General features: G+C 45.4%; 5 protein-coding genes across 5 annotated transcripts; 4 read left to right on the forward strand and 1 right to left on the reverse strand.

Moving 5' to 3' along the window:
* Nucleotides 1–31028: 31028 nt before the first annotated feature.
* LOC138099151 (histo-blood group ABO system transferase 1-like) lies at nt 31029–37481 on the reverse strand. Its single transcript, XM_068996230.1, has 5 exons — nt 37417–37481; nt 36327–36395; nt 34806–34844; nt 32976–33110; nt 31029–31698 (listed from the first exon to the last, which is right to left on the reverse strand). The coding sequence occupies exons 1-5, from the start codon at nt 37479–37481 to the stop codon at nt 31029–31031; spliced, it is 978 nt and encodes a 325-aa protein (XP_068852331.1).
* Nucleotides 37482–44282: 6801 nt separating this feature from the next.
* Nucleotides 44283–45242, forward strand: LOC138099081 (olfactory receptor 6B1-like). The gene has a single exon (XM_068996144.1). It carries the CDS (start codon nt 44283–44285, stop codon nt 45240–45242), a length of 960 nt encoding a protein of 319 aa, XP_068852245.1.
* Nucleotides 45243–48420: 3178 nt separating this feature from the next.
* On the forward strand, nt 48421–49398 carry LOC138099082 (olfactory receptor 6Y1-like). Its single transcript, XM_068996145.1, has one exon. It carries the CDS (start codon nt 48421–48423, stop codon nt 49396–49398), a length of 978 nt encoding a protein of 325 aa, XP_068852246.1.
* Nucleotides 49399–53553: 4155 nt separating this feature from the next.
* Nucleotides 53554–57178, forward strand: LOC138099274 (olfactory receptor 5J3-like). The gene has a single exon (XM_068996434.1). It carries the CDS (start codon nt 55068–55070, stop codon nt 56157–56159), a length of 1092 nt encoding a protein of 363 aa, XP_068852535.1. The 5' UTR covers nt 53554–55067; the 3' UTR covers nt 56160–57178.
* Nucleotides 57179–59949: 2771 nt separating this feature from the next.
* Nucleotides 59950–65299, forward strand: SDR39U1 (short chain dehydrogenase/reductase family 39U member 1). The gene is made up of 6 exons (XM_068996435.1): nt 59950–59992; nt 60267–60373; nt 60708–60790; nt 61340–61461; nt 62517–62660; nt 62879–65299. The coding sequence occupies exons 1-6, from the start codon at nt 59977–59979 to the stop codon at nt 63292–63294; spliced, it is 888 nt and encodes a 295-aa protein (XP_068852536.1). The 5' UTR covers nt 59950–59976; the 3' UTR covers nt 63295–65299.
* Nucleotides 65300–69997: the final 4698 nt, after the last annotated feature.

Raw genomic sequence — 69997 nt, forward strand, 5'->3', positions numbered from 1 at the left:
ATCAGGTGGTGGGATTGACACCGATCTCTGGCCTGACGACCTTGGTCATCCAGAGCTTTGTCCTCTGTTCCTGAGAGAGGCAATGGCCACAACAGGGAACAATTCCTGTGAGTATCAGCTTCAGCAGCGTGTTTGCACTTTCTGAATCCCCACAGACAGCTGACATGGCTGGTGGTCAGATCCCAGAATGATGTGCTCCCAATCTAGAGGGAACTCTGGGATGTTTGCTGAGAGCAGCCAGACTGAGCCGGGGGATTTTGGACTTTATGATTAGTCACAGGAAAACACCTTTTGTCTCTCTTTTGCCACTATGTCCAAGACTTTGAACCATCATTGCTCATAGAGAGGTCTGGCATCCTTTGAGTTACCTTCTCAAGTTACCTTACTTGTGTTCAGTACTTGCTTGTTTTCAGTAAGTTATAATCAGGAAAAGGGCAAGCTTGACCTGATAGTGCAGTCTACAGCTGTAGTGAGAAAGGAAGGTAGCCTGAGGCCAAGAAATCAGATCTGGGTTTGTTGGACTCTTGGCAAAGTAAGCAGGGGGACAGACTTTTGCAAGCCAGTAAATTTCAATGGCAGTGCCAGGCTTGCCCTGCTACTGAGTTGAAGGTTTGACCTGCTTGTCCTGAGAGCTCCAAGTTGAAAAATGCTTTTGTTCTTCATCTCATCTCTTTTGCAATGGAATTTCTCTGCAGTCACTGCTGAGGGAATGGCTCCTCCACAAAGGATCCTCTTTCCACCGGAGAAGATTTGCATGGTCTGGCAGCAGAGACAGAGTGCTGGAGCAGGACTCTTAAACGTGGGCAACACGTGCTTCCTCAATGCTGTGCTGCAGTGCTTGACCTACACCCCCCCACTGGCCAACTACCTGCTCTCCCGAGAGCACAGCCAGGCCTGTGAGTGCTTTTAGGAACATCTCCTTGCCAATCTAATAATTAAATCCCAAAGATTCCCGGAATCTGGAATTTGATTGAGGAGAAGAGCAGCCCTTTTTCAGCCCCATGAGTTGATGTTCTTTGAACACTCAAGCCTAGAAGGCACTTGTCCTATGCAGCTGTCGTACTCTTCATGAAGGCACCTCTTTGTAGCTGCAGCTCTCTATTCCTGCAAGTTAAACCCTCTGGGCTTATTGCCCAGAAAACTTCTGTCAGTTTAGCATCCCTCTTGAGAACATTTTCTGCAGGCTAAAATGCCCTGGGATGGTTGGGGCATTGGGAGGAGTGGAGTATTGCACTGGAGTGGGAGTGGAAGAGGAGGAGTATCCCAGTGCTGTGGGTATTTTGCTAACCTGAGGACCTTGCCTCCTTCTCTCTTCAGGTCGGCAGCAAGGTTTCTGCATGATGTGCATCATGGAAACACACGTTACCAAGGTCTTGCATTCGCCTGTCAATGCCATCCTGCCTCTGGCTGTCCTCAGGGTGTTCAGATGTAAGTCATTCCAGGTGCTTGGACAGGTTTTCTTCCCTTCTGGGATGAGAGAACGACCAACTTCTTTCTTAGGCATAGGAGAACATTTTCAGCTTGGAAGGGAGGAAGATGCCCATGACTTCCTGTGCTGTACTGTCAATGCCATGCAGAGAGCTTGTCTGAGTGCCAGCAGCGAGTAAGCACAAGCAAATGACCCTTAGAAAGTTCTCAGCCCTTTGGACTGCTTGATGGGCTCCCATCAAGGAAAACCTAAAGCAAGGGCTTTGAGGCAAAGCAAAATTCTTGGAGGAGATCATGCTCTGTCTTACCACTTGTTTCCAGCTTGGACATCTCTTCTCAGTCTACTACCATTGTCCATCAAATATTTGGGGGCTTTCTGAGATCCAGAGGTACGTTTCCACATCTGTTGCTCTCCTAACCATTGCCTGTGCCCTTCTGTCTGCCTGTGCCTGACACTTGGTCCTGGGACTGCTGGGCCAGGTAAAACCCGTGTAAATGGGCAATGTCAGTCAGCTCCCCATTGCTCAGCATTTGGATTTTTCCTTCCAGTCACCTGCTTCAGCTGCAAAGCCGTTTCTGATTCCTACGAGGCCTTCCTGGATGTCCCTTTGGATATCAAAGTAAGAGGCTTTGCAATTGTGCTTCAAGACATCCCCAGGCCCCTGTAGCTTTGCAGAGTCAACACATGGAGGCTACAAGACATGTAGTCTATGAAAATGTAGACTGTGAACAGAAGAGATCTTGGTGGTGGGTGGGAAGGGAAATGGGTGGTGTCCTCCCGCAGAGGCCGCGGCACTGGTCTCTCTGGAGGTGCTGTCTCTAAGCTCAAGAAGCAGCATTATTCTCTCTGCAGCCTTGATACATCCTCATCCTTGTTCCCTTGGCCCTCCTAAACACCTGTCTGGCTCCCAGGCTGATGGGTTGGATTGTTTGCACCACTGATGGCCCTGCACACTGTCATTAGTTGAACTGAGCGGTGGGACAGGGAGGCAGCTCCTGATGGCTCCAGGAGCCCCTGGGACACAGGGAAATGTTCAGCATCACACTCTCCTTCTGCCTGCCTCTGAACACTGCTTGCAGGTTCCTGGTGGGTCTCTTCAGCATCAGCTACAGAGGTCTTCTTGTGAACTCCTGGGAAATGCTTGGGTGAGGGCATTTCCCACAGCTCAGCGCATTCATTTCTCACTCCTCCAGGCAGCCTCGTCCCTCACTGGAGCTCTGGAGGACTTTGTGACTCCCGAGCACCTGGATGGTGAAAACTGCTTTAAATGCAGCAAGTAAGATGATTACTAAGAACATATGAAGATCAGGTCCTGTGGGAGGGGTTGCATGTCACTGGGGAGAAGGCATCTTCTCATGGAGGTTTAGTGCACACAAATGAGATGCAGCTTTTTTTAAATGTGGCAGTGAGTAGCTTAGGATAGCAAAAGCTGTGTGAGACAGGGAAGGTTGCCTGGCCACCTTGTGGGAGGATTGGGTGCATTCAGCACTGGGCTCTGTGCTTTGTTTCAAGGTGTAAGAAGAATGTTGCCGCCTCCAAGAGGTTCACAATCCATTGTGCACCCAAGGTTCTCACGGTGTGTCTGAAAAGGTTTGACTGTTTCAGCGGCAGGAAGATCAGCAAGGTGTGTACACAGCTGGTGTGCAGCTTTCTCTTCCTGCAGCAGATTTCCTGGAGCAGTATGCTTGTCACAAGCCACTCGTGTTGGCTTAGTCGTGTTCCCTTCTGGGGAGAGAAGAATTCCCTTGGGAGGACAGGCAAGCGCTCTTCTCCAGCAGAGCTGCTTTGGGCAAGAACAGTTTCCTGCCAGCCAAACTTGATGAAAAACCAGCTGTTGATGAGCCCCAAAGATGTATTTACACACCTGTGGCCCCTGGACTTGGCAGACTATTTCATGTCCCAGATCAGGATCACTTCTGAGCCCCGTCGGTGTCTCTGTAGGTTGTGCAGTACCCCGAGTACTTGGATCTTCGCCCATACATGTCTCAGGCAGATGGAGAACCCCTCCATTACTCCTTATACGCCGTCCTGGTGCACAGTGGGGTCACCTGCCATGGAGGACACTATTTCTGCTACACAAAGGTCAAGAGCAACTTCCTTCCTTTCCACTGGGGAAAAATGTGGGCTGGGGAAGATAAACTTCCCCATCAGTGTTACTGACAGCCAAGGTTTTGGGGCAGAAGGTCTCCTTAGGGGCTGGGCTGGATTTGTTTTGACCTACTCTTTGTTTGGTAGTTTTCTGCCTGTGTTTTTGGAGAGAAAGCATGCAGAGATCCTTGCCTTGTTTTTTACAGGCCAGCAACGGCCTGTGGTACCAGATGGATGATGAGTCTGTGGAGCTTCGTTGCATTGCCACAGCTCTCAGGCAGCAAGCCTACCTGCTGTTTTATGCCAGGTAATAGCCAGCATTCAGATGTTGTTCAGAAGATGTTTCCTTTTCCCTGTTTCTTGTTTTGCTTCTCCCACTCCTGAGTGCTTTCCTCACTGAATGCAATTGCTACCTGCAGCATTCAGTGCTGTAAAATCTGTCCTAGCCCATATCTGTCCTTCAGGCTGCTGCCCTGATGTAAGCTGCTGCTTGTCTGCTTTCTGATGCTGGACTTATGTAGAGAAGAGGGAGAGAACTTAAAGGGGCTGGCCAGGAAAGATGGGGAGGGACTCTTTATCAGGGAGCGTTGGCCAGGATGAAGGGTATCAGTTTTCAGCTGAGCCAGGGCAGGTTTCCATTAGATATTAGGAAGAAATGCTTCAGTTGAAGGGTGGTGAGGCCCTGGCACAGGCTGCCAAAAGAAGCTGGGGTGCTCCGGGCCTGGAAGTGTTCAAGGCCAGGTTGGCCAGGGCCTGGAGAAACCTGGTCTGCTGTAGGGTATTCCTGCCCATGACAGGGGGGTGGAACAAAATGAGCTTTAAGGTCCCTTCCAACCCAAACAAGTGTGTGGATTTCTGAAATGGAGGCTGTAGATGGTCTAAAGACGAGGTTTTGCTGGGATAGGAGCAGGCTGGTTGGGAAGAGTGGGTGGGAAGCTGCATTTTCTCTTAGTGGCCTTGGTTAAGTCTTCTCTTTGTCATAGAAACCTGTCCAAGAAAATGACGGAAGCCCAGAGGAGGCTGCAACAACAGCCCAAACCAGAGATCACTCTTTTTTTCTGCAGATGCTCTGATGAGAAAATTGGAGAAAGGGCTTCTTCCTCGCTGGCACCACCATATGGCCCTTCCTTCCTCAGGCAGGGGGCAGCCAGCAGCAAGGTGGCTTCTGTTGGACCCCAGGGTTTGCCTGGTAGGACTAAGGTAACTCTGGGGAGGTGCTCAGGGCACCAGAAGAGCGGCTGATTTCTTTCTAGGATCTCAGCATTTCTCCTTTTGCCTGCCACACTGCAGCATTCTTCACAGCCACAATGCTGCTTCCTCTCAAACCATGCCACCTGGTGCCATCCTATTTGTGTGCCTTTGGCCCTTTGGCCTTGGCAGCCCTCCAGTGAAATGTCCCCTGCCAGAACTTGTGGGGGTTCCCCAGTGACTCCGGTCCTTTCAGGAGAAAAGGGCAGGAACTCTCCCCAGCTCTCTTTGCAGGCCGTGGCGCTGGGCGTGGAAGAGAGCGGCAGGAAGCAGGCCCGGAGCAGATCCCCGCTGTGGGGCAGGAATGTGCACAGCTCGTTTGTGGGCAGCACGGACTGGGAGCACTCTGCAGGGAGGAGAACTGGCCCTCCAAGCTGTGGCCGTGCTGCCAGGGATGGTGCAGCTTCAGGGCCTTCCAACAGGAGGTTCCAGGGGGCTGCTGCCCCCAGGGCTGCTCAGGAGCAAACCCAGCTGAGGCAGAGAGAGATGAGCGGATCCATGTGGGGGGGCTACGACCTCTGCAGCCGCTTTGTGCGACACTCAGACTGCGAGCCCCCAGCAAGGAACAGGAAGAGGCAGAGAACAAGTTCTCCACGTTGGGACCAAAGCCCCAGTGCAGTTCCAGGGCCCTCCAACAGCAGCTCGAAGCAGGCTCCCGTGCTCAGGGCTGCTCGGGAGCAAAGCCGACCAAGAGAGCAGAGAAGATTCCCACGGCGGGGCTGCGATGAGCGCAGCCGCTGTGTGCAGGGCACAGAGCACCAGCCCTCCCTGAGCAAGAGGAAGAGGGGGAGAAGTCCTCCACACTGTGACGAAGCCCCAGTGGATAATGCACTTCCAGGGCCCTCCAACAGCAGCTTCAGGCAGCCTCCCGTGCTCAGGGCTGGTCCGCAGCAAACCCAACCAAGGCGGACAGAGCGGAGAAGATCCTCACGGCGGGGCTACAGTGGCCGCAGACGGTTTGTGCAGGGCACAGAGCACCAGCCTTCGCTGAAGAAGAGGAGGGTTTCCATGCCCCAGAGATTGACATAAGACAAGTGCTCAGGGCACTCGGGGAGGTTGTGGCCCTGGCTGAAGCAGAAGGCAAGATTGGCACTGCATTTTTTAGCAAAGGTGTCCTTGTTTTCTCAGACTCACACGCCTTCTCAGACATGAGGGAACAACTTATTTAACTGGAAGACGACGCTAATGATAGACTAAATAGCTTTAGTTAGAATTCTTTATTCCACAGTGTAGATGTAGATGGTTAGAGCTGCTAATATAGTAGAGTGTTTGGAAGCAATAGTGAAGCAATTCTATTAAAGCTAGAAAAATAAATATTAAGTAGAGACCCTTGCCAATATTAATAAATATTAAGTAGAGACCCTGGACAAGTCTCTTTTTCTCACGGCGAAACCTTGCTGGGTGTCCCCCCTCAGGGGAGGAATCTCCAGACACACTCGGAGAAGGGGGGTGTTAGAAGTCTGTCCCATTTTATAGTCTAAAGGGGTGGACTGTCAGCCAGGGGCTGCTCGGGGAGCTGGGCCAGCTGGAGCAGGATGCTCTGCCTAAGCAGGGATACAGCAGCTCCAAGTGTGGCTTGTTTACACTTTAGCAGTAATAGCTTGAGCAAGGAGGGTCTCCTGATTTTAGTGTTAAAGAGTGCTGAGCCCAGCTTGACCAAACTGTCCTACCCACCATTGTCACTGAAAACATCAGGATCAATCAAGCTCTCTACTACTACTTTTACTATTAGAAAGCAGGCATGACTTTCTTACAGGGCTCCTCTAAACATGCACACACTCTTTCAAAACTTTGCACTATTTATATGTTTTAGCAAAGAAATGAATGTTCATTGGCTCTAAATTGCATCATGCTCTTCATTAATTAGTTTTGTCTTCTATTGGTTATTGCCTTCTTGCTTCTCTTGCTAATTAGTCCCCATTTTCAGTCTTTTTCTTCTCTTTTTCCCAGATAGAGAGGTATTGTGGTTTAAAGCCAGGTGGAAATTAAGCACCACGCAGCTGCTTGCTCAACCACCTCTTCTTCTCCCCTCACTGGTGGAATGGGGAGGAGATTTGAAGTCAAAGTTGTATGTTGAATTAAGAACTGCTTAGTAATTGAAAAGAAAGTGAAATGCAACAATAGCTTAAGAATGATAATGAAAAGGAAGCAAACAAGTGATGCACAATGCAATTGCACACCACCTGCTGACTGATGCCAGAGCCCCCTTGCCCAGCTCCCTTCTAGGCAGCTCCTCCCAGTTTATACAGCAGGCATGATGTTGTGTGATGTGGGACATGCCTTTGGTCAGCTCAGGTCACCTGTCCCAGCTGAGCTTCCTCCCAGGTTCTTTTGTGAACCTCCTCACTGGCAGAGCAGAAGAGAAGGAAAAAAAAATTCCTTGCCTTAGGATAAACATGACAGCAGAACCCAAAACTTGAGTGTGTTCTCAACACCATTCTCATTCCGAATCCAAAGCACAGCACTGGAACAGCTACTGAGAAGAAATTAACTCTAGCCTAGCTGAAGCCAGGACAATGGGATTAGGGTACAATTGCTGAATTGTCTGTCTCTTGATCTCAGGGTTCTGCAAAATGGGCTTGTGGTTCATAAATTCCTTGTGTCCAGCTTCAGCAATGTATCTCTCTTTCTCCACGCGCCAATTTCCTGATTGTTTTTTCCGAGGAAAACCCAGCCCTGTTGAACTCAAAGCCTTTTGAGCGTTCTCTAAGCTTTTATCCCGTTGAAACCTTTGATTTCCTCCGCTTCTCCGGGCACCAATTCCCTGCTTTTTGCGAGGAAAACCCAGCCCCGTTGAACTCCAAAGCTTGGGAGCACTCTTTAAAAAACTTCAACCCCGTTTTTTAGCTCTGCCCCGATTCTGTTGGAGCCAGCCACCCTGAGTGGGAATCTGGCTTGTGGTGGTTCTCAAGCCCCACATGTCCTCCCTGGATGGGGGAGAAAGTCCTTGCCAGGAGTAAGAGATGAAGGGCACTTTTGGTTCTTCTCAGTCTCCAGGTTGTTTGTTGTATCTTATCAGTAACTTACATGCTGCCCAATAGCATGAAGCAGAGCAAGTACCAAAAGACAAAATGCAGGAAACTCAAGGCCTTTTTAAAGAGAAACCACCCAGGTGTCACTAAGAATGTCCATTCTTTGGACTGTTCTACCAATGCCTAATGAACTGTCCATTCATGTAGCCTGTGCTGTGGCATTTCCTAAGCAATCATTCTGTGCTCCCAACACTGCAGAAAATGGAGTAGGTGAAGAAGAAGGAAGAGAGCTGAAAAAGCACAGGGATCCTCCATTTTGTCTTCATCCACTTACCATACTAATAAACCTCCAAGTTTAAATTTTTCACCCTGGGACAAACTATATCTTGTACTAACATCTAACGCACACCCTTGTCGATTCTAATTCATCCCAAAGCCTTGGCAGCTCTCTCCATGGACAAAGGAGTGTTTCCCTGGGGGGATGGATCCCTCAGGATAGGCAGAGAAACACTCCCTGCACTTTGGGTTCCAACATGGCCAAAGCTGTGTCTGATCAAAACCTAAGCAAGCCTGGAGGAAGGAGTAAATGTCAAGCTGCTAAAAACCTGCCCAGGAGAGACAGCAGCTGGGTGGGGGCAGCCAGCCAAGGTTCAGCCAGTGCAGCCTCTGAAGGGTCCCTTTGGTGGTGCCAGTGCAGGGTCAGCCCGTGGGTGTACCTTGAGGGCAGATCAAATTCACTGGAAATGAACCTTGGGTGCTTTGCTGCACGAGTGTCACAGGCACAGGACTGTGCCTGGGAGGAGTGGAACAGAAATGCCCAGCACCCTGTGCACCACACAAAACTGTGAGCAGGCCTGGGCCAGCTCTCGGGGGCCTTTACTCGTTAGTCTTGGCAGGCTTTTACTGACTACATTTGACTCATGCCAGCAGATGAGCAGCTCTTCATCAGCAGCACAGGGGAGTCCTGGTGACTTCCCCCTGTGAGAGGAGCCATGTGGATTCTTGTGTGCCTGGCAACCATGTGGTTCTACGGTCTCAAGGGGACACATAGCTGTGTGGCCCCGTGTCACAGAGGGGCAGAGATGTGGCACCTCTGCAGTGATTGTGACCTCCCCTGCCCAGTGCTTGGTGTCCTGAAAGCAGGCTGGCCTTCAGGACAGCTCGGCTCTTCCTCTGCTGCTCGTGTGCCTGTCTTTGAAACAAATTGGTTGTTTACTGTCCTCCTCACCTTTCATCCTCCCAAAGGTGATCATGATTTGACTCTTGGGATAGATCACAGAGGAAGGAGATATGGGATAAAAGTCTAGGCCGCTTTATACCTTGCTAGCTGTAGGCTGAGCTGTTCCACCTTTATAGGCTGACCAGCTATGGGCTAGGGTAGAGTTCCTATTTGCTGATTCTTGTTTCTTTCCTATAGCCTAGGCTAGGTAAGTAGGGGGTGAGTGTAGTCTGAGGGGCTGGGCTCAGCCTAGAGTCAAGCCAAAAAGCCCACCTTGAGTGCTGCAGGAGGGAGCGAGACAGGAAAAGGAGAGCAGCAAAGGCAGGAGTTAAATGAGTGGCTGAAAGCTGGTCACTCCTGCATAGGAGCTGGGAAAGGCAGAGAGCTCTGCTGCTGCTGCAGTGCCAGGAGAGCAGCAGCAGGGCCTCTTCAGAGAAGGTACCATGTACTGGAGCACTTCAAAAGGACCTTTGAAGCTGCTGTGAACTGGGGCTCTGGCACTGCTCCTAAGGGTGTGAGCCTGCAGCTCGGCAGCAGCACGAGCACCTCTGAACCACTTGATGGCATTTGCTGTTCTCTAGGTTGTGTTTATCTGGAGTTTTCCCACTTTTGGTGAGCTCCAGTGATTTATTTGCAATCAGGTGGTGGGATTGACACCGATCTCTGGCCTGACGACCTTGGTCATCCAGAGCTTTGTCCTCTGTTCCTGAGAGAGGCAATGGCCACAACAGGGAACAATTCCTGTGAGTATCAGCTTCAGCAGCGTGTTTGCACTTTCTGAATCCCCACAGACAGCTGACATGGCTGGTGGTCAGATCCCAGAATGATGTGCTCCCAATCTAGAGGGAACTCTGGGATGTTTGCTGAGAGCAGCCAGACTGAGCCGGGGGATTTTGGACTTTATGATTAGTCACAGGAAAACACCTTTTGTCTCTCTTTTGCCACTATGTCCAAGACTTTGAACCATCATTGCTCATAGAGAGCTCTGGCATCCTTTGAGTTACCTTCTCAAGTTACCTTACTTGTGTTCAGTACTTGCTTGTTTTCAGTAAGTTATAATCAGGAAAAGGGCAAGCTTGACCTGATAGTGCAGTCTACAGCTGTAGTGAGAAAGGAAGGTAGCCTGAGGCCAAGAAATCAGATCTGGGTTTGTTGGACTCTTGGCAAAGTAAGCAGGGGGACAGACTTTTGCAAGCCAGTAAATTTCAATGGCAGTGCCAGGCTTGCCCTGCTACTGAGTTGAAGGTTTGACCTGCTTGTCCTGAGAGCTCCAAGTTGAAAAATGCTTTTGTTCTTCATCTCATCTCTTTTGCAATGGAATTTCTCTGCAGTCACTGCTGAGGGAATGGCTCCTCCACAAAGGATCCTCTTTCCACCGGAGAAGATTTGCATGGTCTGGCAGCAGAGACAGAGTGCTGGAGCAGGACTCTTAAACGTGGGCAACACGTGCTTCCTCAATGCTGTGCTGCAGTGCTTGACCTACACCCCCCCACTGGCCAACTACCTGCTCTCCCGAGAGCACAGCCAGGCCTGTGAGTGCTTTTAGGAACATCTCCTTGCCAATCTAATAATTAAATCCCAAAGATTCCCGGAATCTGGAATTTGATTGAGGAGAAGAGCAGCCCTTTTTCAGCCCCATGAGTTGATGTTCTTTGAACACTCAAGCCTAGAAGGCACTTGTCCTATGCAGCTGTCGTACTCTTCATGAAGGCACCTCTTTGTAGCTGCAGCTCTCTATTCCTGCAAGTTAAACCCTCTGGGCTTATTGCCCAGAAAACTTCTGTCAGTTTAGCATCCCTCTTGAGAACATTTTCTGCAGGCTAAAATGCCCTGGGATGGTTGGGGCATTGGGAGGAGTGGAGTATTGCACTGGAGTGGGAGTGGAAGAGGAGGAGTATCCCAGTGCTGTGGGTATTTTGCTAACCTGAGGACCTTGCCTCCTTCTCTCTTCAGGTCGGCAGCAAGGTTTCTGCATGATGTGCATCATGGAAACACACGTTACCAAGGTCTTGCATTCGCCTGTCAATGCCATCCTGCCTCTGGCTGTCCTCAGGGTGTTCAGATGTAAGTCATTCCAGGTGCTTGGACAGGTTTTCTTCCCTTCTGGGATGAGAGAACGACCAACTTCTTTCTTAGGCATAGGAGAACATTTTCAGCTTGGAAGGGAGGAAGATGCCCATGACTTCCTGTGCTGTACTGTCAATGCCATGCAGAGAGCTTGTCTGAGTGCCAGCAGCGAGTAAGCACAAGCAAATGACCCTTAGAAAGTTCTCAGCCCTTTGGACTGCTTGATGGGCTCCCATCAAGGAAAACCTAAAGCAAGGGCTTTGAGGCAAAGCAAAATTCTTGGAGGAGATCATGCTCTGTCTTACCACTTGTTTCCAGCTTGGACATCTCTTCTCAGTCTACTACCATTGTCCATCAAATATTTGGGGGCTTTCTGAGATCCAGAGGTACGTTTCCACATCTATTGCTCTCCTAACCATTGCCTGTGCCCTTCTGTCTGCCTGTGCCTGACACTTGGTCCTGGGACTGCTGGGCCAGGTAAAACCCGTGTAAATGGGCAATGTCAGTCAGCTCCCCATTGCTCAGCATTTGGATTTTTCCTTCCAGTCACCTGCTTCAGCTGCAAAGCCGTTTCTGATTCCTACGAGGCCTTCCTGGATGTCCCTTTGGATATCAAAGTAAGAGGCTTTGCAATTGTGCTTCAAGACATCCCCAGGCCCCTGTAGCTTTGCAGAGTCAACACATGGAGGCTACAAGACATGTAGTCTATGAAAATGTAGACTGTGAACAGAAGAGATCTTGGTGGTGGGTGGGAAGGGAAATGGGTGGTGTCCTCCCGCAGAGGCCGCGGCACTGGTCTCTCTGGAGGTGCTGTCTCTAAGCTCAAGAAGCAGCATTATTCTCTCTGCAGCCTTGATACATCCTCATCCTTGTTCCCTTGGCCCTCCTAAACACCTGTCTGGCTCCCAGGCTGATGGGTTGGATTGTTTGCACCACTGATGGCCCTGCACACTGTCATTAGTTGAACTGAGCGGTGGGACAGGGAGGCAGCTCCTGATGGCTCCAGGAGCCCCTGGGACACAGGGAAATGTTCAGCATCACACTCTCCTTCTGCCTGCCTCTGAACACTGCTTGCAGGTTCCTGGTGGGTCTCTTCAGCATCAGCTACAGAGGTCTTCTTGTGAACTCCTGGGAAATGCTTGGGTGAGGGCATTTCCCACAGCTCAGCGCATTCATTTCTCACTCCTCCAGGCAGCCTCGTCCCTCACTGGAGCTCTGGAGGACTTTGTGACTCCCGAGCACCTGGATGGTGAAAACTGCTTTAAATGCAGCAAGTAAGATGATTACTAAGAACATATGAAGATCAGGTCCTGTGGGAGGGGTTGCATGTCACTGGGGAGAAGGCATCTTCTCATGGAGGTTTAGTGCACACAAATGAGATGCAGCTTTTTTTAAATGTGGCAGTGAGTAGCTTAGGATAGCAAAAGCTGTGTGAGACAGGGAAGGTTGCCTGGCCACCTTGTGGGAGGATTGGGTGCATTCAGCACTGGGCTCTGTGCTTTGTTTCAAGGTGTAAGAAGAATGTTGCCGCCTCCAAGAGGTTCACAATCCATTGTGCACCCAAGGTTCTCACGGTGTGTCTGAAAAGGTTTGACTGTTTCAGCGGCAGGAAGATCAGCAAGGTGTGTACACAGCTGGTGTGCAGCTTTCTCTTCCTGCAGCAGATTTCCTGGAGCAGTATGCTTGTCACAAGCCACTCGTGTTGGCTTAGTCGTGTTCCCTTCTGGGGAGAGAAGAATTCCCTTGGGAGGACAGGCAAGCGCTCTTCTCCAGCAGAGCTGCTTTGGGCAAGAACAGTTTCCTGCCAGCCAAACTTGATGAAAAACCAGCTGTTGATGAGCCCCAAAGATGTATTTACACACCTGTGGCCCCTGGACTTGGCAGACTATTTCATGTCCCAGATCAGGATCACTTCTGAGCCCCGTCGGTGTCTCTGTAGGTTGTGCAGTACCCCGAGTACTTGGATCTTCGCCCATACATGTCTCAGGCAGATGGAGAACCCCTCCATTACTCCTTATACGCCGTCCTGGTGCACAGTGGGGTCACCTGCCATGGAGGACACTATTTCTGCTACACAAAGGTCAAGAGCAACTTCCTTCCTTTCCACTGGGGAAAAATGTGGGCTGGGGAAGATAAACTTCCCCATCAGTGTTACTGACAGCCAAGGTTTTGGGGCAGAAGGTCTCCTTAGGGGCTGGGCTGGATTTGTTTTGACCTACTCTTTGTTTGGTAGTTTTCTGCCTGTGTTTTTGGAGAGAAAGCATGCAGAGATCCTTGCCTTTTTTTTTACAGGCCAGCAACGGCCTGTGGTACCAGATGGATGATGAGTCTGTGGAGCTTCGTTGCATTGCCACAGCTCTCAGGCAGCAAGCCTACCTGCTGTTTTATGCCAGGTAATAGCCAGCATTCAGATGTTGTTCAGAAGATGTTTCCTTTTCCCTGTTTCTTGTTTTGCTTCTCCCACTCCTGAGTGCTTTCCTCACTGAATGCAATTGCTACCTGCAGCATTCAGTGCTGTAAAATCTGTCCTAGCCCATATCTGTCCTTCAGGCTGCTGCCCTGATGTAAGCTGCTGCTTGTCTGCTTTCTGATGCTGGACTTATGTAGAGAAGAGGGAGAGAACTTAAAGGGGCTGGCCAGGAAAGATGGGGAGGGACTCTTTATCAGGGAGCGTTGGCCAGGATGAAGGGTATCAGTTTTCAGCTGAGCCAGGGCAGGTTTCCATTAGATATTAGGAAGAAATGCTTCAGTTGAAGGGTGGTGAGGCCCTGGCACAGGCTGCCAAAAGAAGCTGGGGTGCTCCGGGCCTGGAAGTGTTCAAGGCCAGGTTGGCCAGGGCCTGGAGAAACCTGGTCTGCTGTAGGGTATTCCTGCCCATGACAGGGGGGTGGAACAAAATGAGCTTTAAGGTCCCTTCCAACCCAAACAAGTGTGTGGATTTCTGAAATGGAGGCTGTAGATGGTCTAAAGACGAGGTTTTGCTGGGATAGGAGCAGGCTGGTTGGGAAGAGTGGGTGGGAAGCTGCATTTTCTCTTAGTGGCCTTGGTTAAGTCTTCTCTTTGTCATAGAAACCTGTCCAAGAAAATGACGGAAGCCCAGAGGAGGCTGCAACAACAGCCCAAACCAGAGATCACTCTTTTTTTCTGCAGATGCTCTGATGAGAAAATTGGAGAAAGGGCTTCTTCCTCGCTGGCACCACCATATGGCCCTTCCTTCCTCAGGCAGGGGGCAGCCAGCAGCAAGGTGGCTTCTGTTGGACCCCAGGGTTTGCCTGGTAGGACTAAGGTAACTCTGGGGAGGTGCTCAGGGCACCAGAAGAGCGGCTGATTTCTTTCTAGGATCTCAGCATTTCTCCTTTTGCCTGCCACACTGCAGCATTCTTCAGAGCCACAATGCTGCTTCCTCTCAAACCATGCCACCTGGTGCCATCCTATTTGTGTGCCTTTGGCCCTTTGGCCTTGGCAGCCCTCCAGTGAAATGTCCCCTGCCAGAACTTGTGGGGGTTCCCCAGTGACTCCGGTCCTTTCAGGAGAAAAGGGCAGGAACTCTCCCCAGCTCTCTTTGCAGGCCGTGGCGCTGGGCGTGGAAGAGAGCGGCAGGAAGCAGGCCCGGAGCAGATCCCCGCTGTGGGGCAGGAATGTGCACAGCTCGTTTGTGGGCAGCACGGACTGGGAGCACTCCGCAGGGAGGAGAACTGGCCCTCCAAGCTGTGGCCGTGCTGCCAGGGATGGTGCAGCTTCAGGGCCTTCCAACAGGAGGTTCCAGGGGGCTGCTGCCCCCAGGGCTGCTCAGGAGCAAACCCAGCTGAGGCAGAGAGAGATGAGCGGATCCATGTGGGGGGGCTACGACCTCTGCAGCCGCTTTGTGCGACACTCAGACTGCGAGCCCCCAGCAAGGAACAGGAAGAGGCAGAGAACAAGTTCTCCACGTTGGGACCAAAGCCCCAGTGCAGTTCCAGGGCCCTCCAACAGCAGCTCGAAGCAGGCTCCCGTGCTCAGGGCTGCTCGGGAGCAAAGCCGACCAAGAGAGCAGAGAAGATTCCCACGGCGGGGCTGCGATGAGCGCAGCCGCTGTGTGCAGGGCACAGAGCACCAGCCCTCCCTGAGCAAGAGGAAGAGGGGGAGAAGTCCTCCACACTGTGACGAAGCCCCAGTGGATAATGCACTTCCAGGGCCCTCCAACAGCAGCTTCAGGCAGCCTCCCGTGCTCAGGGCTGGTCCGCAGCAAACCCAACCAAGGCGGACAGAGCGGAGAAGATCCTCACGGCGGGGCTACAGTGGCCGCAGACGGTTTGTGCAGGGCACAGAGCACCAGCCTTCGCTGAAGAAGAGGAGGGTTTCCATGCCCCAGAGATTGACGTCAGACAAGTGCTCAGGGCACTCGGGGAGGTTGTGGCCCTGAAGCAGAAGGCAAGATTAGCACTGCATTTTTTAGCAAAGGTGTCCTTGTTTTCTCAGACTCACACGCCTTCTCAGACATGAGGGAAGAATTTCTTTAACTGGAAGACGATGCTAATGATAGACTAAATGGCTTTAGTTAGAATTCTTTATTCCACAGTGTAGATGGTTAGAGCTGCTAATATAGTAGAGTGTTTGGAAGCAATAGTGAAGCAATTCTATTAAAGCTAGAAAAATAAATATTAAGTAGAGACCCTTGCCAATATTAATAAATATTAAGTAGAGACCCTGGACAAGTCTCTTTTTCTCACGGCGAAACCTTGCTGGGTGTCCCCCCTCAGGGGAGGAATCTCCACACACACTCGGAGAAGGGGGGTGTTAGAAGTCTGTCCCATTTTATAGTCTAAAGGGGTGGACTGTCAGCCAGGGGCTGCTCGGGGAGCTGGGCCAGCTGGAGCAGGATGCTCTGCCTAAGCAGGGATACAGCAGCTCCAAGTGTGGCTTGTTTACACTTTAGCAGTAATAGCTTGAGCAAGGAGGGTCTCCTGATTTTAGTGTTAAAGAGTGCTGAGCCCAGCTTGACCAAACTGTCCTACCCACCATTGTCACTGAAAACATCAGGATCAATCAAGCTCTCTACTACTACTTTTACTATTAGAAAGCAGGCATGACTTTCTTACAGGGCTCCTCTAAACATGCACACACTCTTTCAAAACTTTGCACTATTTATATGTTTTAGCAAAGAAATGAATGTTCATTGGCTCTAAATTGCATCATGCTCTTCATTAATTAGTTTTGTCTTCTATTGGTTATTGCCTTCTTGCTTCTCTTGCTAATTAGTCCCCATTTTCAGTCTTTTTCTTCTCTTTTTCCCAGATAGAGAGGTATTGTGGTTTAAAGCCAGGTGGAAATTAAGCACCACGCAGCTGCTTGCTCAACCACCTCTTCTTCTCCCCTCACTGGTGGAATGGGGAGGAGATTTGAAGTCAAAGTTGTATGTTGAATTAAGAACTGCTTAGTAATTGAAAAGAAAGTGAAATGCAACAATAGCTTAAGAATGATAATGAAAAGGAAGCAAACAAGTGATGCACAATGCAATTGCACACCACCTGCTGACTGATGCCAGAGCCCCCTTGCCCAGCTCCCTTCTAGGCAGCTCCTCCCAGTTTATACAGCAGGCATGATGTTGTGTGATGTGGGACATGCCTTTGGTCAGCTCAGGTCACCTGTCCCAGCTGAGCTTCCTCCCAGGTTCTTTTGTGAACCTCCTCACTGGCAGAGCAGAAGAGAAGGAAAAAAAAATTCCTTGCCTTAGGATAAACATGACAGCAGAACCCAAAACTTGAGTGTGTTCTCAACACCATTCTCATTCCGAATCCAAAGCACAGCACTGGAACAGCTACTGAGAAGAAATTAACTCTAGCCTAGCTGAAGCCAGGACAATGGGATTAGGGTACAATTGCTGAATTGTCTGTCTCTTGATCTCAGGGTTCTGCAAAATGGGCTTGTGGTTCATAAATTCTGTATTCCTTGTGTCCAGCTTCAGCAATGTATCCCTCTTCCAGGTCTGAGATCACTGAAGCAGATCAAGGTTGATTATAATTGTTTTAGCAAAACTTGAAACTTCAGGAGTTTCCCAAGCTGTGTTCCCACTGTAGCAGCTTATGACAAACCTTGCTAAATGTTGACTCCAGTGGCATATGACAGTGGAAAATTACACTGCTTATGATTAATTAAAACAATTAATTAGGTTAGCAAGGATAGTCCCGGAAGGGATGTCCTTGCTAAGGGGTGCTTACAGCTTCCTCTGGGACCTGATACAACCTATCAGCTGGCCAGTTTGAATATGGACAATTCTTTGAGCCACTTAAAGTTGTGACCGCCTCTGTGATCCACACTTAAGAATAGACAGACCCCCCCCCCCAAGCTCTCTCTCGTTTCCAGTGCTGGGACAGGTGGCTGCAGGCCCCGTGCGGGGGCCAGCGGGCCCGGCCAGGCCCTGCTTGGGCCAGGCCGGGCCGGGCCACAGCCATCCTGGAGTCGATGGACCTGTTCCAGCCGTCGAACCCCCCCCACTGCCTTGCCGTGGGCAGCCGGAGCGGCTTGGCTCTCCCCCCTCTCCACTGCGATAAGAAAAATTCAACATTCCAGCTGCAAAGCTGCAAGGCCGAGGTGAGATTAACCCTTTTATTGCTGTGAAGAGCTGAAAACCTGAGGGAAGAGAGAGAGGCGATGCTTAAAGCTGAAATTCTGTTGTGAAGCTATGATATATCAGAGTATCCCGTTGTAATTTCATGAAGATATGGGGGGTGAAGTGTTCAACTCGTAAGCAATAGGCAGATGCTGACGCAGCTGTAATTTCATGAGAAGCTTGGACAGGGAGAGATGAACCAGATGAGGACTTTTGCTCCAAATGGGAAAGGAGAAAAACCTCAATTCCTAGAGATGCTCCCAGACATAGTCCTAACGATGAAGATGAGGAAGACCCTTTGCTCCCAGGGAAGGAGAAGGGCCTCTGTTTCTTTGTTTCTGAACGGCTCAACCTTAAAATTGTACCCCAAAAAACTTCAAGAGTGGACCCTCGAAAGCAGTTGCGGGAAAAGCTGCAAGTCGGGGGAAGGGACTCACATCGTAAGCAGAGAGACTCCTCTTCCTAAATGGACGGAACAATATTTGGAAGTGGGCAGCTGTCTCGGTGTGATACTGTTTTCATAGCACGAGCAAGAAGAGACTTCTCTTTCTAAATGGACTGAACAAGGTTATTATGGAAGTGGTAAACAGACTGAACATCTCAAGGGTTGTCTTTTTACATTGTCAGTGGGAGAAGGGAGGAAGGTGGGGGGAGGAGGAGAGTTCTGAAGGTGGTATAATTTTTTTCCTTTTCTTCTTTTAGGTCTGTTAATAAACTTCTTTATATTCTTTCAAGTTTGGTGCCTGGCTTTGCGTTTCTCCTAATTCTTATCTCACAGAAGATAAACAGTAATGAGTATTTTAGACCAAACCACTACACTAAACTGGTGTTTCTGCCTGGTTACAAACACAACCTGCGACACAGGGTAATCTTGATTCTTCCCCCTGCACTAGGTGGCAGAAGGGAATCACACTGTGGTGACTGAGTTTGTCTTTCTGGGACTCACAGACAACCTGAAGTTGCTGGTCCTTCTCTTCACGGTGTTTCTACTGATCTATCTGTTGACCCTGGTGGGAAATTTGGGGATGACTGTGCTCATCCAGCTCGACTCCAAGCTCCACACCCCCATGTACTTCTTCATCAGCAGCCTTTTCTTCTTAGATGCCCATGCCAGCTGCTCCATCATCATCATACCTGGCACACTCATGACCTTTTCAGCTGACACAAAAGTCATATCCCACACAGCTCCTCTCTTCTATTCTGCACTGCAGTGACAGGAGAATGTTTCCTGCTGGCTCTGAGCCCACATGGTGCTTTATAACCATCTGCAACCCCTTGCTCTACCCTGTGATTATGCCCAAGAGGTTCTGCGTGCTCCTCGTGTGTTTCTCCTACTTCATGAGCTGCATGAATGCAACTCTTCAGGCATTATTTGTATTCCACCTGTCCTTCTGCCATGAGAGAACACATCATGCCATCTCAGATAGGTCCTTCAGATTGCTCAGAAATTTTCCTCTATGGATTTCTGTCTTTATTTACGTGAATCATACTTCTGTTTAATTAAACAAAGATACTGCACTTCTGAGCTGTCACCTCATCATACAGAAGACACCTACATCACATTAGGTGGTTCTTCCCTACAAAATCACTTTCTTCCTGCTGTTCACAGAATGTGACTGTGATGCAGAGGTCCCTCTGCAGTCAATGACTAAGGATAAAAGTGGGCAAAGACAGTCCTAAGGCCAGGTGAAAAAGGATCAGATTGAATGAGATGTCTTAAGACTGGAAATGTGGGTATCAACCAGTAATTCAACTTTTAATCAATCCCTTTGGCATTGAGAGGGGCGTTGTGGTGAGAGAGATGATGCAGGGTTGCTAATGGATCTGAATAAGAAACCACGTAATAAACCCCACAACAGCTCAGTAAAAAAGATCTTTTAATAGGATACAATAAAAATTAAGACTGGTAACGAGTGAGTCTTATGTCCCTTATCCCCAAATGAATCTAGACTGTATCTTTGCTTTACCTTCAAATTTGACTGAGAAAGCTTAAGTATGGTAAGCCTGTGTAGCAACTCTGTCATTAATTTGGCTGCATTATGAAGTAATAGTAATTACTGCAAAGTAAAAGCCAGATCTCGAGATTGCAGTAGGATATCTGGGCTTATACAGAAATGCTTTCCAAGCTGTGTAAAACTAGAGGTGTCTGTGAGTCAACTAATCTACATGCATCATATTTAGCCAGCCTCTAGCAACTATTCCTTATTGCTCCAATCAGCACTAGCCAGTCTCAGTGGACTTCATAAACACACACACACACACACACACACACATATATATATATATATGTAGTATAAAGCACTGTGGAAAAGCATCTCTTCTGCTTCACTGAAGAGTGCTCCGAGTAGAAAGCTTTTCTGGAGACCTCATAATTTAGGGGTTGTTTTCCTTCCTCTTCTTCCCCCACACTCCACAAAAGGTAGTAGAGAAATTACCTTTGTTATATTCTAATGTTGCTACTGATGATATTGGGACTTAAACTGTTTAATCAACAAAAAGATATCTGCTGTAATTTTTTTTTCTTGTTCTACAGGGTAAAAACGGTAGCTGAGCATTTGAAGACAGTAGTGAGTATGCAAAGTTTGAAGGCAATGATATGAAAGAAGAATCAGTCAAAAATAGAGACATAAAATATATGCATAAGACTACCTTATGTTCTTTAGAAACTTTTATAATCTGTTCAGAAGATCTTTTCAAAATCTGGATGGTTTCTAAATGCTAGTCATCCTTTTGTCTGTTCAATCATGCAGTTGTATTTTGGTTGCAGATTTGCCTGGCTGTTTGCAGCTTCATCAGCCACTGAACACTAAACGAAGGGAGTTCTACTAGGTACCAAAGAAGGATGATCCTTGGGAACCTCAGTGGAGTGAGTGAATTCAGACTCCTGGGTTTTTCTGAAATCTCTCCTTTGCATCCTTTGCTCTTTGTAGTTGTATTATCTCTTTATATTCTCACCTTGATGGCCAATACCGTGATAGTTTTTGTAATAAATAGTGATAAAACCCTTCATACCCCTATGTATTTCTTCCTCACTCAGCTGTCCTGTTTGGATATCTGCTATTTGTCAGTCATTATCCCAACTATTCTTGAGAATCTGATGGTGGGAACAGTAAGTATTTCCAAGACAAGATGTGCAATGCAAATGTTTTTCTTCCTTTTCTTTGGAGTTGCTGAATGTTTTCTCTTGGCTGCCATGTCCCTTGATCGTTATTTTGCAATTTGCCACCCCTTGCATTACACAATTATCATGAACAGCAGGGTCTGCAGAAGCCTGGTTGCTGGAACTTACATTTGTGGAACTGCTGTGGGCTCAGTACACACCCTCATAACGTTCAGCTCCCCCTTGTGTGGTTCTGCCATCAACCACTTTTTCTGTGAGATTCAGCCCTTCTTGGACCTGCTTTGTGGCAACACTTTTCCAAGTGAAATCCAAGTCATTGTGGTGGCTGTCTTTGCTATTCTGAGTCCTTTCTTACTGATCATTTATTCATATATTCGTATAATTTCCACAATTCTTCAGATGGCATCAGCTGAGAGCCAGCAGAAAGCATTTTCCACTTGCTCCTCACACCTCTTGGTTGTGACTCTTTTTTATGGTACTGCAGGCTCCATGTATTTGAGGCCAAAATACAGCTACTGTGCATCTGTGGACAAGTTCCTCTCACTTTCTTATTCTGTGGTGACTCCTTTATTGAATCCTGTTATTTATAGTTTGAGGAATAAGGAGGTGAAAGGAGCCCTGAGGAAAAAATGGAGAAAAATTAATTCAGTGTGGAAATGAAATGGAAGATTTGCTTTGTTTCAGGTGTTCGTAGTGGTATTTTTCACTCTAAATTCTTGTTCAGTAAGATTAATTTCCAGATGATTCCCAATAACACTCCAGCTTTTGGGGAGGAAAGAGGGAGAAGAGGGGAGATTTTCAATTGTAAGAGGGAGAGTGTTAGAAGCTATGGTAAGATTTTGGAAGGAAACTTCTTCCACATACTTAAGAAATTCTTAAATAAATAAACCTTTTTCTTTTTAATTTTTTTTCCCTTACTATTTTTCAGAAACTTTAAAATTGTGTTTTACATACTTCTGACTTTTTGAACAAAAGAGTGATATTCAGGAGCCTGATTTTACTGAAAGAACTGAGAAGAATAAGTTTTCATCAAGTTGCATTTATTTCCTGAAAATGTTTAGTAAATTTCTTTGGGGAAAGGAGAGGACATAGTTCAGGCTATAATGTAGAGCCCAGGAAATTGATGAGTAATGATTATTAATTCTGAGATTGTTATTGGGAGAAAAAAACAAAAAAAAGTGTGCAAAATTGCATTCCTGCCCCACTGCCCCAAAGATCTTTCTTTAATTTTAGAGTAATTGTTTTAAACACGTTAGACCAAGTCTAGACATTTGAAGAACGTAACCACTGCAATGCTGTGTAACTGTTTATAAAATTCTTTATATTAAATCTTCAAAACTTAAATGATATTGGGAAGTTAGGGACATGAATTACTCCTTAAATTAATCCTTCATTCCTGAAAATTGTAAATACAAGCATCATAAAAGTCCAGTGTTCTTAATTTGATGTCATATGAATTTTTATCCTGAGAGTTTGTAATTCCACAGAAAAATTATAAGGTGTAACTCTTTACAGAAGCTTAACATGTTTGTTTTTAATCACATTTTAATTTGTACCCCAAAAAATCAATTAAAACAGAAAAATGTAGAATATTTTTCAGCATTGATTAAAATAGAAAATGAGCCAACAATAAAAGATTTAATTCATCATATTTTCAAATCTCATCTCTGATTTTAAATATAAAAGCATATTTAAGACATATTTTATATCACTGTTGATGCAATTAGAAAATAACCTGAAGAACTGCCAGTAGATGACAGCATAACATAAAACAGTGCACTATATCAAGGTACCCATACTAATGCTAGCAAAAGAAAGAGAATTGATTAGCACTAATTACATTAGTCAAATGTAATTTACCACAGAAATGATGATAATGTACAGATTCCCCCACTTAACCCCAGGGGAGAAAGTACAAAGCAGCATCCCTGCTCACAGGAGAAACTCCACACATGTCCATGGAATGTGTAGAAGATTTCTGCTTTGTGAAGGTTTGGTGTAGCTTTTATAAGGTTTGTAAAGCGAGGTGTCTGTCTGTCAGAATTGCAGCTTATCTCCCAGATCTCGCTTCAACAGTAAGATGTTTTTGGGCAGCAGTGAGATGCCAGGCCAGTGTTAGCTGAATGGCACCAAAATAACTCTGTACAGGACAGCTTGGCCTGTTTGAGGTACCTGAGTGGGTAACAAACAACAGATTTGTGGGGGGGGAAATGCCCTGCTACACAGCCTCCCTCCAGGTACTTATATATGGTGATAAAATCCCCTCTCAGTCTTCTCAAGGATGACCAGACCCAGCTACCTCAGCCTGTCCTCCTAAGAGGGATTCTCCGGTTGCCTCATCCTCTTTGAAGCCCTCCACTGGACAATGACATGGTTTGGGATCATGTGGCTCGTGTGTGCTGCTCCTGTGAAGAAGTTCCTTTGAAGCTGTAGAGCTCTGCTGCAGGACATCTGGCCTGGGGGAGAGGACACTGAGGTCAGACCTCATTGTGGTCTTCACCATCGTCCCGAGGGGCAGCAGAGGGGCAGGTGCTGATCTCTTCCCTCTCATGACCAGTGACAGGACTTGAGGAAATGGCTGGAGCTGAGTAAGGGGAGGTTTAGGTTGGATATTAGGAAAAACTTTTTCACCCAGAGGGTGGTTGGGCACTGGAACAGGCTCCCGTGGGAAGTGGTCTCTGCACCGTCTGTCTGAGCTCAGGAAATGTCTGGACAATGCTCTCAGACACATGTTGTGACTCTTGGGGTGTCCTGTGCAGGGCCAGGGGCTGGACTGGATGATCCTGACAGGTCCCTTCCAACTCAGGATTTTCTGTGATTCTATGACCTTGCAGACCTGCCTTTCTGCCAGCCTATTTGCCAAAGTCCTCACAGAACTGACCTTCTCTGGAATCAGCCCTGGACATAACAGGTATAATGCTTCAGGCCTCACAGCAAATCTGCTCTCAAACAAGACCATTATTCTTGTGCTAATGAGCAGATTATTTTGATCTTAAATTGGGACAGATCAGGAACTAACTGCAGCATGTGTCTGCAGTCACTGATATTATAAATATCTTCGATTTACCTCTGTTGTTCAGTTTCTCCAGCTCTTCCCCTGTGCCCTTGGTCACATCCCTTGCTGCCTATTCCCTCTTCTCAATGAAGTTTCTTTCCAAGACACTGAGTGCATAGGTCCCAAGGCATTAGAGTTTCACCAAGTTTTAACTAGGCCTTTGTGTTTAGCTGAGTCCCTCCCAGGGGAGATACTGGGCTGTAGAGAATTGGGGAGAGAACCAATCACCAGCTAGAAAAGTTCTTAATGTCAGGAGTGAGTCTAATTGCAGAAGTCCTTGTTAGCTCCAGATAATTGCTCTTAGCTTTTTAACAAACACAAATATTTAATTTTCTGAACGAATGGCAGGATCACATCAATGCAAATCTAGATGAGACTGGGAACACTGCCTCTTTTGATGCTGTACCCTTGTAACATCAGAGCTGGAGAGAGGATTTTTTAAAAACTTCAGTACAGCTCCAGGGGCTGTCAGGACATTGCATTGGGTTCATGAGACCAACATGCACCTGCATCCTAAGAGGCCTGGTTTACCCCTGGCCAGAGATTAACAAATCCCAGGAGCAAGGACCAAAGGGAAGCAAGAATCACTTCCCAGTGAGAGACAGAGATCACAGATATTATTCCTGGCTGGTGTAAGTTCCTTTAACCAAAGCCATTGCTCAAAAGCTCAAAAACACATGCTCTAGTGTAAAACAAAAATATCTCTAATAGAACAAGCAGGGCAGGATGTCCTCCTGTATCTCCTAGTCTAAAACGTCAATGAGTGTCCTGGAAACATTCAGAATAAACCTCCTCTTTCTCACCATTAGCAGTACATAAAGAAGTAGATGGAAATGTTTCTTCTGCTAACAATATACTGATTCCCTTTTTCTCACCAGAATCTCCATGTAAACATTAGGAGTTCTTTATTGCTGAGCTGTGCTTGCACAGAGCCAAGGCCTTTTCTGCTGCTCAGACTGGCAAGGAAGGTGGAAGGAAATACTCAGCACTGATGAGGACACATCTGGGGTGCTGTGTTCAGTTCTGGGCTCCCCAGTGTGAGACAGTTGTGTACCTGCTGGGCTGAGCTCAGCATTAAGCCATACAGAAGGACCTGGACAGGCTTGAGAGATGGGCCTGTGCTGATCTCGTGATCAACAAGGCCAAGTGCAAGGTCCCACATGTGGGTCAGGGCAATCCCTAGCACAAGAATAGTCTGAGTGAAGAATGAATTGGCACTAACCCTGAGGAGAAGGATGTGGGGGTTTGGGGGATGGGGAAGCTCAACATGACATGACAGTGTACTCTTGCATCCCACAGGGCCACTTTCATCCTGGTCTGGATCAAAAGAAACATGGCCAGCAGGTGCAGGGAGGTGTTTCTATGTTCATTCATGCCAAGCCTGTTCCTCAGGCTCCTTCAGTCACATGCTGCCACCAAGAGTTTCCTGATGTCTGACAGCAGTGGAGCATCTTTGATCTGGTACATCCATAGTGTAAGTTCTGCTCAAGCTTTCCTTTTTGCTGAGTAACCCGGTGCAACAGGGCTGGGGAACATTGCTCCAAACTGCTGCTGTTCCTGCTGGCTCCCAGGCAAGGGGGGGCTTGCAGTGAACGCTGTGGGCAGCAGATGGAAGCAGCCGCCTGGGTTTGTGCTGCAGGCACCATCTGGAGAGACAGGAATGCCAAGTGCTAGAGCTGCCTCTGTAGAAGGAAGAGATGGGGGGAGGCTGTGTGTATGTGGGGGTAGTTCAGCAGACTTGCAGAACTGTGTCACAAGCACTGCTCGAGGCGTTTCTGAAGATGGCTTTGTATACTGGAAAATTCATTGGCAGTGGAGAACAGTGTGATAGGACTGACCTCTGTCTCCTTCCTTAGTTATATTCACTTCTGCATCACAGCTAACCTGCTCTGGCTTCACATTTTGCCCACTACCCCAATCTAAAGATTGCTACCCTATTGTGGTGCATCCATTTTCACTCATTATTTATCCATCCCCATCTATATTTTCTTAGAAGCCTGGCTTTGCTGTGCCCTGGTCCTATCAAACCTGATCCACAGCATGAATCTCTATTTGGAGGCCATAACTTCCATGCTGAGCCATTGATGCTAGACACTAGGTCATCACAGACAGCTCCATTCTGATTCATACTGTCACTGACTTCCTGCTCTGCTCCACCTTATCAGCTTGGCACTTGGCCTGTTCCACCCACAGCAGTTCCTTGACAGAGCCAGTCCTTCTGCATTCACCAGCTGGTCTGGTCTGTCAGTGTTCCAGTGCCCTGGACAGGTTCAGCTACGTGCCTTTTCCTCCTCCAGGTGCCAATTAAAATGCACAGCCCCCTGTTCCCTCAGTGAGAACACTGGTTCGTTCTTGGGAATTCTTTTGGATGCATCACTCTGAATTTCCTTCAAACACTTGGGCGACAGAGTCTACCAGAGAGTGAACCTGACCTCTGAAGGCAACAAGTTGTGATTCCTGTCTTGTGTTCCCTGACTACAAATCCACCTGTATTTCACATTCCTGCAAGTATAGAGAGGCTTGTAATGGTTGTGTATAGATTTCTATAGGCTCTGAGTGTAAATCCTTACGTATGAAACAGGCACCAATTTAATGCACCAATTTTAGGATTTATTTTTCCATGAGGAGCAGTTTACATAGGCCTCTCCATTCTCCTTCAAGAAGTTCTAAGGCTTCACGAGCCTTTGTCTTATGGTGCCAATACTCTCTTAGTGTCAGCTGTTAAAAGCCAAGGGTTTCTGAAGGTGGCATGACTTTTAACAGGGAGACAAACAAGCACAAAATAATTGATTCCCACAGAGAGCATGGACCATAACTTGTACTTATGCCTTGCTCTAGTCCATTCAGTTCAACAAAATGACAAAACTGACCTACACTAGCCCTTTGATTTGGTGTGTTGAGCCCTAATGAAATTCCTGACCTTCAGAAATGTTGTTAAGACATTATACAAACATGGTTCCAAAAATCAATCAACTGCCTGATCTCATAAAAAAGGGGGAAAAAAAGGAAAAAAGATTACTGTTATAGATTTGTCCACTTCTAGTAACACAGTACCTTGGTGAGATCCATGGAACTTACTGAGATCTGAGTTAGCCCACCCTGGGTACACAAGTCCCTGGCCTGTCTGTCTGTGGTCAACACTCTTCTCTAGGGAAGACAATAGAGGATTAATAAATTAATGCATTAGTTGTTTAACTAAAAGGGTCTGAAGCAGGTTTCTGGTGCTCATTTTTATAATCTGGGACTTCTTTGATCTGAAATTTTACCCTCTTCAGAAATGAGGATAGCTTCTTGGCCCTAAAACAGATGGACTTGGATCCATTCCTCAGGAATAGGCTGTCTACTCATGTTTGAAAGTAGTCCAAGGTAATCATGGATGACCTGGGACAAAGCTTTTCTGAGAAAAAATTCATAATAAGAAGGTTGTAGCCCTAGTCTAATTATAGGCAGAGTGAATATCATAGCTCTATTATCACAGTAATAAATAAGAGTTCAGAGAATGCAATGGAACTATTTTGATTACATAAATGTGCATTTTACTTCATTAGAGTATAAACAACAGGATCTGGATATCTGGTGCCCATTAATTGCCTTAAAATCAAAATTATTTACTTATGTGAGTCCTGATGGGAGGAAGAACTCAGAGATTATCTTAAAGCTATGTCCCTGTGTTATCTATAGATTTTTTGTTCTTTCTGCTCTGACCTGGTGCTATTTGTTACTGTTTGTGCTCAATTTTAATCCATCAGGTTTTGTTCCAAGTTTGAAGATCTGAGCCCAATCCAGATTATGTGTTGGTCACCTATCCTACAATTTTCTTGCCCAGACCCATAACTCTTAGTTCTTTAGTTTAGTTTGTTCTGCCCATTTTACACCCATTATCTCAATCATGTTCAAACCTATTGTTTCACTGACATCTGTAAGCCCCAACAAAACAAAATACAGTTTCCTCTGGGCTATCTTATTCCTGTTCAGTTTCTATCCACACTTCAAGAAAACAAGTAGATTTAGTGTGGATGGAGAAAAAAAGTAAGAATGTTGTGACAGCAATAAATTTTCTGTTATCTGAACCTGAGATTTAATAAGAACCTCTAAAGGTGTGAACACAGACACCTGGCTCACATTCACTCAAGTGAAATCATGTATTTTCCTCTTACAGGTAACAACACTTAGCCATGTGTTGAGGTATGCTGGATTACATCAGTAAGATCTCACCCCATTCATGCTAAAGAAGTGGCAATACACCTCAGAGCTGTCACTGACCTATTCCACCTAATTTATATAACAGAAGCACTTAAGTACAAAGACACTAAGGGATCAACAGCAATCTACTCCAGCTGCCAGCCTAAGTCATAATATCCTGGCACATATTCAAGGTTGTGGAAATCTGGACACAAATTTTTCCTTTGCAGAATCTCTGTGGACAAGTACATGGAGCTAAAAAGATCCTAGACACCTCTTCTAGGTGGTGTGGCCTACTAAGGAATATGAGGAAAGGACCAGTTTCATTTTTCCTCTTCAAGTCTCTTTTAAGCTCTGAAAGGCATCCTGGTTCAGCCTTACTCCTAGGTTAGGAGTGATGGAGACTTTGTGCCCTGTTCTAACCTACCTATGTTAACTTTCTGTTCTGGGTTCTTTCTCCCACATTATCCCAGTGTGACTCAGTGACATAACCCAACCCACTGTCTGGCCTGACACAATTGTGTCAGTCCTTTGTTCCTTCCTCTCAAGCAGAACCACTCACTATCATCTCTGTACATCCTCATTACTAGGCCCTTACAGCTCTTCCTGTGTAAAATACCACAGGAATGAGTTACAATATCCACAACCCATTCCATCTCTGATAATGGAAGGCCTTGGCATTGTCAATAGACCTGATAATGTATGTCAGATTGTCCAGGAGGATAAACCATTTGTTAGCCTTTAAAGACTGATTTCTTATTACCAATGGACCTAGATATTGGAAGCTAGTAAGGCTAAATCTCACAAGAAATCTTTATACTGTCTTCAAAGTTAAATTGCAACTCGGCACAGACTCTCTATTACACCATTCCTTGCAGCCAGGTGTTTTAATGGATGGAAATAATAGAAAATTACATTTCCTATGGCCTAACCTGTCCTGCTGCATAGTGTTACTCTGGCCCAGGTACAGGGCTCTGATGAAGTCTGTTCTGTTCATCCAGCTGCAGTACATTTTGCCATGACCCACCCCCTTCCACCCTCTTTCCTGGCCAAGTTTAACCCCAGCACAAGGCACAAATTTCCGTGGTGAAAGGATCAGCCAAAATTTCTTACCTTAACAAGATGAGGGCTACTAAGGCAGAGCATTTGGTAGTCCTCATTCACAGTTGCCAACTCAGCTCTTCTCTGTGCCTTGTGTGTTCAGTCCTGTCTGTGAAGGTGGTGGGGAACCTTTCTCTGGTTCCAGAGGCATTGGGCAAGGAAGCTGCATGGAGTGAGCAGGCATGGATAAGAGATCTTCCAGTCCTCAGGATGTTCCAAGGGAGTGGGACTGTAGAACCTGTGGGGGTCTTTGTTCTCCACTGGAAAGTGGGAGTGGGACACTTGCAGTGTCCTGTCTCCCAAGGTGTCAAGTTTCACGTGTAAAACCCATTTGGCAGTGGCAGAGAGTGTGACTGAGAAATCAGATAGCAGCAGAGGATTAAGCCATGCTGCAAAAAGAATATTAAATTACTTCCCTCACCTAGTTCAACACTGTGATTTCATTGGACCATCATCTTCTATGCTTTCTAAAGTGATTCTAAAGGTCTGCTTCATACCAGAATCGACTTTCTCTGAGTTTTATAGCTCAGTGTCCCATTCCATTAATCTAAAATTATTTGATTACTTTACCCTAAGTATGCTAATTCAATTCACCAGAATTCTTCAGCTGAACTTTCACACCAATCTTTATCTGAAACTCTTCATATCACACAGATTCCTCTTGTCTGGCCCTTTTCCAGTAACCTTTTACTGCCCAGTCTTTGGACAAGCCAGGTTTGAGCATGATGTTATCTTCTTGTTCTACTTCCAAATCTGGGAAACCACTCTGAAGGAATACAATTGCAATAAAACAGATAACACCATTAAAAGACCAAACAAGATTTATGGAGCAAAGAGCATCACATTCATAACAGGTATTACAACAAATGTATAACCCAGACAAATGAGAGAGTCCCACCCACTTCAGCCTCCTGCATGGCCTGGTTTGCTCATGTGTCCTGAGTATGGGTCAGCCACACTACCTCATGCTCTGATTTGTGCATAACTTTGTTAAGCTGCATTTTTACAACATTACATTCCAGCAGAAGCACTTTCTCTGACCCCTTTGGCAGTGGTTCTTTAGACAGCCTGAGTTACCCACTCATGACAGGAGTACAGCAGGAGCACCACATGGACTTGCTCTTGCTCACGTGGCTTTTCAGCAACAGGGCTATGACTGCAGCAGTGTGACAGGATTGGTTTGCCCCAATTCTTTCTTGTGTACATAACTTTCAGTTATTTGTCTATTCTCACTTCTATTGAGAGCAGAAAGCTTTAATGGAGTCATTCAGCTGATGATTACATCATTAAAATATTGCTGTATCTGAAGTTACAGCTAATACTGAAAAAGGAAAGTTGAAAACCTTTAAATATGATTTAATTTTCTTTTGATAGTCCACATACATTTAGGATTTGTAAATTCACACACGTTTTTAATTAATCAGATAGTTCTGTAGCTTGAATGCTGAGGAAGGGGCTTTCATTTTGTCAGAAATTAAGGAGTAAGTGATTAAAGCTTGCTAGTAATGTATTGTTCAAATTCTTAAATCATCATATTGCTAGGACATCTTTTAAGCAAATAATATAAGACAGCAGAATACAAATATAATTGCACACCCTAATCTGTAGGGACTGTTTGTAAGTTTGCAAACTGACTTTATTCAGATGCCTAAATACTGTCATTTTGAATATGTCCTTGTCAATTTTGATACGTTCTCAGCATGGCTAGAAGCCTGTGCTTGCAAACATGCAGATGAAAGAACTGTGCAAGAGCAAAATGTTGGAAAAAAAGTTGCTAACAGAGGAAATTTCTGGGTTTAGTGGTCTCTAGCTAAGGAGACCTACTTTATGGGCTAGGTTGTGCAAAAAATGTGTGCAGTCCTACAAAGAGAGGGAAACTTCCTTTGGCCCATTACTCTCTGTTTAGTGGGGCTGTAAAGAGGAAAGGCTTTACACTCTTTGTTTCAGGAGCTTGCCTCTAGCTGTCCTTGTGCACAGAGCACATCCTCTTCACCTGGATGATGCTGGGTGAGCTCAGCTCTGCATCCCAGTAGTACTCTGGGGACAGCAGGCGTGTGGGCCTGTGATGCAGGAGGTACTTGTTGAGGTGACTCTCATCACGCCACCGAGCTTCAATGCCATTTTCTCTGTCCTCCATCACCCCTTTAAAACAGGCTCTTGTCAGTTTGTAGACCTCGGACACGCTTCCCCCATAGAAGCTTGCTGTGTAATAGAAGTCCCATTCTCCCTCAGGGATGGAAGCTTGTGACTCGGGGTGTGTCCCATAGGCTTTGTTCTCATGGTGTGGGGTGAACTGCCAAGAGCTGATGGTTCCCACCAGGGCATCAATGATCTCCACACCGATGTGTGCCAAGAGCTGGACATGGATGTCTATGGAGTACAGATAGTCCACCTCATACTGGATCTGGCTGTGGATGTATGTGCTGATGATGTCCATACGGCTTGTGGGGAGATCCTGCCACCCTGAGTGATTCTGGACAGGGATGACAAACAGGTGGTTCTCAGGGGCCATCTGAAGGTGAGGGATCTTCTCAGGATTGTCTGTGAACAAGTAGAAATTCACTTGGTGCCCAGCGAGGAAGTACTTGTTGGCAGATCTCATGAATCCCTCTACAAACTGGACATATCTAAGAGACATGGAAAGGAAAAGAATGGAGAGAGGCTCCTCCTGCTGAAGAATGACAGCTTTTCAAGTTTGTGTTCTTTGTCTTTTTCTATCCATTGCTCCTTCTTACATTAGTGCTCTTTATTTAACACAGCTGCTACCCTTCAAACCTTCCCCATGATACCACATTTTAGCTTTCACTATGCACAGAACACATGCCATCTACTCACTGCTGCTCTCTAATATCACTCCATAATGTAAATACTTCTTCTCATCCTTCCCTTTTACCTGCTCCCTGGCACTCTTTCTGCAGTGTAACATTCTAACTTCCTAGAGAGGATCACAGAATCAACAGAGAATCATGGAATGGTTGGGGTTGGAAGGGACCTTAAAGCTCATCTCATTCCACCCCCTACCTTGGGCAGGGACACCTCCCGCTATCCCAGGCTGCTCCAAGCCCTGTCCAACCTGGCCTTGGACACTTCCAGGGATCCAGGGGCAGCCACAGCTTCTCTGGGCAACCTGTGCCAGGGCCTCATTACCCTCAGAGTGAGGAATTTCTTCCTAATATCTAATCTAAATCTACCATCTTGCAGTTTAAAGCCATTCTCCCTTGTTCTGTCACTGCCTACCTTTGTAAAAAATCCCCCTCCCACTTTCCTGTAGGCCTCCTTTAGGCACAGCAGTGGGCTCTAAGGTGTTCCTGGAGCCTTGTCTTCCTCAACTCTCTCAGTCTGTGTTCATAGGAGAGGGTCAAAATTATCAATTAAATAGTTTTGATTGCCTTGAAGTACCTGAAGTCTCTATGTAACCCTAAGATGCCAGTGCAGATAGAGGGAGTATAGCTCTTTACCCAGAAACTTGAAAAAGAACCTCCCCAGGAACATACAAGCTGTAGCAGCGTGATTAATAATTTTACTCGAGCTAATATTTTAACTTTAAACTCTTAGAGAAACTCAATAAAATAGCAACTTTACAGAATCTTTCTATGTTTTAGTGCAGGATAGAGGGAAAGCTTGTTGTTAGAGTCATAGCAGGAACTAGAATTTTTATCTCAAGGGTTGAGATACAAAATGCTAGTTGTGTTTCCAAGGGTATCTTTTGTCCTTTTCAAAACATGTCACAACCGATTGCCTTACTCTGGAAGGTGACATTCACATGTCACATTTCTCCCAGTCTAAAGCTGCTCATATTCAGTCTTTGGAATGTTTCTCACTTGTGCTCCACGAGCAGCATTGCAGCATAACTGGCAGGTGAGAGGTTTAACTATTTGACAAGAAATAAATGACAAACCAATACTTTTCGACAGCAAAAGTGACCACTCCAGTGACCAAGTTCTTCTGCACGTATTGAGCATTCAGGATGTCTCTACTGAAGGTGCCTTCCCAGACAATTGGAGCCAACCACGGAGTCAACAGCAGCACATCCCTTCTCCTGCAAGGAGTTGAGAATGAGGGCAGTGTTTAGATGGCCTAGGAAATCCATGAAGACAAACACAAGCACAGACATCCACCTCTGAGTTAATCATCCCAGTCTCCCTCTGAAATCACTAGGGGTCAAGAAAGTACTGTCAGCACAATCTGAGATGTGAGTTATCATATCCTGGAGCAGACACCTGAAATAGGTTTTTATCCTTGATTTTTACCCAACAGCTCCAAAGCTGTTTGTTGTTGGAAGCCGCGTGGGACGAGGAGCCCGGATCCCCGGCAGGGGGAGCGAGAAACAGAAATCCAAACCAATATGGTTGATAAATGAACTCTGTTTATTAGCAGTCCAAAGGCACTTATATAGTATACCAGCTTGTTAGCTCCTAAGTGGCTTAAAGCTTATCAAGACACATTTCTATTTCTACATAATTGGACCTACATTGGCAGTTTTCCACAGTCTTGTTATGATCAAAAGAATTTTGTGCTTGCCTCCCTTGTTTCACTCCCGGATAGCACAGCTGCAAGTTCTTTACTCCCTGTTTTTTCTCAGGCTGATTGTTTTCCTTCACACAGGGACTTTCCCACGGAAAATGTCTCTCTCACACACACACAAGCCTAAAAACTTCCAGGTCTACTGCTTTCACAATTCTTTTATTGATCCCAATAATTCTATTCCCCAACAGTTTGTGACTGTTACTCAGAGGCAGCTTTTCACAATTCATCCCTTCCTTAACACAGAGCACAGCACATCCATCCATTGTTCCCAGTCTGTCTCCTCTGGAAAGCTCCCAGCCCTCAGCTGCAGTGTTCCAGATGTGCAGCTCTCCACTGTGTTTCTGTGACAGCAATTACCCCACAGTTTGCTGATTGCACCCTGGTTTTCTGCTCCTTCTGCTCATCACCTGTGCCTTGTGCATTGATGGAGGCTCCCCAGCAGGGCTGTGGATCTCATCACCCTTTGGAAAGAGTGCTCCCTAATTCCTTTGGGATGATGGACAGGTATTTCCCTGATGCTTCATAGGGTGTTGTTTACTGGTTATCTCTGATGCTCAGAACATCCCCTTTGCACAAGGAATGTTGTTTTGAGCTCTGCTGGTTAAGTTCAGCCAAGCTGCTTTCCAGAGCAGATACAAGAGCTTTCTCTGCTCTGTGCTGAACAACTCCAGCTCTCTCAGCCTTACCTCGCAGGAGATGTGCTCCAGTCCCTTCATCATCCTTTGTTAAACTCTCTCCAGTATGTCCATACCTCTTTTATTACTTTTTTTTTTGTTTTTTTCCTAGTGTAAATGGCTCTAGAATAAGCAATTCTGGAAAATAATTTATCCCAGTGACTTAAAATGTTCCTTCCACAGACATTTACACATCATGTATGATGCTGTTACCACTAAAAACAGTTATCAGCCAAGGCATCTTGTTTTTTAGCTTCTGAGACGAGTGCTGACAGGGGATGCAAAAAATGAATTAAGATAAAATTCAACCAAAATGTTTTCAACATTCACCATTATTTCTCAGTTTCCTTTCTGAAAGTAAACAAATTAAAGATTCTTCATCTATGCATTTCTAATGGTTTCTGAAAGAGTACCTGTTCTCCTTTCCTGTTCATTCAGCCTTGCTCTCAGCTGTCCTGACTTGTCTGTGCCAGAGTCACAGTTGTGTGTGTTTCTGAGAGCAATGTTAATGAAGCCAGAGGAGTTACACTTACCATGGAAGCATTAGAGATATTTCATGTAAGTCTGTTTTTCTGCAAATAAGGGAGACATAAATGATACATAAATCCATCATAGCACACAAATTTCAGATTTTCTTCTTCTGAGAGATGAGCCCCACAAGAGATCTTTAGGTGTTTCAGCAGTACTACCCTGTGATTCAATGTCAGTGAGTATCCAGTCAGACTCCATCACAAATACAATTATATTATTTGTGTTGTTTCACCTTCATATAAAATGTGAACTACATCTAACAGACAACTCAGCTGGTGTAAGTACAGCTGAATGCAAATTAATCAGTTTTTAAATGATTTTCAACGTTTCTGTGGCGCATTTTTGGAAAATTCAGTTTTAGTTCTACACAGCGAGAGCCTGGCCCAATAAGGCCAAGCACTTTGCACACAGTTTGTATTTTGCTGACAGGTTTATGTCTGCAGGCCTGCACTGTGGAGTCCACAGGACACAGAGCAGACGTCACTGCTCTCCATTCTCATCACTTGTGCAGGTTCCTGTAGATGGGTCACTGAATGGGAACCCACCCGTCTTGATTCCTAGATTTTCCAGCAGGAAAAACAGGTTCTATAAACTGGAAACACCTACTAAAAGTAATAGATTCAACAGGCTAATAGAGGGAAATTAAAAGAATCACAAATACATGAAACCAGAAAGATATGGAGCCATATTAACCTTTTTTGGGGGGGATGGGGGGGAGTGGTGGTGGTATGAAAATCCCGTCTCATACTGGAATCTTTTAAATTTCAAATTAATTACAAAAAGAATGCATTGTTTTTGTCATATTGTTTTATTGGCATTAAAGTTTATTTCTCCCCTAGTCATATATGCTAGACACCTTAGAGCAGCATTTCTAGAGAGTTACACAACTACGTGTATAATAAAAGAAGTGATGACGAGGGGAAACCTAAGTCAAAAAAGCAGTGGGAATAAGAAAAGTGTAATTCATAAGACAAAACCAGAACATAATAAAATATGGTTCAGTTAAATGAAATCAAGTATGAAAAACCCAAGAAGTTTCAGTGTGGTAAAGTACCAGATTAGACTTTTGCTTGATTCCATATCCAGAATCTGTTAGTTCTCATCATGTTCGTGCACAACACTGAATCACAGGGAGCAGACAGTGTGCCAAAGGGCCCACTTTTTTTAATGAATACAGAGGAAGCCTGGATGACTTCCTGGTACAGAGACAGCCAGCTTCTAGGTGACCACACCAGGTGGGATTAAGCTGCCTTTTCATTGCATGATTTTGGGGGAGCTTCATCAGTGGATTCATATTTCCCCATATTAAGTCTCTGGAATGTGAGCCTGTTCATCCAGCTCAAGGCATTCACAGTAGAGGAGCCTTTGAGCTGGGCACTGCAGGATGGCTTATCTCAAAATGGAAATTAGCACTTCTAGGGCATGGATCTCTGCTTAAGAATGAGTCTTTCCAGATGAGTCTTGTCCTCATGCCTACAGTGACAAGCATGCAGGACCTTGCAAAACATGAAGAATGAACTTACAGGACTGTGTCCTCTTCAGGGGAGGCTGTGTGTTCCTGGTCTCTGGCTGGGGAGAAAGGGTGATGGTACCTTGGACAGGATAAGAAAGCAATGGGTCAATGATTAAAAAAAAAAATCAACCTCTCCTCCACTTCCTTTATGACTGAAACTATAAAACAAACCTAACAGAATACAGATTTGTGGCATCAATATGGTGATGAGGATTTACAAAGCTCAGCTGTTTCAAGACAGCTCTCTAGCCTCATGTTATCTGCAGATCTATTAACTCTGAGGATCTGTGAATGATTTAATCTGCCCAAGACTACTTGCACCAAACAAAATGTGTCTGCTTTACAGCAGAGTTTGCTCTCAGCTGATTCTAGGAACTGACTGTGTAGCTGCCTTTTGAAACAAGCTGTTCACAGCATCACTATGCTCTGGCCAGGGTGTGGGATCTCCTCTGAAGTGATTGTATTGTCAACAAAAATGTGAACATTTGTGATGGATGCTCTGCTGCAGAGAGAGTGTGTGGGTGAAAAGCTTGTCCTAATTCCTCCCATTGGAACAGATCTTCAATATTCATTATCTTTATTATTATTTCATTATATATTTCATTATTATTTTCAATATTTAAACTCTGCATTCTGAATTAAGCCCAGTTGATCTCATTTCAGGCTCCAGAGCACTGAACACACACAATGAAAGCCTTACTGCAGCAGGCTAGCCTAGAGACATGAGAACCAAGGGACACTCAAGCCAACCATGGTGCAGAATAAACTCAGCTAAGTCAACTCCACGGAGTTCCAGCTCTGTGCCAGGATCCTTGTGTTGGTCTGGAGCACAGAGGTGTCACTGTGGGATGTAAACATGAAAACACACACTTAGGCTCACAGGAATATACAGAGCCCAAGTCATCATATTTTTAGAATTTCACAGAAGATATTAAAAGTGCCCACACCTTGCTTATTTTCATCTTTTGAATGTGAAAGGGGATTTTGAATTTAAATGCTTACATTGTATCTGCGTAAGTATAGTTAGAAGAAACGTGTCTCAGTCTGGGCAATAGAACTATGTGCTAGTTGAGAATAATTATCAAAGGTTAAACACCCACCAGATTGCACCAGTGATTCCTGCTGTCACTAGAATAGCCAGTCCATGCAATTTTGTGATTCCCATGTTGCTAGTGCTGAAAAAAAGATTGTGAACTCTGGATAGATAGCAAAGTGAAAAAAAGAAAACACAAAACCAATACGGCAGAAAATGCTGTATTTACTAAATATTGAGTAAGTCTTTTGTTTTGCACTGCAGGTCTGAACGTAATACAGAGAAAAATTATTTTTTCTAGATAGAAAGTTTTACATCTAGGTATTTACAACACATACTACATCTTTACAATAGATATTCCACACACTGAGCTCTCATTTTAAAGTAGTAGTAAAGTAAACCACTTTAAATTATTGAAACCAATAATTCTCATTTCAGATTTTCTCTGAATCAGGTCTTATTTTTTTTCCCAGTGCTTGCTGCTTGCTTCTTTTTCCTTTCTTTCTTTCTTTCTTTCTTTCTTTCTTTCTTTCTTTCTTTCTTTCTTTCTTTCTTTCTTTCTTTCTTTCTTTCTTTCTTTCTTTCTTTCTCTCTCTCTCTCTTTCTCTCTCTCTCTTTCTTTCTCTTTCTCTTTCTCTTTCTCTTTCTCTTTCTCTTTCTCTTTCTCTTTCTCTTTCTCTTTCTCTTTCTCTTTCTCTTTCTCTCTCTTTCTCTTTCTCTTTCTCTCTTTTTTTTCTCTCTAGCTCTCCTTTTTGACCGGGATTCCTTGGGCTTTCTACCGTGTCTCTCGCCAGTGCAGTTCTCTTTCTTTCTAAGCTGAAGGTCACAATCCTTTTCTCTAGGTCAGCTTCTCTTCTCCATCCATTCAGCCACATCTTCCTTTGTGCCAGCCTTCTGAAAAGACTCTTTGTAGCATCCTGTGTTTGTCAGCATTACCATCCCCTGCTTTCAGCTGCTCTTCAGCATCTCTTCCTGCTGTAACCCCTTTCTTAGCCTAACCCCAGCCACAACACTCACCTGTGGTTCTTTCAGTCCTCACACTCCAGCTGCTCCTGTTGTCTTTCCCTCCTGCTTCCCCTCTGCTCACACACCTGCCGAACCAGAACCAGCCCAGCAAATCCTTTCTGTGTGTCAGCCGTGTGTCAGCAGCTGGGCTCAGGGCCAGAGCAGGGCCCTCCACCCAGTTCTTCACCTTCTGTGGGAGTGCTGTGTCCTGAGTAATGGGAAAACAACAAGAAACTTGCAACAACCAGTTATTCCCTAACACTTCAACACTGAGATTTCTGAAGAGCAAGAAGGCGACTGCCTAAACTTCCCATATGGAGTAGCTTGTTTTTTTTTTTTTTTGAATGTTGTAGGTTTTTTGTTAAAGAGTTGTTGTAGAGGCAAGTATCTGTAATATACACATTTCCAACCACACTGAAAGTGCTTCTGACAGTCACAGGAGAGAAATAAACTGTGAGAAATGAGACAATAAAAAAATTAGAATATTTTATTGAAAACAGAAATAAAATTGAAAAATTACAAAAATTAGAAAAATATGAAAATTCGGGATCCTATGGCTCGGGAGGTGGTATGCCCCAGGAGCGCAGGGATTAGAGATCTTCAGGCTGAAACAGCACTGGACTTCTGGTGGACAAACTTGTAGTGCTGGGCTGACTCTTAGCCAATCCAAAAGTCAAGGAAAAATTATTAAAAGCTCCCTAATAGGAGTAAGGCTTTAACACCCAGAACTGACATCCACTACAGTTGATGTGCAGGAGTCTGTACTGCTCTGATGCCTGCTTCATTGTATTATAGCGCCTTTGCTCCGCCCCAGTCTGCCCACAGCCCGCCCACAGCCCGCCCACAGCACACCCCTTTGGTCCAAAGTGATTGGGGCTTTCCTTTTGACAGATCATCTCTGTCTACCAATGGCTCGTCGTTGTCAGGGGGGTGGTACCAGCTGAAGTAAGGGTGGTAACATGCCCTCATTAAGATTCAGGTTGCTATGGAGCTTACTTGCAGAATAACGGCTATGGGGCTAAAAATAGCAATTGGCTGTTAGGACTGGGGTTTTGGAGTTGGTCCTTGGACTAAAGTGCAAAGTAAAACCCTTAAAAAAAAAATTAAAATACATCTAATACATCTTAAAGCACTTGCAAAAGTAGACAATGAACATAGGAGAAACACTCCCACAGTGCACAGGTGGTTTAAAGTTGAAAAAGGGATTTTTAACTGGGGAATTTTAACTAGGGAATTTTTAACTGGGAATGGTGCAAATAAACTACTTTGAACAATTGAAAACACTAATAATAGAACTTGATTTTTGTACCTGGGCTGATCGGTTAATTTTAACAGTCAATTTAAAATACTTAACTCAAAATTATCTAATTAAAGCACTTAATATGCAAAGACCAAGCAGAATTAGGGATTTCATGTATGACATAAACACTTTCAGAGCATAATTAATTTAATCTTAAAGGAAACCTTTAGATAGACCAGAGCTAAAGGATGCTTAAGAGAGCTACTCCACTGAGTGCTTCTCTTCATTTACTTATGGAAAACACAGTTGTCTATGAAGAGTTATTCAAGACCTACATAAGGGGATTCTGTTCTGTTGGTGCCAATCTGTTATGTATAGGATGCTATGTCCTACATGCCTAAAAATGAAGCTTACTCCTAATTTAAAATGCTAGGAGGCAGAAAGTGTATGAGAAATAATGAAAAAGGTAGGCTAAAGAAAGGGTAGGTGAATAGTAACAAAAAAATAAGGCATAAAAATGAAGGTAAGTGCTCACATATGCAAAATTATTGAAATGTTTTGCAGAGTTCTCTTGCACCTAGGATTATGGCTATTTACATCCTTGAAGGGGCATTAATTTAACACAATCCTGAGAAGCAGGATGAATGGGATGAGAATGAGCAGGTCACAATTAGGCTTACAAATACCCAACTTTTCTTAATTTCATCCTCCTGCTCTGGTCTCCAGGCATGCAAAAGTACTGTGTCCAAAACTGGTTATTTATGACTTTAATTATGCTTGGTACAACTCCAATGTCTATCCATAGTTCCAGCTACTGACATTAATTTCATCAGAGCATCACTAAATACAGCAAACACGAAGTCTGTCTACATGTATGCTATTAATAACACCCCACCCCAAGTGATCCATGGCCCCGCCCAACCAAATTTACTTGGCATTAGACCCATACACTTGGTTGCTATATGCACATCATCACATCACAGCATTTCACCCAGGTCTTCCCTGTGCTCGGTCTTGTATTGCTGTGAACTCTTTGAGATTTCTCTTTGAAGTAACCACAAGGTGTATCACAGTCCAGAAAAGTGTGTTTTCAGTTTCATGAAACACAATCTGCAAGTTCTAGGATCTGTAACTCTGCATGAAGCATACAGGTATGCCTAATGGGCAACTCAGGATTTCCTTGGATTAAGTTAGAAATTGAATTTATTTGCTAAAATACATGCAGGCCTGCCTGAAAGCTTAACTGAGGTCTCTTCTGGAGTGCTTCACTGTTCCTTTTTTGTTTGACAACACCTTGAAATAAGGCCTGAACATTCTGTCTGCCTGAGTTACATTTATTTGCACTCTATTTCTTAAGAGAATCAGTTTCCAGAGAGGAAGACTTTCCCAAGCAATGGATTTTCCAGCTGCACAGAGTTGAAGTTACTGTAGCGACACACAGATGTCTGGGACAAATCTGCTTTATTTTAATAAATAAAGGAAGGAAGGGAACAGATGCTTAGTGCCTCGGGCATCCAAGACATCTTCACCGGTCTGGAAAATACAACCCAGATAATGCAGAGCTGCTGGCTGTGAAGATCACTGAACAGTGTTTGAAAAAGACACACATTTTGGAAAATGAATCCCAAACACTTTGGTTACTCTTGAATGAGGTGAAACACTGTCCAGACTCTTCTGTTGACTCTCTCCCAGCTGACTTTAATGGGAGCTCAGTCATGTAGTTCACATACAGAAATTTGCACTATTGTCACCTGTATTTCCATGTCTTCTCTCCGGGCTGTATCTCACTCTGGGTTGTTGGCATGTGGAGGGAGTTGGATTTCCCCTCTGAATGGTGTCTTTCACACCTCCAATATTATTGATACTTAATGCTTGGGTGCTGCTTTCTCTGTGGAACCTCCAGTAATTTTCAAGACCAGTGTAATAATTATTTAATATATGGAGAAACGAAGGCACTGACAAGTGAAGTTTTATTGGTCAAAACTACCCATCATGAACCAACAGCAAAGTACAAATGAGTCCTGAGTTCCAGTCTGGTGCCTTGTCACATAGACAGCACTGACTTTGGAGAAAGAAAAAAAAAACATGGATAGTGCTACAATAGCTAGTTAACACATTAAAAAATTAACAAGCAAACAAGCAGAGCAACACCTTCTGTGAGGTTTAGAAAAAGGAGGGAAATTTATTCCCTCTAATTCTGTTCTCAGTTCTCTTGGGCTTTGAAGGATAATATACTGAGCGATATTTGATCACCCTGGGAAATAGCTCAGCCGAAGCGACAGAAGCCTGCAGGAGCTGTTTGTGCTCACAGCCTTTCACAAACCAGCGGCTCTCAGCCATTCAGAGAGAAACAGAAAAGCAAAGGGGTAAGGTTTTAGCTAAATGAAAGAGAGAAAGAAGCGTAGATATTGATCTCTTGTGCAGACAAAGAGCATTTAATTTCCTCTTCTCTAGCTTTGTTAGAGGTCTTTCTTCTCATCTGATCTCACCTGAACTCGGAGAATACCAACATAAGTTGTGAGTGTCTTGGAAATGGCATTCCAAGTTCTTATCAGGAGCTGCAGGGACAGCACAAGGGGGAGAGCTTCAAACTGAAAAGATACTGGAAAGAAATCCTTCCCTGGGAGGGTGGTGAGATCCTGGCACAGGGTGCCCAGAGCAGCTGGGGCTGCCCCTGCATCCCTGGCAGTGCCCAAGGCCAGGCTGGACATTGGGGCTTGGAGCAGCCTGGGATAGGGGAAGGTGTCCCTGCCATGGCAGGGGTGGGATGGGATGAGCTTTAAGGTCCCTTCCAACCCAAACCGTTCTGGGATTCTGGGATTCTATGAGCAGTTTTCAAGACAAACATGGACATGTTTCTCAAAGTGTGAGAGAGAAGAGAGAGGGGGATTGCTTGGAAAGGAAAATAGAGCTGGACTTAATAGAGTAAAAGACTAGAAATATGGAAATTTCTTATTGTACTTTTTGTGCTTTTAAAAATCCTATGACCGCTGTTGACAGTATAAGTTAAATAGAACCTTTCCCTCACTCTCTCTCTGTGTTTGCTATGCAGTAGCAGTACTTCTGAACATGTTTATGTGGTAAAAAACCACATTTCTAGTACACTTTCAGTAGACTAGAATGTAAAAAGCATTCACCATTATTTTTACCTTAAAAAGCTTCCTTCTTGAAACATGGAAGTTATCTTTCTGTGCCACCTGAGAGTGACCTGTTATTTGAGGATTGGTGCCTGAAATGCTCCAATTAATCACCCTTTAAAAATTAAATTATTGCCAGTTAATATTCTAAGGTACTATATGGTAGATCTGGAATTTTTAAAGCCTATATTGGAATGTGGAACCATAATTTTTATTTTCTCTTTTTGATATCCTTTTCATTCAAGCACTTTTCAATTATGGTCTGTATTCTAGAGCACGCTAAATCACTTAAACTAGGTTTTCTTCCCTGTACTGCCTAAATCTCCACTGGCTATACTGGAAAATGAATTACCTGCCTCACCTGTCAGCATTTACCACAGCTTAAATCTCATGGAAAGCTGGGAGATGGTGAAAGCCATCCTTAGAAATGAAATTGTATTTAGTATTCTGTCACTTTATTATTTGGCAACAGTGACGTACTTGTAATAAAATATGTAACTTATGTAATTAGATTGATTCTACACAGATTAGCTGTATGCAAGAGAAAAATCAAATTTGAAATATTTCGAAACTCAAAGACAAATAAATAATGAAATCACAGAAATACATATTCCTTTTTCTTTTTTTTCCCCCATGACAATAATGGATTTTTTTCTTAATTTTTATATGAAAAATATTTTGTGAATGACAAATATTGAACATCATTCTAGAAAGTCAGCTGATTATCGGATAGGAATGTGCAGGAATAGGTGAAAAAAGGTTTGAAACCCTCCCTAAGAAGTGGAAAAGAAGAAGAATAAACATCAAACTTCAGGTATTTTGTGATAAACCAAGATTATTTCTATCAATTAACGCAGCAGAAAAATTATGGGTGGCTATTGTTATTATTATAGTATAAGACTATACATAAAAACTGTTATTTGGGGGGAGAAGTGGCTTGTTTTAGTCAAACCATTGAAAATGAGAGAAATTTTCAGATGCACAGGTCCTTTCCAATTTTGAAAGAAAAAACCAAAATGCATATATCCCATAACCCTAGCAAACTTTAAATAAAGTACTCTGTGTGAGAGAGCAAACACTTATTTTCTTCTGCAAATATTCAAGAGTAAGCGAGACAGTAAAACAGCTCAAGGCAAGTTTGTTGTGTGTGAGTCCAGCAAGACTGTGCTTCTCTCTGCATGGCTTGGCATTGGTGACCATCTGGGGGGTAGCTCAGAACTGAGATCCAATGCACTCTTAAAAATGTTGCCTTTTCCCCTTTGATTGTCTTTTAAGATTGCCTTTTAAGATAGGGGTAAGAAGAAGAAGTCAGTGAAGCCCAAACATTTTCTTGGAGCCAGGATCTGAATCACCAATCCTGCTGTAGGACACAAAAATATTCAGAGGTGGTTAAATAATAAAGAATGTCAATTAAATAGCTGGTGTGGAATCTCTAGTTAAATTGTGTATTTGCAAGTCCAGTATGAAGAGGATGCTTGGGGGAGATAATAAAAAATGTTCCCTATTTCTTTCCTTTTTCCTCCTTCTACATTCCAAGTCTTCAAGGTCATCATGGTACAAGAAAATGATACCCACATCCATGAGTTCATCCTGTTGGGATTCCCTGCCACCACAGAGCTACAGGCTCTGCTCTTTGTGATTTTCCTTACTGTGTATTTGTTGACTGTCACTGAGAACATAATTATCATCACTTTAATCATAAGCAATCACCAGCTCCACAAGCCCATGTACTTTTTCCTAGGCCACCTAGCTTTCCTAGATGCCTGGTACATTTCAGTCACCGTTCCCAAACTGTTGATCAGCTTGCTGGTGAGGAATAAGAACATCTCCTTCACAGGCTGTATGGCCCAACTCTACTTTTTCATTGCCCTGGTGTGCACTGAGTGTGTCCTCCTGGCTGTCATGGCCTATGACCGCTACGTGGCCATCTGCAGCCCCCTGCACTACACGGTCATCATGACCCGCAGGGCCTGTGTGCAGCTGGCCGTGGGCTCTTGGCTGCTTGGCTTTCTGCTGTCTGTGCTCAAGGTCTTCTTCATTTTCCAGCTCTCCTTCTGTGGTCCCAGCGTTATCAACCACTTCTACTGTGACATCAGCCCACTGCTCAACCTCTCTTGCACCAAGCGGCGAGTTGCAGAGATGGTGGACTTTGTCTCGGCCTTGCTTATTTTGTTGATCCCCCTCTCTGTCATCATAATTTCTTACATCTGCATAATCAGCACCATTTTGCTCATTCCCATGGCCCAGAACAGGAAGAAAGCCTTCTCCACCTGTGCTTCTCACCTGGCTGTGGTCATCATTTTCTTCTCAACCACACTCTTCATGTACGCCCGGCCCAGGAGTATAAACTCCTTGGATCTCAACAAGCTGGTTTCCATAATTTATACTACAGTCACTCCAATGCTAAATCCATTCATTTACTGCCTGAGGAACCAGGAAGTGAAGGACACTTTACTGAAGGTCTTGTGTAGCAGGGCCGCTGTCTCCAGAGTTTCTGCATCTGATCTGTGATGCTTGGAAGATAATCTTCAGACTGAACTTGTCTGAATCCTATGAAAGTCTAATAAGATTTTTACTTTGACAGAAATGGTTATTAGGGTTTTCTTTCAACATCAGTGGTTAAGAATTCCTTCTCCCGAGTCAGTCTGCATGTTCAGCTAAAATCTATGAATCTATGTGAATATGAAAGGTGGCTCTACTGAACACGTCACACATCATTCCTGAGGAGCAGAAAAGGCAATAAACATAATTGCCTTGTCGTAATGTATTTTTTTGGTGTGCATCAAAGAACAAAATTGCATTCTGACCTTGATCCAACTTAACATGAAACTAGGATTCAAGAACTTGAGGCACCAAAGAAATGGTTATGTCAGCTTTCTTCACAGGAATGAGGATGGGAACTTCAGTAATTCAGATAATAACAGTCATTTTAGATAGCTGTGACAGGAGAACATGAACCATGCCTGAAAAGACAAAAGCAACAGGAACTAGTTACAACAAATTAAATTCAGATAAGATAGTCCAAAAAAAGAAAAAAAATCAAACAAAATTGATCAGAGTGATTAAGTACCACAACACAGTCCCAGAGAGGTAATGAAATCTCTGTCTTTTGGGCTTTTCAATGCTTGACCTGACAAGTCCCTGAAAAACCTGACCCCACTGAACTGTTTGTGACAGCAGAGTGAGTTAAAAAAGCCTGGAAGTAAAGTTCTATCCTTCCAACCTAAGTTTCTGTATGGTTCTTTGATCTGGATGTCAAATGGAAAAGCCTGTGGCATCTCAAACTGCAATAGAAATTGGTGTTTAGGGAACTGAATCTGGCTGTAGCTACCCACTCAGTAGGTTTCAACACATGAGCAATACGTTCAATACCATCCAGGGAGTGGGTGCTCTCCAGTATTTCCACATCACTCGTCCCCTGGGGAGCCAAGAACTGGATGCAGTACCCCAGATGTGAATATATTTATAATGTGACTTCCCTTTTATAGCATAACGCTCCCCATCTCTCTGTTATGTCAGCTGAGGCTGGGTCTCGCTGAGATCTGAAAACATCACAAGTACAGCAATCTCTCTGGGACACTGTTTAAGCACTGTTCTGACCTCGTATCTTCTAATGGCCTAAATAGCAGGGAAGTAATTATGGAACCCTGCTGAGTTGCAAATCATTGCCTTTGTCCCTTTTTATACCTTGTACCTGTTCGACCACAGCACAGCCTCCAGTGCACCACATTGAACAAACCCAGCTACATCAACTTCTTCTCATGGTGCATGTACCCATGCCATGTCCTCAGCAGGCTTTAGTAAGCACCTCTCTAGCTTATCCACATTTTCCTTGAATTGCAGACATCCCAAAACTGATCCATGGTAGTTGGACCCTCACCAGCCCAACAGAAATGAGGGAAGAAGTAACACTTGTGCTTCTGACAACACTACTCTTCCTTCTCCATGCACTTACATTATTTTAAAGTTGCCTTCTTCATGAGATGCCCTTACAATCCTGAGCATGCACACATGGCTTTGGCCAATAGCTAGAATTCAGCCAACATACCATAAGGTATATCAAATATCACTAGATTTTAACATATTTGCAAATTAAATCAAACTCTATGATCCAACAGCCAAATAAATTCTGTAGTTCCAACTCTCCCAGATGCTAAACTTCCATTATTCTCTCTGTATGAATATAATTTTAATCATGGTTCTGGCTTAAGTAAGATATCTGCCTCATATGAGACCAACTGGAAGGTGATTTTACAAATAGTTGAGTCCAGGGACTGCTCCCACTTGGCAGTATGGAGGAGACCAGAGCAAGTTTTGTGTTCTTCATGCAAAAAAATCCTGCAGCAGCACCTCAGCCCTGTTTGGGAGGCAGCTGAGCTCCTCAGGTAACAGACCAATGTCATCTCGGATCCTTCTTTTGCTCTGAACGTATTTGTACTGCATTTTACTGTTCAGAAAATGCATAGCTTGGCGGTTTGTGTATCTGAAGATTGTACAAGTAACTCCAATGTAGGTGAAACTACACTTATCTAAAATCACTTACTCCAAAAGTGATTACCAGTTAAGGCTATGGATTTAGATTAGGGCACTAGAATATTTTTCTAGATTACCTTTTGGTAAAAGACTGCCATATCCCCTGCCTCAGGGTATGTTTTTATTTTCCTCTGCCCTATAAAAATCAGTAGACACTTGTATTTTTTCATTGTTCAGTGTCTCAGAAAAAAATCTTCAGAGTTTCTTGCTTCTACTCTGCATGGAATCACAGAGGAAACAATAACATCCCTCCTCTTCCTGTGATTGCTTCCATTGGGAGGCTAGCTGTAATTTCTAAATCAGATCTCATGAGACACCAAACATAAACAAAGTGTTGATTTGTCTGTGTTGATTTATAAATCACACAACTGACATACCAGTCTACACTTCATCTGGGCCCTACTGATCATATTCTCCAGGATCAACTAAGGCAGTGGATTCCCTCCACAGAAGGTTGAGAACAGTTTTGTTTTTAATAGCACAGGCTGAGCCATTCTTATTTTTGAAGGATTAATCTGAGTTAGTTGCAAACAAAGCAGACCCAGAATTATAATTCTCTTGCACTTATGCTGTATCTGGGATGCTATGTGTACCTTTTATCTCAACAGACTTTGTGTAGATGTAAGTGTTCTCAGAGCTAGATATAGAAACCTCCTATAGTGGGGTCCTTCAGATGTGTTTGGAGGGTTTTTTAATACCAAAATGTATATATCCTTGTGGTACTTCACATTTCTCTCACAGTTCATGGAATATACATCATATAACTTTAGAAATGTTTAAATGTAGAAACTAAAACATTGGCAATGTCAATGTCTATCTATAAGCTCATAACCTATCATTTCTTTATACTGGATGGATAATATAACAGCATCATTCATCTGGCTTATTTTAGACCTTTGTCTTAGATGAGATAAGCTTCTAATGTGTATTTATCTCCATGAAATGTAAAGTAAAAAGCATGCTTTAATTTTTAAAATGAAAAATTCTGAATTGAGCAGATAAATTTCACAAAATTAATGTCTAAAAACCAAGCAACAAAATGTCTGAACTTTTACAGTGTCTTTAAGTGGTGGTGTAACATATGGCTGTGAATTTAAGCCTGCGTAGTTAGGTGTCATTGTATTAATTTATTGCAGGTTCATCTTTCTGCTACAGAATGGGTGGGAGGAATGAAACCAAAGTAATGTATTTCATTCTCCTGGGTTTTCCCACCACTGCTGAACTGCAGCTGCTCCTTTTCTCTACTTTACTTGTGGTTTATTTATTTACTGTGTTGGAAAACTTCCTTATCATTCTCATCATCCGAAACAACCGGAGTCTGCAAACCCCCATGTATTTCTTCCTAGGGAATCTGTCTTTCTTGGAGATCTGGTATGTTTCTGTCATTGAGCCAAAGATGATCGGAGATGTCATTTCTCATGACAAACGTATCTCATTCCAGGGCTGCATGACACAGTTGTATTTCTTTGTGACTTTTGTTTGTACTGAGTATGTTCTGTTAGCTGTTATGGCCTACGACCGCTTTGTGGCCATATGCAAACCTCTCAGATACCCACTCATCATGAGCCACAAGTTCTGTGCTCAGTTGGTAGCTGGCTGTTGGATGTGTGGTTTGACCACTTCTTCCATCAAGCTGAGCTTTATAGCCCGGCTCTCATACTGTGATGTGGACAAAATCAATCATTATTTCTGTGATATTTCACCCCTACTGAATATTTCCTGCAGCGCTTCCTCTTTGGCTGAGCTAGTGGACTTCATCTTGGCTCTGATGGTTATCATGGTACCTCTGTGTATTGTGGTGGCCTCCTACATTTGCATCATGTTCACCGTGTTGAAGATTCCTTCTTCTCAGGGGAGGCAAAAGGCCTTTTCCACCTGCAGCTCCCACCTGACCGTGGTGATTTTGTTCTACTCCACCACCCTTTTCACTTACAGCCATCCCAAGCTCATGTACACCTGTCGTGCTAACAAGTTGGTATCAGTCCTGTACACGGTGGTTGTGCCACTTCTGAATCCTCTCATATATTGTCTTAGAAACAAAGAAGTCAGGTTTGCCATGAGAAAGACTTTTACTTGCAGAAGACACACCAAAGAAAGCAATGAAAGGGTCCTGGAGAAGGGGCTTTGCTCATGAAGATCAACTGGCAGTGCTGAGGAGCTAAAGTCAGGAGGTCCAGACCTTAATCCATGCCAAAGTGAAACTCTCCTATTCGTGCACACACTACTCATATTTATTGAACTAGACCTTAATATATCTAAGTTAGATCTATATATATACTATGGCTTTGATTTGAGATGTTTGGGTTTGGGGTTTTTTTGCTTGTTTTCCCCCTAAGAATCTATGCTGTCACCCTTTCTTAAAAGTCTCCAGCTGAATGACTGTTCTGTTTTTAAAGAGGTTTGGAAATGCTAGAAAATGAACCCCAGGTTTGTTTGCCCTGCATAGAGTCCAGAAAACATTGTAAAATGCATGTGAAAACCAGATATCTATGTGTGATTTACTTACTCTGAGATTTTTTTATTATCCCTTGAAAGATACAGGCAGCAGAAAAGAATGGGTAATTTGAACAATTTTGGATACCTGGTGTAGGATAAAAGAAATCATCCTCTGAAGAAGAAAATTGTTCCAATATGGCATTAGAGAAGGTAAAATGTGAGTAACTCATGCTCTTCACGTGGTACAGCTGCATTGTCACTTGGCCTCTGTCTCAGCTTCACCACAGGACTGAGGTACCCCTAAATAACCTTGCTGCACACCAAATAATGTGTTCCATGAAGAAATTCAGAGATTCCTGAAAGGATAAATCACTTCAATATTTCCTCCTGGCTGCACAAGCCTTGGATCCAGCAGTATTTCATCAGCAGTAATGATCTTATGCAGGAGTCTGGAAACACAGCTGATGAATCTGAGCTAAACATGGATCGTCTGTGAGAAAATCTGATTATCAGTTAGAAATAAAATGGTGCCTCTAAGAAAACTACTCTGTGTTCAGACTATCACAGTGCTTCAGAACTTTTAATACTCTGTAATAAACAAACAAACAAACACACAAATAAATAAATAACTCTGTCAGAGTGCATTTCCATATGACCAAATTAAATCTGGGTTTAAGTTTATGACTAAGACTGTGGTATCTGATATTCTGTGCTCTGTACTAGCACACTGACTTCTCCAATTATGCAGATGAAACATTTAGCTTTCCAGGGAAGAAACCTGGAAGAAACTTGTCTGTGCATCCTGTGCCATAATGCCATGGACACAATTGTTCCAAACAAGACCTTTTTGAGGACTTGAATATAATGTAAAAGAGAGATGTCAGGAATAGCTTGAAGTTAACCACAATGGGGAGCTATCACCAAAAATGTAGGGTGCTGGCTGTATTCCAGGTATTAGCAGAAAATCTGCTATGAGAAAATAGGTAATTGACACAAAATGAATGTACATTACAAATGAACCATTGGAAAGGAGCCCAAAAAAATCCAGTAGTTCTTTAGATTTGCATTAGAAATCAAGAGCCACAGGTACAGCTAGATATGAATTCTTGTAAAAATACCTAAAAATTAAACATGTCTATTTACACATTGAAGCAAACTACCCTCAGCTCCTTTACTACTCATGGGTATGGATTATCACCCTAGATGATGTTTATTGTATTTATCTATAACATGTGCCTTTATGTTCAGCCATCTCCAAGAAAATTGAGGGTTGTTTTGATACCAAAATGAATATATCCTTGTGGTACTTCACATTTCTCTCACAGTTCATGGAATATACATCATATAACTTTAGAAATGTTTAAATGTAGAAACTAAAACACTGGCAATGTCAATGTCTATCTATAAGCTCATAACCTATCATTTCTTTATACTGATGGATAATATAACAGCATCATTCATCTGGCTTATTTTAGACCTTTGCCTTAAATGAGATAAGCTTACTAATGGTTACTTTGGAAGAAACATCCCTTCCTCCTTTTTCCTGCACTTTTTATTGCTGAGCATGATGCCACAGGGTCTGGAATGACTCTCTGGTCAGCTGAGTCAGCTGTTCCAGCTGTGTCCCCCCACAGCTTCTTGCTCGCTCCCAGCCTGTGCCAGCACTGCTCAGCAATAACTGGAGCATTCCTCTGTTCTCAATATGGTTTTCATCACAAATCCAGGATTTAGTCCCACACAAGCTACGGTGAAGTAATTTATCAGTACAGCATCAAGCTCGCTTCTTTCTTCTTACAATATATTAAAGTACTGGTACACCAATGATCACCAAATCTATTTCTTCTCTCATTTCAGTTTTTTGTACATAAAGTGCAAACCACAGCATTTCAGTTCTCCTCAGTGAGTTTTTCATAGAAATTTTGCAGGGTGTGAAGTTCCTTTAATACAGTGATTTGGCTACACACATTTACTGGATTTAAAGCAGTGATGTGAAGGTGATTGTTTTGAAATAATGTCAGGAAAATCCTTCAAATACACTGTGAAGAGGATTATCATCCAATTTTTACTGGGTTTATGTACACTAATAATAATGGTGTTAGCAAACCTGAAACAAATAATTCATAACCTATTCAACAGGAGTTCCTAGGTATTCTTAGGGAAGAACGCAGAGAAGTCTTACACAAACACAAACTTTTTGAGAATGCAAGTTCTCTCTTGCATCCAAGTTTATTTCTGGAAGTTTTCCTAATAAACACTTTGGCAAATTCAAAGTTGGGTGCTTTTAAAGTACTGTAAATAAGTCACCTCCCACAAGTAAAGTAGGTAAGGCTACAAGTTCAATCTTAGCTTTTGAGGAACTTTCCATCTCTCTTAATCTTACTCTCCACCTCTGGGAGCTGATAAGAATGTATGCAAATGTAAGATAGTCTGGTTTTAGAAGATATTGATCTATTGTCAGTCACAAAATTTGGGAAGACATCATATCAAGAACAGAAACATTTATTTAATGTAGAGTTATTTAAAACCACGTGCCAAAACAAAGGAAATTTACTGTAGTCTGCTGTAACTGGAAGTGATGCTCCTGTGCTGAGAAGAATGCAGGTTTGCTTGTTGAAAAATATCCCTATCCTAGGGTGTCTGAGATACCCACACAGGAGCTATCAGATGCTTTTTCCCCTCCTGGAGAGGTTGCTGGATTCCAGAGCAGTGTTTCCTTGGAGGCTGGACCCTCATCTGAATCATACTTTTAAGTTTTAGATGGTGAGAACACTTTCCTTGCCAGTCATTTTTTCATTTAGTGAAAACTTGCTTTGGTTTAGAGAAGAGAAGCATACTGACTGGGGAGAAGGTAACGGTGTCTGTTTTGATAATTTGGAAGGAAGCAGATTCTAATGGCTAATGAGGTTTTGATTAGGTCCACAGTGTTTTGCTTAGCAGAAAGAAATCTACAAGGGACAGGAAGGGTTCTGCATAAGAACCAGTGAAAAAAGTAGGGGCAAAAGACACACACAAACAGCATTACACTTTATTGTTTGTGTTTTATTCCTTATTATTATATTCCTTTTATACCTTGTGTTTTTCTTCTTCTGCAAGCAAAGAAAAATGGCACAAGGGAAAAATGTCTCATTTGAGGTTCAGATGTCTGCTGTGAAGGTCCAGGACTCTGGAAACTGATTCCCTAGTGTTTTTATGTACACCTATTAAAGTATAAATAAACAACATGCTGAGGAGAATGCCTTTAGAACCAGTAAGATGAAAGGCCAGTCATGTATTGATTACAAGAGACTACTGAAAAATCAGTTGAGTAGAAAAAACGTTCAGTATTTTTTGGCAATGTGTTCAAGAAACCTGAATTCCAAAAACCAAACCTGGCTTTAATCACTGTATTACAAGGTATGTGTATTGTGGTGTGTGAAGTCTGAGCTTTGCTTTGCTAAATTTAGTGATAGAACTGGGCTAAAAATGGTTGTTTTCTCTTTTTTTCCTTACATAGCATGTAATAATCAGGGCTTATGAATATAGTTAGTTCTTCTGGAAATTAAATACATTAACAGGAAGCCAGTATTTAATGTGTCTACATTCTAGAGTTTCTGTTTAATCAACCAAGAGACAGTTCCAGAGACCTCTCAGGTGAATCAAAAATCTTCCCTTCTCACTGGCTAAAAAAGCATCTCCAGTATTTTTATTCTTAGCTGTGGTTTTTATTGACCTCTTTAAAAAGCCATTTACTTAAAGCAGTAGTAATTGTTATTTCAACTAAATTTTTGATAGGATGTAGGGCATCCTTCAGTGGAGAATATATTTGATTAGTATGAAATTATTTCATAAGTTTACATCTATTACATTTAAATCATTGACGCTTACACATAAAACCAGAATAAAAACAAGAATTTAAAAATAAGGTAAATTAGGTAAGCCAAGACCACACATCTTAAATGGCTGACCATAGTGACACACAATTTGGACATTTTCTTCTACATCATTGTGGACAAAAGTATCTCTTTTTTCTTACTCTTTTCTGGCTAGCTTTATTCCTTTCCTAACAAAGACAGATACTTCTAAGGGAATGTTTTTCCCCTGTTCTGAACAGGTGTGGTGAGACTAGAGGAATCACACTGTGGATGCATCTATTTCTCTCTTTTGGCAATATGGGAAGCTTTAGGAATTGTGAAAGCTGTAGACAACAGGTTTGAATAGGCTTTGACTGGACACTTGACCCTGACTGCCTAAACCTGAGCTCTCTGCACACAAAAATCCCCAGGGGAAGTAGCCAAAATATTTGATCAGCAAGGTTAAGCAAAGAGAAATTCTTTCTCCAGATTTATTTCTCTTTTCTAAGACTCATGGGTAAATAAGAACAAAGGATTAAATAGAGCTCCTAGGATACCTAGAGCTGAGGCTACATTTCAAACCATGGAGGGATAGCTGGAGTAAAGTAAGTGTTAAAAATTAATTCAGTGCTTTGAAAAGATTAGGTACATGCTGGTCAAGAGAAATTATCTCATGGAAATGACAGCAAACCAAAGAAAATACCAGTAACTGGATGGGGATTTCTATCACTCAGCTTTACACATCTATGTCCATCTTTTTACATAAAGAATAGCTGGACTTCCCTTTAGATCAATGGAGAGAACCAGAAAATCTTAACACATGATTCATACCTTCTACAGTAAATATCCTAAAGCTGGAGTGTTTATTTCTGTCCACGGAATTTAAAGGCATCCAACCTATGAGTTCTAATGTAGGCATCAACCCACAGAATGTATTCTAGCCTAGATGAGAGGACAACTAGCTCATGAAAATAAAATTACTAAATATAATTGAAAAGGAATTACATGAAACATTCTATCAATTAGTCAGTATTTTCCATACTATGTGAATTAGGATTTGAGTAGAGAAAACTTATTTCAGATATCTCAACATTTGAAGGTTTTGTTTCAAGTACTTTTATAAAAGAAAAAGCTCTGTTTCTCACATTAAAAAGTGTGGGTTTTTTAAATAATAGACTTGGGGTTTTAAACAATTATCCACATTCTTTTAATACATTTCTTGGCTCATATATATTTTTAATTGTTTTGCATCATCTGAAGAAGAACATTCACTTGTTCTTTTGTTTAGGGGAGAGTGTCTTTTGTGGGTTAGTTGCAGTTTTAGTACGAGATTTTTTTCTGCCCAGTTAAATCTGAAGTAGGTCTTCAACTGTAGAACAAAATGTCTGTTTCTAGTTGAGTGTAAAGTTTATTAAATTAAAATAGGTTGGATAAGGTGCATGCAGAATGTTTCTTTATACTGAAGATAACATTACAGGTAGTTAGTTTACAAATTACCCTGTAACAGTTTACAAAAACCTGCAGATATGATACATCAATGAATTTTCTGCTCTTTTCCATCTTTCTCTCTATTTTTAGTATTTCTTGTGTTTCATATATCTCATTATTTGTCTTATTGTTCTATAATTGCTTCTCTGGACAAACTGTCTGCAATCTACTACATCCTAATTTCCTTTTGGAACATCATCTGAAAGAAAACATGGAAAACAACACCAGGATAAGTGAGTTCATTTTGGTTGGGTTCAAATCTCACCCAGGATCACAACTCCTTCTCTCAGTTCTCTTCTCCACCATGTATATTGTCACTGTAGTGGGAAATGTCGGCATCATACTCATCATTAGAATGGACTCCAACCTGCACACTCCAATGTACTTTTTCCTAGAGAATTTGTCCACCTTGGACATCTGCTATTCCTCTGTCATCACTCCCAGGGCAACACTGGCATTCTTACTGGGCAGAAGAAACATTTCCTACAAGGGCTGTGCTTCACAAATGTTCTTCTTCTCTCTCTTTGGTACAACAGAAGCCTTCTTTCTTGCTGTGATGGCTTATGATCGCTTCACTGCCATCTGCAATCCACTGCTCTATCAAGTCATTATGAGCAAAAGACTTTGTGTTCTCATGGTGATGGGCTCTTATCTGTCAGGCTGCATCAACTGCACCATCCAGACAGGCTTTACATTCAGTTTGTCCTTTTGTGGGCCCGGAGAAATAAACCACTTCTTCTGTGATGTCGCTGCAGTGATCCATGCCTCCTGTTCCAACACATTTGTCAATGAACTCGTAATGCTGGCAGTGTGTGGATTAGTAATTGTGGGCACTGCCTTGGTGGTTTTTATCTCCTATGGTTACATAATCATCACAATCCTCCAAATGCCTTCAGCTGAAAGCAGGCACAAAGCCTTCTCCACCTGCTCTTCTCACATGATGACAATCTGCTTGTTCTTTGGGACAGTTTTCTTCATGTATGCTCAGCCTGGAGCTACATCTTCACCCAACAAAAGCAACACCATCTCAATCTTCTATACAATTGTTATTCCCATGCTAAACCCTTTCATTTACACCCTCCGAAACAAGGAGGTAAAAGGGTCTCTGAAAAAACAGTTAAAAAGGAAAGGGTTTTTTTAGCACCTTTACTGAAGTTGAGAATGAATACCCCAATTTGGGATGGACAGATGCTTAGAATGTAAAATAAAGCACATCAGGACCTGCTTTCAGGAGTCTTTTGTGTTTCTAAATGGTCAATAAAAGCAGGAAATATAAAAACATCTAGGAGAATCTAGAGCAGATGAAGGTGAGGTTTCATTTAACCATGTTTAGACATTTACAATCCATCTGAGCTGTAATTTAGAGGCCTCTTATAGCCATTCAAAAGATACCAGCATTTTAAAGCCATAATTAATACTATTGGGTTGGGCAATTTGAAGAGTATCTAAGTGCACTGAACATCTAAAATAGGGCACAAAACTCAAGACTCTGGCAGTTCCTTATTTCTGTGCATTGGAACACAGCCAGTTCAGGTGGAATCATTCTCACTCTATAGATCCACTGCTAAATTAAGTCAAACAAGAGTGAAATGGAAAATTTATTTGCCTGTGACTCCGAATATTTTAAATTATTTTTTTTCTCAGTTTTGCTTTTAATCACTTCTCTTTCAGAAGAACCACTGGAAATTAACGTTACAACCATTAAGCATTAAGGGACAATTGAAATCTTCTGGCTGAAATGGTCTTTGACACAAAAAAAAATGGGAAAAAAAAGCAGCAGGATTCTGATTCCATGAGTTTGTGTTCATGTTCACATGAGTGTTTGTAACAGGGTGGGAGTTATTTGTCTGTGACAGGTAAGCTTCTCACAACACAATTTGACAACGTGAAGATAATGTTTAAGTTCAACTTTACAGCCGCTTGCAGTGGTTTGAAATTCTGGTTTAAAAAGCACCTTTCAAAAATACCAACTGAAAGCTTTTGTATCAAGTATGGAATCAAGCATCCCGTGGCTGGGAAGGGACTGGGGCCGAGGGGGGACACGGGGAGAGGTCCAGGGCCCAGAGGGAGGCACCAGGAACGTCCTGGGGCCCAGGGGCTGCGCCTGGAGCTGCGCTGAGCGGGGCAGCAGCCAGGAGACAGCAACCCCAGGGAGTTCATCCTGCCAATTTATCATTTCATTAAAAGAGCAGAAGCAAATGCCCAGAGCAGCTGTGGCTGCCCCATCCCTGCAAGTGTCCAAGGCTGGGTTGCATGGAGCAGCCTGGTGTAGTGGAAGGTGTCCCTGCCCATGGCAGGGGGTGGAATGAGATGAGCCTTATGGCCCCTTTCAACCCAAAATAGTCTGAGGTTCTATGATTCTGCTATTCTATGAAGTGTTTTTAATATTGCTAGTAGAAAATGAAGGATTGTGCAGTCAGGAATTAGGCAGGGACTGTTTAATTGACCCTGAACCTCCCTTCTCTCTGACACCTGCTTGCATGTCTCCTTGGGGTCATGGGAAAAGAAATTCTTTCAAGGATGTAATTCTGCCAGTGGACTTGAAGTGTCTCTTCTGAGATGTCATGAAACACACATTGGAGACACAACTTCCCACCTGCAGGCAGCTGGAGCAGCCTTTGCTTCATGCAGAGTTGCCTGTGTTGTCAGCTCCTTTTACCTGTGCCCTATAAAGAGCAGAGGGTGACAACAGCCTGGAGGCAAGATCTCTACACACGGGTGGCTGAGCAAGCCACAGCTGTCCCTATCCCTCACAGCACCAGCTCTACAGAAGTGTTATGTCCTGCATGTTAAGCAAGGAAGAAATGGGGTTTCTAGGAGGAGCCAGCTTGGAAATCTGAGAGACTCAAAGAGTTATTTGTAGAGGAAGATGCATCTCTGTGCTTCACAGGATGAAGGTGGAGATGAGCAGCTGGTTTCTGTGTGGCACGTGCCGTCAGGTGGGTGGGTGAGCTGGAGCTGCTCTCCAAACACAGTGTGGTCTGCTCCACCTCTGTCTGCTGGGTAGGTCATGATGGTGACGTTAGCTGAAGGTGCTGTATGCACATTCTTTTAACTCCTCCATAAAGGGTAGATGGCTGTACCTGAGGGCAGCCTAGCAGGTCCTACAGTGTAAATTGTCAAAAAACCCCAGTTGTAAGGGACCTTTGGATATGTCTCAAACTTGTATTTCCCCCCCACATCCCTCTGTGTCACAGTGTTTCACTGGATAGAACCTCCTAGAAAGACAAAACCCAGCATGCCAGTTCTCACTTCCTCCTCACAACTGCAGTGTATCCCTCTGGGCCCTGGGCCATTCCCCGTGTCCCCCCTCGGCCCTGGTCCATTCCCCGAGTCTCCCCCCGGCCCTGGTCCGTTCCCCAAGTGCCCCCTCGGCCCCAGCCCCAAGTCCCCCTGTAAGAGACGGTCTGAAGATCCCTCATCTGCCTCACGATCATCGCCGAGAACAGAGACTGAGCACAGCAGTCCTGGCCTGGCTGAGGTGGGATGTCTGCCAAGTGTTGCCTGCGGGTGTGCCCGCTGGGAACTGGGACGCATTCCTGAGGAAATTAGTGCAGGTAACAATGGACTGCGCTGTTCTTGCTGCCCAGGCGGGAAGGACTGCGCTGAAGTGGAAAGGAACGTCCTGTCCTGCACACCTGTCCTGCACACCTGTCCTGTGCGTCTGTCCTGTACCTGTTTCCCAAAACAACGGACCCCATAACAATGGCTGTAGGTTTCCCCACCTCTTGGCCAGTTGCCCCTCGCTTCTGAAAAGGACTATAAAGGGACTTTCTGAAATAACTGAGATGAGATCTCCCCACGGAAAGAAGACGAATCTATCGGCAGAAGACCACGAGGACTTCGTCTCATCCGTTGGTAGCTATTGCCCCCCCCCATCCTTTCTTCCTCTCTACCCTTTTGTTTTCTGTATCTCTCTTTCTGTCCTCTATCGCATTACCGTGTTGTGGGCACTTAATAAAGGTGCGCTGTTCTGAATAAAACTGAAATCTCTTGTGTTCTTTTGCACTCTGAGATCGATAAACGAGCCATCACGACTCCCGCTTGTATTAGCGGGTCGTGACACCCCCCTCGGCCCCGGGCCGTTCCCCGTTCCCCAGCCCCGCTCCGGGCCGTGCCCCGTTCCCCCAGCCCCACTCCGGGCCGTTCCCCAGCCCCGCTCCGGGCCGTGCACCGTGCCCCAGCCCCGCTCCCCGGGCCGCTCCCCAGCCCCGCTCCCCGGGCCGCTCCCCAGCCCCGCTCCGGGCCGCTCCCCAGCCCCGCTCCCCGGGCCGTTCCCCAGCCCCACTCCGGGCCGTTCCCCAGCCCCGCTCCGGGCCGTTCCCCGCTCCCCAGCCCCGCTCCGGGCCGTGCCCCGTTTCCCAGCCCCGCTCCGGGCCGCTCCCCAGCCCCGCTCCCCGGGCCGCTCCCCAGCCCCGCTCCGGGCCGTGCCCCGTTCCCATAGCCCCGCTCCGGGCCGTGCCCCGTTCCCATAGCCCCGCTCCGGGCCGCTCCCCAGCCCCGCTCCGGGCCGTGCCCCGTTTCCCAGCCCCGCTCCGGGCCGCTCCCCAGCCCCGCTCCGGGCCGTGCCCCGTTCCCATAGCCCCGCTCCGGGCCGCTCCCCAGCCCCGCTCCGGGCCGTGCCCCGTTCCCATAGCCCCGCTCCGGGCCGCTCCCCAGCCCCGCTCCGGGCCGTGCCCCGTTCCCATAGCCCCGCTCCGGGCCGCTCCCCAGCCCCGCTCCGGGCCGTTCCCCAGCCCCGCTCCGGGCCGTGCCCCGTTTCCCAGCCCCGCTCCGGGCCGCTCCCCAGCCCCGCTCCGGGCCGCTCCCCAGCCCCGCTCCGGGCCGTGCCCCGTTCCCCAGCCCCGCTCCCCGGGCCGTGCCGAGCACCGCGCTGGCCGCGCTGGCCCGTAAAGCGCCTCCCCGCGCTGGGGGGCGCATGCGCGGCGGGCGCTGCTCGGCGCACGCGCGGCTCCGCAATGCGGGTGGTGGTGGGTGAGTGCGGGGCCCTGAGGGGAGCGGGGCCCTGAGGGGAGCGGAGTTTCGGGGAAGGGGTGGGCGGGTGGGATTGTGGGTGCTGCCCGCTGGGTTGGGGCCAGGCCCAGGCCACCTCTTCTCCAGGGTATGGGAAGCTGGAGGTGGTGCGTGGGCCAGGGCCCGGCGGCGCTGCCGGGGCTGCGGTGATGCGCTCCCAGACACAGTTCGCCTCTGCGCCCGAGGAGCGGTGGCCCAGGGGCACAGCGGTGACTGCCTGTCTGTCTCTCACCAGGTGGTGGGACGGGCTTCGTGGGCCGAGCCCTGACCCAGCTGCTGCGGAGCCGAGGGCACCAAGTGACCCACGTGTCCCGACAAGGGGGCACGGATCGGATCAGCTGGGTATGAAAGGGGAGCGCTCGCAAGAGGGGGAACGCGACAGGGCTGAGAAACAGGCCTGCGCACCCTGGCTTTCCATGGCGTAGAAGGACTCTGCCAAGGGAAGTCTGGCTCCTGTGGATGTACTTTTGGGCTGCTGGGTGCTCCATGGGTCACAGTCATTGAAATGGGTGCTGCTGTAGCTCCAAGGAGCAAAACCTGCTTCATTCGTGCTTGTGCCCCAGAGATGTCAGGAAGAAGCTGGCTGGAGTTCCTAGGAGCCTGCCCTGCTTATTTGTAGGGAAGGCTTGAGTAGAGGGGAGGCTTGATGTGTGATGTCTCTGTTACTCCTGCCTAGGAAGAGTTGTCCCGCTCCGGACTGCCCCCGTGCGATGCTGTGGTCAACTTGGCTGGTGAAAATGTCCTCAACCCTTTCCGCAGGTAACTTGATCTTCCATAGTGCTGTTGGGACAAGGTGAAGGCAACAAGGTGGGAAGGGAGAAAACAACATCATCAGGAAGCTCTTGAGTTAACTGATTGTTGACATTTGCATCCTCAAGTACCCAAAACATTTCTGTGGGCCTGGTAGGTTCTGAGAGACCTTTGGAAGAAAAGTTCCCTTCTGGATCTACAGCTGGAGGCCAGAAGAATTAGTCCCACGTTTTCAAAAGGACATTGGGTGCCTATATTTGATAATGCAAAATCAGAACCAAAGTTTAACTTCTGGGAGGAGCACCAGCTTTGGTGTCTAGCTCCTTTGCTGACTTTGTCCTAAGGCAGTCCAAACCCCACAATCTTTTAAGGGAAGAGCCACCATCTTCCAAAGCTCCCCTGCATTTATGTTGTAAATGACACGTCCTCCCTTTGCTCTGGGGTGGGGGGAGTGACCTCTGCTGTGCCTGTGAGCGGGTGTTGCCGGGATCCCCCTTGGGGGTAGTGTTTCCTGGGGTGTCTTGTGAGGTGTATAATCCATAGTTCTCCCTTTTCCAGATGGGGTGATGCCTTCTCCAGGGAAGTCATCAGCAGCCGGGTGGAGACCACGAAGACCTTGGCCAAAGCCATTGCTGCTGCTGAACAGGCACCCCGTGCTTGGGTGCTGGTCACTGGCGTAGGTATTGGTTGGGCCTGGCCAAGACATCCCTCATGCTGACCTGGAGAGGTTTTACCTGCAGACAGAAACACAGTTCCATGGGAGCACATATCTTGCCTTGAAATGTCAGCTTCATTGCCATCAATGTCACTGTGTTTAGGCAAGCCATGATAAGCTTTTTAGTACTGCTGGAGAGGAATTTGGGTCTGTATGCTTTGTCTTGGTGTCATTAGGACAGACGTTTTTTTGTGTTTCCCTGTGAAAGCCTTTAGGCATTCCGTAGAACCAGTTTGTCTGAGTAAGGCCTCAGCTGAAGCTCTCTGCATTATCTCCAACTTTGCATTTCTGCTTGCTGCAGTCTTCAAAGCTGCCGTGGTTTATGCTCTGTGATGCCCAGTATTAAAGCAGGCACCTTCCAGCCACTTCAGTGTGATGCTTGCAGGCCTGTTTGGGTTTTGGGGCTGCCTGAGTGTTAGTGCATCCTGCTGAACCCGTAGAGTGCACTGGTAGTTCAAAAACTTGTCAGCATTGCCATCAGAGACCCTGTGCTGTTCATATGAGGATGTCCCTGGTGGAGTGCTCGAGCTCATAGAATCCCAGAATGGTTTGGGTTGGAAGGGGCCTTAAAGCCCATCCAGTTTCACCCCTGCCATGGGCAGGGACATCTTCCACTGTTCCCAGCTTGCTCCAAGCCCGGTCTAACCTGGCCTTGGACACTTCCAGGGATGAGGCAGCCACAGCTTCTCTGGGCAACCTTTGCCAGAGCCTCACCACCCTCACAGGGTAGATTTTCTTCCTGATAGCCAATCTAAACTTACTTTCAATTTGAAGCAATTCCCCCTTGTCCTGGTACTCCAGGCCCTTGCAAATAGTCTCTCTGCAGATTTCTTGTAGGCTCCCTTCAGGTACTGGAAGGTTGCAGTTAGGTCTGTTTTCCAGGCTGAGCAATCCCAGTTCTCTCAGCCTTTCCTCACAGGAGTTCTGAGCTCCTGGAGGCAGAGAAGATGGTCTGATGGGGAAGGGGGGGCTTGGTGGCATCATTCAACCCTTGATTCCCTTTTTGCTGTTACCCTGCAGGTTATTACCGCCCCAGCCCCACAGCTGAGTATACTGAAGACAGTCCAGGAGGGGATTTTGACTTCTTCTCACGCCTGGTGAGCTCGTGGGAGGCTGCAGCTCTCATCCCTGGGAGCCCAGCTCGTGGAGTTGTGGTGAGATCAGGTGAGATGGGGCATCATGCTTGTTAAGGGTGACTCTGCTTTACTGCTGGGGCGAGGCTGGGAAGAGGTGGGTAAAGGGCACCAGCTCTTCTGTTTCTCTTTGTTGGTGTCCTGTTCCAGTCCAGCCCCCTAAGGATTCTCCTGCTTGTAGGTCTGGGTGTGGTGGGGGCTTTTGCCCTTTGGGCAGGGGCACCTTGTCTCACTCTCTTCTCCCCACAGGTGTAGTGCTGGGTCAGGATGGTGGTGCAATCTCTCAGATGCTCTTGCCTTTCCGTCTGGGACTTGGAGGCCCCCTGGGCTCTGGACTCCAGCCCTTCCCATGGATCCACATTCGGGACCTGTCTGGGATTGTGTGTCATGCCCTGGAGAAAGAGTCTGTGCAAGGCATCCTCAATGGTGTTGCCCCATCCTCCCCTGCCACCTCCAATGGCACCTTTGCTCAGGAGCTCGCTGCAGCCCTGGGGCGCCCGGCCCTGGTGCCAGTGCCTGCCTGGGCAGTGCGGGCTGTCTTTGGGGCAGAGCGGGCGGTCATGCTGCTGGAGGGACAGAGGGTGCTGCCAAAACGCACCCTGGAGAGTGGCTACCACTTCATCTTCCCCGACCTGGCTGGAGCTCTGAAGGACATTGTGGGTTAAGGCCTCTCCAGTTGGGCTGGGCTGGGCCCTGTTTTTGTGAGCTCATGGGATGTGCCTTCCCATGAAAGAGGGATGCCCTGCCCCTTCACACTGCCCCATCCCCATCCAGAAAGGGTGAGCGATCTTTTCCCCATGTATCTCCCTGTGTGCATCCCCAGTTTAGGAATCCTCCTTACTGCCTTCTGAATCTCAACATTACCTGCATTTGGGGAAGGGCACAAGCCCCTCAAAGGATTGTGACTGTGGAATTGCCTGTCTTCCCTTTTGCATGGTGTGTGTGTGAACTGCTGGCAAAGCAGCTGGGGGTGTAATGTCTTCTCCCCTGAGAGACAGCTGGCATCAAGAAACAGGTTGTAATGCTGTTGTAGTTCTTCCATGGTACTGGAAGTCACCCTTCCTGTTTTTCCCCATGATGACATAGGCAAAGCAGAGGAGCATAAGTCTCTTTCTCAGTCTCAGTAGTTGTGGGAGAAGATCCATCTTCAGGGGAGTGCAAAGGGTGCTGAATACTGAGTGCTTGGAGACTCTGCCCTCTCTTTTCTTGTGGCTGGTACCAAGTTGATGTCTCAGTACCTTCAGCTGAGTCTAGTCCAAAGAATTACCCCCTGCCAGGGTTCCATATCCCTTGTGCTGCAGCAGGGATGAAGGAGAGCACTGCTTTGCCAGCCTGTAGGGAAAAGGGTGACAGTCAGACTGTGGCCCCTGGACTGCTTTGCCTTGGCCGAGTGCCCATTACATCTAAGCTTGTGCTGAGGAAAACTGGGTGGTACATCACTGTGTGAGGCAGTGCCAGTCACTGCTTTAGTCTAAAGGAGCATTTCAGCCATTGCCATCATTGTGCTTACCTCAGATTGGGGTGGTTTTCTTTAAGTGATCCCTTGAGGTGGTACTTGTGTTCAGGGTGTTCCTCCTGACTGAGCACTGAGAATATCCCACCTGCCTGGTCTGCCTTGGGAAGCAGTACCTCTTCCCTTGTAGAGAAGATGGCAATTTCATCATCTTGTAGTGGCAGGAAATGTACCCATATGCTTCCCTTGACCCACTTCCACATCCTAAAGTGGGTTGCAGGGTGTGAAGTCCACAGAGCAGTGAAGTTTATTATAGCAGTACTTCTGGAGAAATATAGTGTGATGTAAGCTGGGACTCTAAAATGCTATTAAAAGTTACTTCAGGCAGATAAAGACCTACTCTTGAAGTAAGAAACCATCCAGAACAACAGCAGTCCACGTATTTCTGGTTTATGACATGTTGTTAAGAGTAGCTGAAGAATCAGTCTTGGTGAAGTCTAGATGCCCCACTCTTCTGCCTCTTTACTCAGTACATCCTGGAGACAGAATGGCAATCTGGTGGCTTTCCAGGCAGGAAAATCAGAATGGGACTGTAGATGGAACTGGAGATAGTCTTTGCAGTTAGTGTAAGCAGAGCCAGGTGAAAGGGGACTTTGGGAATAGTCACAAAAGCAATATGGTTTGAGATACATGTGGGTTGCTTGGACTGTGTCTTTGCTGCCTGTTAAGTAAGGTGCAGCTTCCTTCCTCTTCCCATGTGCTTCACTTTCCTGTCTGTGAGAGTGGGCTGACCTACTCTGAGATACAGAGCCAGTGCCTTGTGGGCCAGTACAGTGGGGACAATCAGCACTGCTGCTTTAGTTACTTCAGCTGGGTTTTTGGAACCTCAGGCTTCAGAGCTTCCCCAGATGTTGTGGTCTGCAGCATCCTTCTGTCAGCCAGGCTGGTTGGCCAACCCAGTTAGGTCATTTCTGTGCCTGTATGTACCTTGATGATTGCAATGGCTGTGCGTTGTGACTGGAAATGGAAACAAGTATAGCTGGAGAAGAACTGTCACCTTCAGCTCTTCTAGAAGAGGTGTTGTATCCCACAGAGGACTGCCACAAAGCAGAGTTCCCAAGCCTTGGACTCCCTGCCTGGATGTGTAACTCACTGGGGACTTCTGAAAAGTTGCTTCTGCATGGTGTTTGGCTTAAATACATCACAGGTTTAAATGAGCTCGTCATCTGAATCTGTATTTGGGATCTGGAAGCACTGTCTTCTGAGTGCAGTTAAGCCTTTCCATCATGATAAATTCACACACACCCCATGCCCCTTTTTCTGTAGTAGAGCCACAAAAGATGTGTGTTTGGGTGATAGCAGGCTGAAATCTAGATTGGATGTGTCTGCTTTTGATGGCCTTAAGGAAGCCCTGGTCCTCAGGCTGCAAGACTTTGTGATTCTGAGTACAGGTGTTGTGTTACCCCAGTGCTGGCGTTCTGGTGCTCAGGGCTAGCAGAGTGTTTCTGCAGGCACACCTGAGCCAACTGCTGTGCCCCTCTGCCTCAGGGCAGGTGTCTCTGATGATTGTGTTAAGCCATGTGAAGAGCAGCTGCTGCCTTCAGCAGCTGTGCTCCAGGACCCTCCTGTGTGGCCACTGACACCCCAGCCTGGGGGCCCCATACCCAGGGTTTCTGTCCAAGCTGAGGACATGGCTGTTCCTTTCCTGTTTGCAGGGTCAGCCAGCCCTGATGCTGAACTGCTGTGACACACAGACACGTGGACAAGTGACACACAGATGACACTGTTAGACAGCCCCAGCCAAGATGCTGCTCTCAGCAGCACCCCACATAGGACACAGGTAACACACAAGCACCAAGCATGATGGGGCTGGCAGACACAACGTGACACCCTCAGGGTTCACAAGCACATGCACTCAGGAATCCTTTGAGCACTGGTATGACCCCTCTGTCCACCCAGCACTCCAACATGGACCACTCCTGACCCATCCCACAGGTCCCCTACTTGCCATCTGGTCCAGCTTGACACACCAAAGACGCAGCACTCAGGTGCTTATCCCAAAAGCACGCCACACTTGCAGTACCAACGTGGATCCCTTGCCCTCCTGATAACCCTGCCTAGACCTGGAGTCTCCTACTTGCCAGCTGGTCTGAGTTTTTGCTGGTGGATACCCACATGCACACCTGGTTTTTGGGATGTACACACAGGTGCCTCCCCCAGAATCAGGCACACACGCTGTGAGTGGCTGTCCTACTCCAGCTGCTGGCATAGAGCCTCTCACTCCCCTCGCTTGTGCTTCCCCCCAGCAACTGCTCTTGTAGACACAGGGTATTCCTGCCTCAGTGGCTGTAGGGCGAGTTCCCACTGGTGTCAGGAGCTGCTACCACAGGCTGGGTCTCTGCTGTCCCTATGCCCCTTTCTGACTTCAGTAGCTGACCCCAAATCTGCACGTGCTGGCTACCTGCTAGCTGGCACTTGGTCCTTGCAGCACACAGATGGGACCCTGTGAGGTCGCACAGGGAGAGTTACAGAAAGATTAAATAAGCCAGGACTGTGGTGGTCCGTGTAGAGCTCAGCCAGACCAGCACTGCCTGGCCCAGGTTTACACCCAACCAGCCTCTTATAACCCTTTTCTGTCTAACCTCCTCTTGGCTGCTCCCTGTCCCTGCAGTCCCTCAATGGCTGACATCCCACTGTCTTCATCCAACATCCTGGACACTCAGGTTTGCATCTTTATCAGCTGCAAAATCCTGGCTGCCTATGGGTTCTTAAAAGCTCATCAACTGGTATGAGTGATGCCATTTGTTTCTGGTTATTTGCCTTGTTAATGTTAATTGGTCAGGTTTTATGACTGTCTCCCATTAATTCCCTACTGTAAAAATAAATGTTCTCAGCCTCACACATCCTTACCCTTTGGGTGCCTGATCAGGTTTTTTCTCATCGCAGCCTCCCCATCACGCCTGGTTTATCTGTATGCCTTTTATGGCTCCTTTGACCAGATGTTCCCAAAAGAGCAGACATGCTCCTTCCATGTCCCCTGACACTGCCCTGCTGCTGGGACTCTGGACAGAGGCTGCACCCTTCACTCCCCTGGGGCCCAAATGGGCCTCCTTTTGGGCTGTACTCAGAGTGGCAATGACCCCTCTGGGCATTGAAGGGGTTGTGTGTGTCAGCAAAGGCTGCAGTCACTGGTCCCCCATCAGAGCCAATAGGCAGGAACACACTGAGGCACCTCTGTAAGTATCACTTTGTACAGGCAAGTCCAGTGTATGGCTGTGATAGCCACATCTCTCCAGGCACCAGGGCATGTGACATCTGTGACTGGGTTGATCCTGGAGTTTTTGTCTCCTTCTGGCAGAGCCGAGTGATCTGCACTGGTGCCTCGCTTTGGGGTTAGCTCTGGGCTGATTGCAAAGTTGCAACACAGTATTAAAGACAGCAAGGCTTAATTCTGAGTTTTTGTACCTGTCGTAGTTCTGCACCATTTGTATTGTTAGTCTGCTTTACACATTCTTTCACAAATTGTAAGACATTGTTTTCCTAATTAAAGTTGGTATTTCCCTTCCTAGTACCCCTTAATTTCCACTGAACCATGGTTCAGACTTGACTGGGACAATTTTCCAAGATTTTAGGGCATGTTGTGACTACCCTGTCCCTTCCCACAGCTTAAAAAATTGTAAATCTGAAGCTGAAATTCTGGGCAAGCATCTGTGTTTCTGTCTGTGTCTGGGGTAGGTTCCTGGCTGTGCTGCTGGTTGAACCTGCCAAGGGGAAAGCAGCAGCCCCATCCCTCAGCCTGGGCAGAGACCACCAGGTGTTTAGGCTGGACTCACAGAAGCTTTACAGGAGGGTCCTGGGCTGGGTCTGCAGGAGGTGACAGCTGCTCCTGACATCCCTTGACAGTGGATTGTACTGATTACAGTCACTGTCAAGGCTGGTGGATCTCCTGGGAGAGCCCTTGGAAGAGGTGGGTCAGTGTCCATTTCTCTGGTTAGGTAACTGTGGCTTCTCTACCTGTTGGTGGACATTTGTGCTCCTTTGTGTATGTGTAGACCAGCTTTTTCCTGTATAACTAAAAAAAATTCACTTTGTAAGGGATCAGAGAAGTGTTTTGGAATAATCACTGCCCTGAAAGCTTTACTGATACGACAATCCTGTAGCAATGACTGAACTTTTATTTCAAAGCACAGTTGAACACAAGCTCCAGGGCAGCAAGTCTCTGGTTGGGAGAGTTATAATTTGCATTTTCTCGTCTTGTGAATGGGAGAAGTGACTACATTGCCATGAAAATTCCCATCTTAGTTCTATTCCAATTATCACAAGGTTCCTGCATCTGCACGTGGTCCTGATCCACATGACATGAAGCACTACAAGAACTTTTTAATTAGCCCCATGGTGACAAAATCTAGTTTTGCTAATTATATTATTGTTATTCTTTTTTGAATGACCAGAAGTGCAAGGTGATTTGAGATTTTGCTTTCTTCTTGAATCCCATCATTTCCCTTAACAAAGGCATCAGGAATCCTACAAGGGAAGGTTGTTGGAGTCTTCTGTTGGAGGTAGCTTTGCATCCCCTGCTCCTCTGAGTAGAGCTGTGCTGTGCTATCTTGTAACTTGAGAATGGCATCTCGTAGCTTTTGTGAAGCTGGATCACAGAAACAGGAGTTTGCTGAAGGTATTTGCTCTTTCTGCCAAAAATACTGGAAGGACGAGGAATTCCACACGCTGCCAGTGACAGTGATTATACTGTGAAAGAGAAGATGACCTGAAAATGCTTGCTTATCTCTTGTGATATATCTTACTTAAGAGAGTCAGCTTGAGAGATACTCCCCATGTGTGGGGAGAGGTCTGAGAGAACGCAGGCTGAGTCCGAGCTGTCTCACAGCATTTCTGTATTTCAGTTTTTTGCTGGAGCTCGATCTTACTTTTATGTTAGGGAGATGACTGGGGCAAAAAAGAAAGATTGGATTAGAGTTGAAAGCAATTGCTTTTTCTCTCCCCCAAGCTTCTGTGAAAATACTATTTTTTATGGGAAATGAGAACAAAGAATACACAGTATTAACAGGATTGCTAGAAAACATGATTTCATACCAAAAGCAGCTTTCCTTTTTGGACCTGTGGAAAAAGTCTGCAATTTTCAGGCAGAAAGTAGGATTAGGTGTATAAGGATTTAAAATGGAATTATTCACTGACACTAAGGAGCTAACTGTGACAGGGAAAAAATTACAGAATCCCTGCAGAGTATTCACCAGAGGCAATGGAAATGTGCAGCAAGTTCTGGTTTCTACAGTTATCTGAAATTCCATTTTGGGAACAGTTTAACAGTTTGTAAGGGAAAACAAAACAGTTGTGGTTTATTCTGAATATGGCTTTTTCTTGTAAGAAATTAGATTTTTGTTTCAGCAGCCAAATAGAGGTAGCAACTTCTCATCAGGGAAATGGCTCAGTCATCTTGGGCTGTGGGTGCAGGTGAGCAGATGCTGTCTTCTCTTAGAACTTCCTCACAGTGTCTCCAAATTCACTGGATATTACAACATTATTTTTCTAAAACTTGGAACACTGTGTCTGTGATTTTAACTCATGCCAGTTATCTGACTGAAAAGAAGTTTGAAAAAGGACTGTGATGCAGAGATCTTTGTAATAATCTAATGTAAGGGAAGGTCAGAACTTGGAAAGAAATTGGGGTTGAGCTGCCCATGGAGCCCAAGGAGGAGTAGCCTGACCACAGTGGTGTCACCTTTTAGGGGGAGCACATTCCCTCTCCAGACTTCTTGACTCTGATGGGAGCTGAGACAGCCACCTCCCTTGTCCTGACTTATTTTTAGTGCACAGATCACCTGGCCCAATGTGGACTTACATGTCCAGCCAGTCCAAATGATGGGAGTGGAGGATTAGGGAAAGCAGGTCCTGTGTGG

The sequence above is a fragment of the Aphelocoma coerulescens genome, chromosome 27, assembly GCF_041296385.1.
Source record: "Aphelocoma coerulescens isolate FSJ_1873_10779 chromosome 27, UR_Acoe_1.0, whole genome shotgun sequence".
NCBI lineage: Eukaryota > Metazoa > Chordata > Aves > Passeriformes > Corvidae > Aphelocoma > Aphelocoma coerulescens.

Bases quoted from the DNA above. Each gene is read 5' to 3' on its own strand.
- LOC138099151 (XM_068996230.1), bottom strand. From the start codon at position 37,481: ATGGGAATCACAAAATTGCATGGACTGGCTATTCTAGTGACAGCAGGA. The intron at 34,845-36,326 runs GTAAGTTCATTC...CCTTATTTGCAG, and splicing joins CCTGAAGAGGACACAGTCCT to AAAAACAGACTTACATGAAA. The intron at 31,699-32,975 runs GTATTGGTTTGT...CATGTCTCTTAG, and splicing joins GTCACTTTTGCTGTCGAAAA to ATATGTCCAGTTTGTAGAGG.
- LOC138099081 (XM_068996144.1), top strand. From the start codon at position 44,283: ATGGTACAAGAAAATGATACCCACATCCATGAGTTCATCCTGTTGGGA.
- LOC138099082 (XM_068996145.1), top strand. From the start codon at position 48,421: ATGGGTGGGAGGAATGAAACCAAAGTAATGTATTTCATTCTCCTGGGT.
- LOC138099274 (XM_068996434.1), top strand. From the start codon at position 55,068: ATGAATTTTCTGCTCTTTTCCATCTTTCTCTCTATTTTTAGTATTTCT.
- SDR39U1 (XM_068996435.1), top strand. The intron at 60,791-61,339 runs GTAACTTGATCT...TCCCTTTTCCAG, and splicing joins GTCCTCAACCCTTTCCGCAG to ATGGGGTGATGCCTTCTCCA. The intron at 62,661-62,878 runs GTGAGATGGGGC...TTCTCCCCACAG, and splicing joins TGGAGTTGTGGTGAGATCAG to GTGTAGTGCTGGGTCAGGAT.